This window comes from Lygodium microphyllum, chromosome 1 (genome assembly GCF_053477565.2).
Source record: "Lygodium microphyllum isolate KBCC chromosome 1, Lygodium_microphyllum_v1.1.10, whole genome shotgun sequence".
NCBI classification, from domain to species: domain Eukaryota; kingdom Viridiplantae; phylum Streptophyta; class Polypodiopsida; order Schizaeales; family Lygodiaceae; genus Lygodium; species Lygodium microphyllum.
The window spans coordinates 123537027-123609115 of NC_141135.1; the positions used below are offsets into that span (position 1 = coordinate 123537027).

General features: G+C 40.2%; 1 pseudogene; it reads left to right on the forward strand.

Moving 5' to 3' along the window:
* Positions 1–15133: 15133 nt before the first annotated feature.
* LOC148041635 (uncharacterized) lies at positions 15134–54624 on the forward strand (annotated as a pseudogene).
* Positions 54625–72089: the final 17465 nt, after the last annotated feature.

A 72089-nucleotide genomic window follows, 5' to 3' on the forward strand; every position in this document is an offset into this window, starting at 1 on the left:
ATAGTGAGCACCTTGAGAGTAAGAATAAAAATTGGGAAAAACTTAAAAGATGCATGGTTGGGGTTTGTGGGGATATTGTTGACCATTTATAAAATGCATCTTAAGTAGATCTCACATCGTATATGGAATTCTAGCTAAGGTTATGCGTTATGATACATATGCTACTTACAACAAAGTTTTGAAAAGCCTTCTCAACTTTCCACCGTTAGGGTATGCTAAAACAAAATGTTATAGCTCTAAGAGATACCATTAATATTAACATCAATAATAATACACTGAGCTTGCCTCCCATTGAGTAAATTTCACAATAACATTTGTGAACTTTGTCTTGGAACTTGTCCTTGAACCATCCATGCAAACCTCTAGTAAAGCAAGGGAAAAAACATAAGTGGCATGTTATAACATGGGAGGGTCATAGTAGAGAGGACAAAAGGAGGACTTGGATTAATGAAACCTAAATAGGTATGATCTAACACCCTAGGTTCCTTAAATTAAGATAGTAAATCCTGAGCAACCTTGTCACCCTAACTTGATTTGTCAATTGCTTGCTAGGCAATTCATAGTTACCCTATCTTGGCAACTCAGCCTCATAGAAGGGTGATGTAGCGGGATGACTACTCATCCTCAAGATAGTTTAGGACTTGCCAACCTCGTTCTTCTAAGGAGTGGCAACTCTATTTTGTGATTTAACACAAAACCATGCGATATTGCAACTTGTTGCATAGGGGTTGCATTCGACTTACGAGATTAGTTCTCCCATCAAATGGTACTCATTAGCTGAGAATTCCTTTGGTCAAGGTGCAGGGCTTGGGATGTCTTTTGACCCAACCCAACCCTAACCATACTAGGCTGACAACGTTTGTCCCTAGGATTTCTAAACTCAATTGGAAGTCTAGTATTAGGCCAATTTACCCTAGGGTAAAAACCCTAGATCGTTATTGTATGGGCGTCTAACTAACCCTAACATTCCGTGAATGTGGTAGGATCTTGGGATCGAAAGTCTTGACTTGGCGTCCCAAGTGCGATACTAGGTAGAATTTTTAACGTAGATAAACCCTACCTAGCACTTTGAGGTATTCATCCTACCAACTAGTTATGCTTTTACAAACGTTGAGAGTTATGCCATTACAAGTGATCTTCCTAAAATGATCTACGACAAGAGTGATCTTTTCTTAGAAGAGATGCAAATACTTTTCCTAAGAGATGCAAATAAATAAATTCAAGATACAACATTCCATGCAAGTATGCAAATCATAGACTTTTACTTCTATGCAACTATAAGGTTTGCAATGACCGTTTCTTTTCCTTACCTAATCTATAATGATAGACAATTCACGGCTCACTCATATAAAAACCTAGGTTGAGTTTCAACAAGGATTATATCTATAACCCTTTGTCCGATGCATTGAATTCATGATTTAATATGAATTGCATCTTTTTCTAAAACAACTTCCATAAAGAAGTTCATGCATGACAAATGTCTTAAGACTATTGTTGACTTAGTCCATTCAACGACACTTAACCCGACTTAAAAATGCAAGCATCCATGCATGCAACAGGTAATTTCATGGTTTCCCTTTTCATGCAATGCAATTATTTGGACAATATTCTAATGGATGTTAACGATTATTTCCTACGAATCATATCTAGGAAATCATCGCCTAAGTGCATTATGCGCTTGTTCTTTCTTGCAAGGAAGACAAGGATGCATTTAAACAATTTTTCATTGTTTAAACCTGTGCAATATGCATTTAGGATTGTCACTTTGGAAATGCAAGCAAAGGGCAACATGCAACTAAAACTTGTAAGATGAATGAGTAATTTGCATTCATAACTTCCCCATGAAAATTAAACGTGGCCAATGCATTCCTCTTATGCGGAATTAAACTTCTAAGAACCTGGGTATGAGGACTCGCAGCGATGTCCACGTGTAAACTTGGGTTGGAGGCTCTTGCGTATGCACCTTATGTCTTTTGTTTGGGAGCCATCTTTGACGTAGATTGTTGACTCCGCGACTCGTCCTTGCCTTTATCGGATCTACGAACTTCCTCCAGCCTTTTTCAAATCAGTCTCAAAACCCGCCTACTCCCTCCCTTGCACAGAAATTATCCTTACAAGGTGTGGTTATAAAAATTTGGGGAAGGCCGTGTGCACAAGGCTTATGGAAGTCTAACTTTAGAAGCTTCTATACTTCTGCCTCTGAAACGTGACGTGGAGTGGGGCAGAAATGGTTGGGGAGGAGAGGATGAAGGAGAGGACGATGGCGATGATTTTGATGATGGTGATGGTGAGGAGGTGACAACGGCCAGCATGATGACAGCAGTGGGCGACCTGACGATGGGGTTTATGGCTAGCAATAGCACGGCACAACGATAACTCACGGAAGCAGGGGCACATGATTTCTCTCCCTCCTCTCAAGCTTCAAGGGGAGGGTGGTTCATATAGTTGGAGGGGGGGGAGATAGCCACACACGTGACTAGTGGCATGCTCCCCTCCATGCTCCTCTCTCCTCCTCTTAACTCCACTTCCTCTCACACTCCTCTCCCCTACCATGCATCGGATAAGGGGGAGGGGTTTATTAAAACAATTTGCACTAAAGTTATCCATTAACCCCTTTTTCCCTGTGAAGGGTGTTCCCATGCGGCTTGCAGGTTTTAGCCTCGGCCTTATTTGCACAACACGGTTGGGGTTTACTAACGCGTGTGCGGGGTAAGCATTTAACTACCAACGTTTGACGATGTGGGAGATTACTTTGGGGTGCCTTATCACACGGGGTGTGCGGGGTTTAAGGTCGACTTAATATTTGGAGTGGAAATATTACATTCTCTCCCCCTTAGAGGAATTGAGATGTCCTCATCTCGAGAAGAACTGGGGGTAGTTTTAGTTGAGAGTATTTTCATCCATCCAAGTGGCATCCTCTTCAGGATAATCTTTTCACTGGATGAGGTTTTCTCTCAAGGTTCTGGATCTCAAATGCCTCTCCCTAGCATCTAAGATCCTGTCAAGCCATAGCTTAAGGACTCCTTTGCTAGGCATTACAACTTGTTGATTGTCAAGAACATGACTAGGGTTAGGTACATACTTCTTTAGTAGGATGATATGGAATACATTATGAACCTTTAGGTTCTTAGGGAGTTGCAGTCTGTAAGGGCTAGGCCCTAAGAACTTGAGAATCTTGTAAGGTCCACAATACCTTGGACTTAGCTTTTTGCATTCACCCAAGGATAGGGAACTCTTCTTTGGGTGTACGCGAATGAAGACCATGTCACCTTCAATGAAGGATCTATCTTGACATTTCAGATCCGCATAAGCCTTCTATCTATCCTTGGTGGCTTGGATGTCTTGTCTTATTGACTTGATTTGGTCATCCATATCTTCCAACATCTGCTTTGAGGATTCAACCATTAAGGTTGGATCCGAAAGGTTTAAAGGACTTCGACACTTGTGCCCATACAATGCTTGAAGAGGGGTCATCTGAATGCTTTGTTGGTAAGAAGCATTATACGCAAACTCTACAAGTGGCAAATATTGAATCCACTTTTTGGGCTTGCAGCAGCAATGTGCCCTTAGCATATCCTCAATAACTTGGTTGACTCGCTCCGTTTGACCATCGATTTGGGGATGGTAAGTTGTACTAAAACAGAGTTGAGTCCTAATGGCTTCGAAGATAGCCCTCCAAAAATGTGATGTGAAGAGAGAGTCACGATCACTAATGATTCTTCTACCCATGTAGTTTGAATATCTCTTTGATAAATAACCTTGCAATGTCTGAGGCTTTATAGTTTGTCTTAACAGGGATAAGATGTGCAACCTTGGTGAGCATATCAACCACAACCATAATGGAGTTGTAACCTCCCTGAACTTGTGGGGCAGGCCAACAACAAAATCCATACTAATGAATTCCCATTTCATTTGGGCAATATCAAGTGGTTGTAACTTTCCTGGCATTTTGACATGTTTGGCCTTAACACATTGAAAAGACAAACATTCAATTACATATTTGAGAACGTCACCTTTAAGTCTCTCCCAATAATATCTCTTTTTTTTTATTACATTGAGGGTCTTGGCATAGCCAGGATGTCCTGAAAAAGGGGAGTCATGAGCTTCCCAAAGTATTTTCTGCTTGAGTGACTGGCTTGCCGGTTTACATAATCTCGTTCTATAGTAGACATGTCAACTATTGATAGATAATGCTTGATACTTTGTTTGTATCTTAGGGTCTTGATCCTTGATAGGGATCTCCCTTAACAACTTCTGATAGTTTGGATCATGGCATGCCTCTTCTCTAGCTAGTTCAAGTATTGGGTTGTTTGGCATGGATACCTTTGTGGCTGTCAATCCTATCAATCCAAGAAAAGTGTGTATTTCTTTGACAATTGTTGGCGTTGGCCACTCCAGAGCGTCTCTGACGTTGGCCAAATCCACTAAGATTCCTTCCGCTGATACGATGAATCCCAGATATTCAATCTGTCGCTTGAAAAATGCACACTTCTTCTTCTTGGCATAAATCTTGTGTGCCCTTATTGTTTCAAGGACGACGTGAAGCTGGGGTTCATGATATTCTTCCTAATTGGAGTAGACAAAGGTATCATAAAAAAAGATGAGTACGAAGTCATCAAGATATGGCCTAAAGATATTCTATATTAGTATGTTGAAGGTAGCAGGTGCATTTATCAGCCCGAATGACATGACCACGAACTCAAAGTGTCCATACCTTGTGCTGAATGCCATCTTTGGGATATCTTCTTCATTGATCCTTATTTGATGATATCCAGACCTAAGATCAATCTTGGAGAAGATCTTTGCACCTTGAAGACAGTCAAGAAGTTCATCTATCCTTGGAATGGGATATTTGTTCTTAATGGTTGATTGATTCAACCCTCTGTAGTCAATACATAATCGAAGCGTTCCATCCTTCTTCTTCTGGAACAGTACTGGAGCTCCCCATGGAGAACTACTAGGATGGATGTAACCTTGTTCTAAGAGTTGCTTGAGTTGCTCCTTCAACTCAATCGCTTCTGGGATGGACATCCTATATGGTCTCTTTGCGATTGGTGCAGCTCCTGGCACTAGCTTGATCTCATGATCAACTTACCTTTAAGGAGGAAGTTCTGTCAACTCTTCATGAAATACGTATGCGTACTCCTTTAGCCATGAAGGTTCTTCACTATACTCCTGATTTTGATCTAGCTTATTTAGCTTAATCAAATAGATAGGTAGTCCCTTTCTAACTCCTTTTATTATCCGAGATGCTTTGGCCAGTTTAATTTTTGGCTTCCGATCCTCTCCTTGAGTTGTGACCAATTCTCCTTCTGAATTTTGAAAGGAAACTTGACCCTTTCCACAGTGGATGTGGGCATCATCAGGTTTAAGCCAATCCATTCCGAGCAAACACTCGTGGATACCTAGGTTCATAACCCTGAATCTGACCGAAGTCGACTTTCCTCCGAGTAGGAATTCCACCTTAGCAGTTTTCCTAGTACAAGTGACCTCATGACCATTTGCTAATTCCACAAGCAAGGTGGGTGCATCTTTTGTGGCTATTCCTAATCTTCATGCACAAGCTGGTGAAATAAAGGAATGTGTGTTGCCATAATCAATCAAGGTTCTGAAGCCTTTACCTTGATAATACGATGGAGTCTGAATTACCAAGAACTAGCGATTCAGGCCTTTCTTGTGAAGAGCGGCATGGACTGTTGCCCTCTCAAAGTGGCCTTCCATGGTCGGGTCTTGTTTATCACCAAACTTCTTGTCGGCAACACTGGCGGTCCTCCCTCTGGCCCGAGTGGCGGCTCCTTGGCCAAGGATTGTTCCCTGGGATGTTCCTTGACGTTGTCCTCCGTTAAGCTTGGGACATTGCCTTTTGAAATGACCAGGCTCGTTGTAATGGAAGCAACGGAGATTGTGGCCATTACCTTGAATTTGAACAAAATTATTGACATTGTTGATCCTAGCTTTCTTCCTTTGTCCCTGATTTTGGCCTTGCATTCTCTTAGCCTGAGACTTATACACTCCCTTGTTCTGATTTTTGTAAGACCAAGTCTTGTTATTTCTTGGCCTCGTCTGCACCTCTTGTATTATGGGTGCAACTCAAATGAGCGCATCTTGAAGGTTTGTGGGGCGCATTGATTCGAGGCGGGTGTTTACGGGTGGGTTTAATCCACCACAAAACTTTCACACATGTTGTATCATATCCATTTGTAGCACATACTTGAAAAGAGAGACGAAGTTTGAGTAGTATGCATCAAGAGACAGTCCAAGCTATTTCAGCTCATAGAACTCGTTCATCTTCTACGTATGGCAGGCAAGTGGTAGATATCTTCCTCACATAGCTCTTTTAAGCTTCTCCCAAGTAACTGACCCTTCAGAGATCCCTTGGTCTCTGCACCATTGCTTCCACCAAAGCCTTGCTTCTCCGGTAAGCTTTAGATTGGAGAGCATTGCTTGGTTAGCGGGTGTAGTACCGACTGCTTCAAAATAATCCTCCATGGATTTGATCCAGATCTTGGCATTGGTTTGGACGGTCCTCCCCTTACCATGGAATTGTGGTGGCTTGATTTGCTTGAGAAGAAACTTCTTCTCCTGAATCATGGCCGTACTTGGTGTAGGGGTCCTACTAGGAATTTGCAGTTGAGGTTGTGCCTGGGCATGAAATTCTTTACATTAAAAACTTGCTAAGCGTTTTCTCTCATTACATTTCATTTTTAGCCAAGTGACCTAATCACTTAACTTCTTATCAATACTCACAGTCAAGACAATCATTGATTAAAAAAAGCTTATTTCATTCATATGGGCATAGCCCTTTTGAGTACAATTATTTTTGGGATAAATGGAACAAGCCGATATATTAATTCAGGGAGAATAAGATTGTGTTACATTCAGCTACGAGAACTAAGTATATTATGGGTTGGGATCATGGATTTTCAGGAATCGATAGGTCATATGAAGATTAGGGTACCCTTTCCTTTGATACCCATTCTTCTCATAACGTCCCAACACCTTGATTTTGTTGGCAGGGATTACTCAAGTCACTTCCTTGTACACATACTTATTCTGCTTGACCTTTCGACCGCTGACATGTAGGGTTGCGTTTGTGTAAGCCTCAACAAAGATGAACAACTTCACGATCTTTAGGTCCTCCATCCACTTGATTCTCTTCAAGTTTGTTCGAAGGTACGCAAGTCTATGGGCAACTATGTAATAAATTCCTGAATCACCCACCCATCTCCGTTCCATGTACAGGGGTGAAGGATTGTAGATGCGGTCTAGGATATTCATCATATCAAGCGTCCGTCGATAATCCGAAGCACGCATCGAGGTCACAAACATAACCTGGAACACCAAGAATCTATTCCATGCTTCATGCCTCTACAAGTCCGCATTGATAAGTAAGTAAGGAAATGTTCTTAACAGCAACATTTTCTCTACTTCTCCTTATTAAGTTTTCTTGTAAATTAGTTTCTCGTTGGTTCGCTCTGATACCAACTATAATGTGTCCACCTGTTCACTCATAGGACACGTCTTAGCAGCCCATGGGGAAGAGAGTCCAGAAAGCATCACCTGGCACTCCCACGAAATGTCACGGGGTTTGTGATCTAGGTCTTCCCGAGTCTGCCATGAAGCCGAAGCATTCCGACCATTCCCACTTAGAACTGACTTGAATCAGGGTTTTCCTAGTGGTCAAATTCCTAGAATGGTAACTAGTGTCGAACCTGAGGTGAACTACTTTACGCAAAAACGTCAGGGTCGAAGCGGATTCATGCTGCACTTGGTTCAAGGAGAATGGAAAACGACAGGGATGCAAAGCTCGACCTCTCTGCCCGTAAGGCATAGTTCCATTCCATTCTCCTAAAACAGCATATATTGGGATTCTAGTAACCTAAACTCTAGGTCAACGTTCCTTGATGTCCATTTCCTTCTACTATATTTAGTTGGACATGCAAAAAACAGCTTCCTTAATTAGCCAATTAGTCACCGGTTCCTTCACATAATCTTAGCACTTACATAGAAAAACAATGTCAAACAAGTTCTTTTACAACAATTGATCTTATTTATCTTTGGAATACATCATATAATCCAGCCCGTAGGGTAATCCATAATCTTCCCAAAGGCAATCCATAATCCGCCCGAAGGCAATCCATAATCCATCTGAAGGCAATCCATAATCCTCAGGGATTACTAATCCTAGATTCTAAGTCATCATTACCTTGATGTCAACTTCTTTGAGAAAATTTCCCAGCCAACCGAGACCACCCATTTGTAGGATGGGCGGGGATCCATGGCCGCATCCACCACACTTTCCTCACGGTTGCTTTAGTTATCTAATTACCTACCACATTTAGTTTGACATGCAAAAACAGCTTCCTTATTTAGCCAATTATTCACCGGTTCCTTCACATAACTTAAGCACTGACATAGAAAAACAATGTCAAGAAAGTTTCTTTTCAACAATTGATCTTATTTATCAATCTTTGGAATACATCATAATAATCCAGCCTGAAGGCTAATCCATAATCCACCCGAAGGCAATCCAACAATCCTTAGGGATTACTAATCCAAGTTTTTGCTTGTAGACTAGTATGTGGGCCTTGAGATCCAATCCCGAGTCACATCGGCCTCTTGTGCAGGACTCGGAGGCAAGGGATTTACAGCCAAAGCCCCCCTGGCACCCAAGCATCCTCTTGCTCTAAGTAGCACCTCCGGAGAGACCTCTCATGGCGGGTTCGGTCCACTTACCCAACGTGGCTATCAACCCCCTTAGATAGGGTCAGGCAGACAGTCCAGGGTAACTGATGTTGCCTCTCCCTCCAAGACTTCAACCTGAAGCATTAATTATTTTTCCATCTTTGGTTCTTTGAGCAAAGCAATACAAACAATGCTCCTAAACTGTACAAACACAATCAATCCAATGGTCGTTTATTTGGCCAATTGCTAAGGTGTGAATCCTTTTCTCCAAATGCATCCACCATTTGATCCGAGATCAACTGCGACTTGGCAAGATCCCAAGGGTCTCATTGTTTTTGTACCCTTTTATCCTTGGGTTAGGGTTTATACCCTATTAACCCAAAGTAACTAACACCTTAGGTTTCTTAAACTAAGATAGTAAATCCCGGGCAACCTTGTTTCCATAACTTGATTTGTCAATTGCTTGCTAGGCAATTCATAGTTACCTTGTCTTGGAAACTCAGCCTCACAGAAGCGTGATGTAGCGGATGACTACTCATCCTTAAGATAGTTTGACTTGAACTTAGGACTTTCCAACCTCGTTCTAAGGAGTGGCACATCTATTTTGTGATTTAACACAAAACCATGTGATGTTACAACTTGTTGCATAGGGGTCGCATTTGACTTACGGGATTAGTTCTCCCATCAAACGGTACTCGTTAGCTGAGAATTCCTTTGGTCAAGGTGTAGGGCTTGGGATGTCTTTTGACCCAACCCTACCCTAACCATACTAGGCCGAAAAAGTTTGGCCCTAGGGTTTCTAAACTCAATCAAAAGTCTAGTATTAGGCCAATTTACCCTAGGGTAAAAACCCTAGATCGTTATTGTATGGGCATCTAACTAACCCTAGCATTCCGTGAATGTGGTAGGAACTTGGGATCGAAAGTCTTGACTTGGCGTCCCAAGTGCGATACTAGGCTGAATTTTTAACATACCTAAACCCTACCTAGCACTTTGAGGTGTTCATCGTACCAACTAGTTATGCTTTTACGAATCCCTTGAGGGTTATGCCATTACAAGTGATCCACCTAAACGATCTAATTGTCTTACGACAAGAGTGATCTTTGCTTAGAAGAGATGCAAATACTTTTCCTAAGAAATGCAAATAAATAAATTCAAGATACAACATTCCATACAATTATGAAAATCATAGACTTTTACTTCTATGCAACTATAAGGTTTGCAATGACTATTTCTCTTTCTTACCTAGTCTATAATGATAGACAATTCACATCTAACTCATATAAAAACCTAGGTTGAGTTTCAACAAGGATTATATCTATATGATGCCAGGAGGCATATTTCACAGTGGATTCCGTGAGGTTTTACGATGGATTCCGTAAACTTTGATGATCAGGGCTCACACACAAAGTGGATTCTTTGTGCGAGAAGTTGATGGGGATGCCTGTCCTTTTCGGGCGTTTCATTAATTTAGTGTGTACATGGGTGATTCCATAGCGGGTGATTCCGTAAAATGCATATTAAATTAATAAATGTTTATGAGTTTTGAGTACGCACTCATAATAAATTAGGGTTAGGATTTATTTCTAACCAGTTGATTTATTTATGTAGCTGAAGACGGCTAGGTATTCACTTTTGTCGGTTTAATTGTATTATTTTACTAACGATTGTAAATGCTTCAGTTGATGTGTAGAGATAGCAGCAGTGGCGGAGGAAAGCATTGGAGGATAGCGAGTATTCGATTTATGGATTATATTTTGATAGGAGCCATGCCTATGTTTTGTTATACCTATTTATTGAGGCATCGATTATTTATTATTATTTTGTATGTGCATGGGCGCACGGTTATGTTATTTCTATTTGAAAATTGTATTGGGCGTGCCAGACTCTTTGGGCACCGTCCATTAGCTTTATTCCTATTTTTTATGTAAAAGCAAACTCAAAAGGCTAAAAGCTTGCTATTTTGTAATTTGGGCTATTATTTGAGCATGAAGATGAAATATACATAAAATACATGTTTTGTGGAGCACTCACACAAGGCATGGGGGGAGATTGCACCCAATTGGTCTCTTGCTCTTGTCATTCATGCTTTTTTTTTACCTTGTAACTTGTGCCAAAAGTAGAGTTCATTGTTCTTGGGGACCTAGTGAATGCCGGAAGGTCCCTAAGAACAATGAACTCTACTATTTGCAATGCAGATCGGACGCTGTATGCTCGCGTAGTGAATGCCGGAAAGTCCCCAAGAACAATGAACTCTACTTTTTGCACAAGTTACAAGGTAAAAAAAAGCATGAACGACAAGAGCAAGAGACCAATTGGGTGCAATCTCCCCCCATGCCTTGTGTGAGCGCTCCACAAAGCATGTATTTTATGTATATTTCATCTTCATGCTCAAATAATAGCCCAATTTACAAAATAGCAAGATTTTAGCTTTTGAGTTTGCTTTCACACAAAAATAAGGAATAAAGCTAATGGACAGTGCCCAAAGAGTCTGGCACGCCCAATACAATGTCCAAATAGAAATAACATAACCGTGCGCCCATGCGCATACAAAATAATAATAAATAATCGATGCCTCAATAAATAGGCATAACAAAATATAGGCGTGGCGCCAATCAGAATATAATCCATAAATCGAATACTCGCTATCCTCCAATGCTTTCCTCCACCACTGCTGCTATCTCTACACATCAACTGAAGCATTCACAATCGTTAGTAAAATAATACAATTAAACCGACAAAAGTGAATACCTAGCAGTCTCTCTTCAGCTACATAAATAAATCAACTGGTTAGAAATAAATCCTAACCTTAATTTATTATGAGTGCGCACTCAAAACTCATAAACGTTTATTAATTTAATATGCATTTTGCGGAATCACCCGCTATGGAATCACCCATGTACACACTACATTAATGAAACGCCTGAAAAGGACAGGCATCCCCATCAACTTCTCGCACAAAGAATCCACTTTGTGTATGAGCCCCAATCATCAAAGTTTACGGAATCCACCGTAAAACCTCACGGAATCCACCGTGAAATATGTCTCTTAGCATCATACCCTCGGGGTGGGATAGCAATTGACCTCAATTGCTATTAGCTCAATGTGGAGCTAACAGAGTGGGAAAAGCATTTAAGTCTCTAGCGTGCATCCATTGTGCTTCCTCTATAGGATGGTTGTTAATGTAACGTGTCCACTAGAATCATCCCGGACACGTCTTAGCAGTCCATCGGGAGGAATGTCTAGAAAGCTCCGCCCGGCACTCCCATGGAATGTTACGGGACTTGCGATCTAGGTCTTCCCGCGTCTGCCACGTAGCGGAAGTATCCTGGCCGTCCCCACTTAGGATCGACCTGAATTTGGGTTTTCCTGTTTGGTCGTTAGCTAGCAACAACTAGCGTCAGACCCGAGCGAACTACTTTACGCAGAAACGCTAGGTCCGAAGCGGATTCATGCTGCACTTGGCTCAAGGAGAATGGGAAACGAGAGGGATGCAAGGCTCGACCTCTCTGCCATAAGGCATAGTCCCATTCCGTTCCCCTAAAACAACGTGAATCGGGTAATCGGTAATTCCAAGTCATCGTTCTCGTTACTTGTTTCGGTGATGTTGAACATCCTTCTGTTCGTCGAAGACTTTGAGAAAAGTTCCCGGCTAACTGGGACCACCCATCCATAGGACGGACCCATGGTCCATCCTCCGCACTTTCCTCGGTTTGTTTTAGTTATGTAATTACCTACCACATTAGTTTGACATATACAAACAGCTTCTTTGATTAACCCTGTTATGCACTGGTTCCTTCACGTAATCTTATCACAGGACATAAAGAAAACAATGCCAAACAACTCCTTTATTATCATTTTATCCTTTTATCTTTGAAATACAAGGAGTTCCCGCCCGTAGGCGTATTCATAATCCGCCCGAAGGCTATCCAGTAATCCACCAGGGATCACTAATCCAAGTTTCCGCCCGTAGACTAGTATGCGGGCCTCGAGATCCAATCCCGAGTCACGTTAGCCTCTTGTGAAGGGCCCGGAAGGCGAGGGATTTACGGCCAGAGCCCCCCCTGGCACCCAAGCGTCCTCCTGCTCCAAGTAGAACTCAACGGAGAGACCTCTCGCGGCGGGTTCGGTCCACGTTCCCGGCGCGGCTAACAACCCCCTTGGTTAGGGTCAGGCAGGCAGTCGGGGATAAGTAAAGCTGCCTCTCCCTTCAGGCTTCAACCTGAAGTATTTAGATATATTTTCGTCCTTTAGTTCATTGAGCAAACAATGCAAACAGTGCTTTCCAAACTGTTACAAGCACAATCAATTTCCAATGGTCGTTTAGCTGGCAAATTGTTAAGGAGTGACTCCTTTTCTCCGAATGCAACCCGCATTCGATCCGGAATCAATTGCAACTTGGCAAGATTCCTATCATTCTTGGGTTAGGGTCATACCCTACCAATACTTTAGGTCTTGTTGTGGTAGATTCCAGCGACCATGTCGCTTTAGTTTATTGTCTGGTCATTTGCTTCAAGGCAACTACCTAACTTTCCTTTTCCTTGGCAATTATTCCCCAAGAAAAGTGAGTAACAGGATGATTACTCATCCTCTTGTAAGTTAAATTATTTCAATAACTTGCCAACCCCATTTCGAGAGATGACAAAACTCTCTTGTGGACAAATCTCAAGTCTATACGGTGTTGCAACCTTTTTGCACATGTGTTGCATCATTCCACGGGATCATTCCACCCATTGAATGGCGTCCTCCAGCCACGGAATTACCTCTAGCTGAGTAGCAGGGTTTAGGGTATCCTCCAACCCATTCCTAATTATGTTGTCCCATGGTCCTAGAAATTTGCAACTCCGTCGGAGTTTCATCATTCGAACGAATGATCCTTAGGATAAAACCTTAGATCATTTTATGCATGAACATCCAATTGATTCGACATTTCGTGAACGTGTGTAAGATCTTTGGGTTTGCGGTTTTAGACTTGGCAACAAGTGTAAAACTAGGTCGAAATCCTATTGCACTTGGCACTTGGGATACCTATCATATCGACTGAGCCATGCCCATATGAATCCTTTGTGTTTTAGGTTACTTAGACAACTCAATATACTTGTATTGCGACAAGGATGAACCTTCTAAAGGTAATAAACTAAATCTAATGGAGAACAATAGTTACAACTACACCAATACGCGTAAACACGCGATTTATTGCTTCTACGCATCACATGGTTCACGATAACTTTATCTTTCCTTGGTGTAGTAAAAATGCATGATAATCTGGATACTAACTTTTCCTAAGACCTATTAATCATGCCTACAACCTTATAGTCTATACTTTCGAATCTTATGCTTTGACGAACCATGCAACTTTTCCTAAATGCGGCTTCTGATGAATGACGTCTTCGCATGATGACTATGCAATCCGCAACATTCTCCTAGCTATAATGTAGTTAACGAAGTTTATACCAAGCTAAAGCTAGTGTTAACTCATTCCATTTTACAAGTCCATAGATCATTTTCGTGCCCCTCTATTCCTTTTCGAATAACATCTTATGGGTGTTAACTTTCCCTCATGAATCATTACAAGGAAGATCTATCTAAAAATGGGACATGCCATTAATCTTTCCATGCCTAGTAAAAAGGTGTACCTCAATAATTTCAACCTTGTAATGAGGCAACAGTTGTCCTAGGCTCGTCGCTTTTGAATGCACAAAAGGAAACTTACTAATAAGGTCCTGCAAATGCATAGACACCTTATGCTCTTTTCATTAACTCCATTGAACGTACCAATGATCAATTGTCATATCTTAAGCTATCTCTAATAAATGTTCCAAATAGCCAATTCATTTTCCAATTGCATTTAACTTGACTAGTTGAATTCGAACATGCATGAGTGCTTCCTAATTCGTGAAGTTATCGTAAATAATTCCAATACTTTTGTGTGGAATCCAAATAGATAAAACCTGGACTTGCGGACTCCGGGAAATATCCACGTATGCTCGGGGTGAACCTCCCGCATCGCACCTTGTGATCTTTCTAGAGGCCATCGCGAATTCGATCTCCAGTTAGCCTTTGTGGATTTCAACTTTTTGCCTTGGCTTGCAGTTTTTATGACCTTGGTCCGTCTCCCTTGTATGCGCAATTTCCTTTGAGATATGGCTTCCTTGACCGAAGTTCCGACTTGCGGAATTTGACTTGGGAAGGCCTTAGGGTTCTTATGAGGTCCTTTGGACAATGGAGGTTTGAGAACTTTAATCCACCTTGAAATTCCGGGTTTAGGAAGGATTTTGTGGGCCTTACGATGATGTTCGTGGAAAAGGGCTCTTGCGAATGGGCCTTGCAAGAATGGAGACTTTAGAGTTCTTCTTCTCCTTCCCTAAAATCCAAGGACCGGCCTTGTAAGTGATTAGTGGGAGGGGCCTTTATGGGCTTCCTCTCTTATTTTTCAAAATCCCGACCCATGGATGACTGGTGGGAAGGGGTTTTGTAGCCTCCTCTTCCTCAAAGTCCCGGGATGGACTTATTGGGTGATTGGTGAGAAGGCTCGTAGCTTTCTTCCCTTCAAAGTCTCGGGGGGGGGGGGGGGGGGTATGAATGGGCTTTATGGGGATCTCGTGGAAAAGGGGGCTTAAGAAGCCCCCTTAGAAGCTTCTTGAAGAAGCTTCTAAGAAGCTTCTGGTTGACTGCAGCAACGTCGAGGAGTGGGGGAGGGGTCGTGATCCAGGCGGGGCGGCGGACTATGGCGATCTGGCGGCACGGCGGCTGCAGCACATCCAGCACGGCGTCCTCCTCCAGCACGGCGACGGCGACGGCGACCTCTCTCTTCACAGCGACCTCCTTCCAGCACGGGCCTCCTCAGCACCCCCCTTCACCCCCTAGCTAGGGGGTGTTTATATAGGCATGGGGGGGGGTGGGGAAGAGGGCCTCCACACACGTGGAGGACTCCCCCTCATGCAGTCCGACTTTACTCCACCTTGGCCATCCCCCCTCCACACTCCCTCTCTCCCAGCCATGCATCGACTGGGGGAAGGGATAATAATTAAAAAAATTTGCCTTGAATTTATCCCATTTGCCCTTCTCAAGCGGTTGTTTCCTCGCGGCTTTTTCGGTCTTCAACCCCGGCCTTTAATTCTCGACGTGGAGGCCTCATTTTTTAGCGTGCATGGTGTGGATGAGGTTACCAATAATTACGAAGTAGGGAATACCCTTGCACACGGTTTACACGGCGTGCGGTAAGTTAATATTTACGGTACGCGGTACGCGGAAATATTACAGTTAACTAGATATCTAGAATATCTTCGGCCAGTTCTAGTGGTCATAAAGTCAGTGTATATGATAGCTTCAGGTTCAAGTATTTCAGTCTCTTCCTCTAATAAAGGTGGATTTTTATAAACAGGGTGTACAGGTAATTGGCCTCTAAATGGTCTCAATAAACTAATGTGAAATGTGTTGTGAATTTTCCAATGAGGTGGTAATTCTAGCTTGAATGCATTGTCATTAATTTTATGAATGATCCTAAATGGTCCATAGAATCTAGGGGGCTAATTTGACAACTGGATGTCTATCTACACTTTGTAGTCTACATTTTTCTATTCTCAACCAAACATAGTCATCAACTTTGAAATTTATTGCTTATCTTTTCTTGTTGGCTTGTTTGGTATATGATTGCTGGGCTTTAGCAATCATATCTTTAACCTCATCAAAAATAGTATTATGCATACTAGCAATATCATCAGCACTTTGAATTCTATTTGACAAAGATGCAACAGGTGTAGATAATCTATATCCATAAATCACTTCAAACGGTGCTTTCTTTGTAGATGTGTGTGGTGTATTGTTATATGCAAACTGTAATAAATGCAAATGTGTTTCCCATGTTTGTGGTTTAGAGATAGTATATGCACGTAAAAGATCAAGAATTGTGCTGTTAGTGGCTTCTGTTTGTCCATTAGTTTCTGGATGAAATGCAGATGAAAAATCAATCTTTGTGCCTAGGTTAGCAAACAGAGTAATCCAAAAGTTGTTACAAAATCTAGAGTCACGATCTGAAATAATAACTTTTGGCAATCCATGGTTAGTAAAAACAATTTTCAAAAACAATTGTGCTGCATGTGATGCTGTTAAAGTTTTCTTACATGGAATGAAATATGCTTGTTTACTAAATCTATCTACAACTGTCCAAATCATATCATGGTTAGATTTAGTATTAGGTAAACCAGTAATGAAATCCATAGAAATTTGTTCCCAAGGTTTAGATGGAATAGACAAAGGCATAAGTAATCCATACTATTTACCATGATGTCTATTAACTCTTTGACAAATCAAACATTCAGAAACAAAGCTAGATACATCAGTGTCCATATGCGGCCAATAAAAATCTTCAGTTAATGTACGTAAGGTACATATGATACCTCTATGACTTTGATATGGGGGACAATGAATTTCATTTTAAAAAAAAGATCGGAATGGAATTGTAAAACACAATGTCTTTTCATAAAACATAAATCCATCATTATATGACAATGAATCAATAGGAATCAAATTATTTTGAACTAATTTATTCCAATCAGCATGAAAAGTAATATCCTGATGATAAGTATCTTTCATAGCAATCAAAGAATCAAAAGATATAACATAAATATTATGAATGGCAGGTCTTCTACTCAATGCATCAGCCATTACATTTTCTTTTATGGGTTGGTATTGAATGATAGGATGAAAACTTTGAATAAAGGAGGCCCATTTGATATGACGGTCAGAGATTTGGGGTTGGCTAAGTAAATGTCTAATACTTTACTGATCGGTCTTAATCCTAAATTCTGAACCCATTAAGTAGTGTTTCCACTGTCTTAATGCTTGTACAACTGCTAATAGTTCTTTGTCATATGTGGAATATTTCAGTTCAGAGGGTTTCAGCTTACAACTAGAATAGGCTATAGGATGATTTTCTTGCATAAGTATAGCTCCTATTCCTGATCCACTAGCATCGGTCACTACTAAAAAGAATGGTCTATTAAAATCAGGCAACTGTAGAATAGGGGCATGGGTTAATGCATGTTTCAATAAGTCAAAGGATTTCTATTGATTTTCGGATCAATGATAGACAATACCTTTCTTTAGAAGTTTGGTTAATGGTAAAGCAAGTAATGAAAAATTACGTACAAACTTCCTATAGAAACTAGCTAGACCAAGGAATGAGAGTAACTCATGCACGTTTTTAGGTACAGGCCAATTCAATATTGCATCTATTTTCTTAGGATCAACTTTAATTCCATCAGATGATACAATATGACCTAAATACTCAATTTTTGTTTTAAAGAATTCACTCTTTTCAGGATTTGGATACAGTTGATTTTCTTTCAATAACTGGAAAACCAATGACAAATGCTCATAATGTTCTTTCTCATTTTGACTAAACACCAAAATATCATGAAAGAAGACAATTACACAATACTGATATTTCAAAAATATATGGTTCATCATTCTACTAAACGTAGCAAGTGCATTAGTCAATCCAAATGGCATCACTAAAAATTTGTAATGACCAAACTGTGTCCTAAATGCAGTCTTGAATATGTCAGACTTATCTAGTCTCACCTGATGATAACCACACTTAAGGTCTATTTTACTAAATATAACAGATCCTTGCAGTTTGTCCATAAGGTCATCAACTCTAGGAATAGGATACATATTCTTTACAGTGATTTTATTTAAATCTCGATAGTCAATGCACATACGATAGGTATTATTCTTTTTCTTAACTAACAGAACAGGTGCACCGAATGGAGAACTGCTAGGTCGAATCAATCCTCTATTTAGTAATTCCTCAACTTGACTCTGAATTTCTTTTTTCTCTATTTGGTTATGCCTATATGGTGCTTTGTAAGGTGATTGTGTGCCAGGGATCAAATCTATCTTATGGTCTTCTAGACGTGAAGGAGGTAAACAAGGTGTAGGTCTTCTGCAAAACAGTCCTTAAAATGTGCAAGAAATTATTTATGCCTAGGATGCATATGACTTTCTTTTACTTGCAATTCATTCACCCAAATGAGATAGGATTTACTACTCTTGCGTAATGCACGTTTAGCTTGAGTATGCGAAAGCAGTGGAAAAACATTAGATGCATGCATACCATATAATGTAATAGATTTTCCTTGAAGATTAATATTCATTGAGTGTGTGGAATAGTCTATATCTGGGTTATGCTGGTGATGCCAAGGCATACCTAAAATAATGTCATTTGACTGTAGTGGAACAACTAGGAAATTTCTTCTTTCAGTGTATTGACCAATTTGAATCTCTAAGTCATGCACTTCCTGTGTACCATTATATCTAGTGCCTAAGAATGCAGCTTTGATGCGGTAATGCGTAGGTACAGTCTGTAACTTCAATTCCTTTACTAATTTTGCTGAAATAAAATCATGAGTACTACCGTCATCATGCAAAATAATCTTTTTCTTTCCATGCACCAAACATTTCATAGTCAATAAAGAATGTGGAGTAGGCATACCTGGTAAAGTATCCGAAGGTGTAGTAGTGTCATCCTCATCTTCTATGAAATCAGGCATATCTTCATGTTTGTCTTCGTCCATTGCTCCAAGGTAGTTGATATGGGCAGGTGGCTTCTTTGAATGACAATTTGCTGCTAGATGTCCAGGCTGGTGGCATTTATAGCATACTATTGGCTTGGCTTTGGTTACATTGTTTGCAATGGCGGGAAGTCTAAGGACATTAGGATTTGGCTGTGGAATAGGCTTAGGATTTTGATTGACATTGGATAGTAATGCAGGTGGTTTTGCCCAATTTTTGCGGAAAGATGATGAAGAGAAACAACCTGGATTAAATCTTCTAAAATTGGAATTGAATTGTTTAGATTCATAATTACCATTGGCTTGGAATTGCTGTGGACGTCTTTCTCTACCTCGTAGCTTATCTTCAGTGTCGTGAGCTAGTGAAATGGCGTCTTCAAGAGTAGCAGGCTTGAACATGTTAACTTCAGCGTAGTAATGCCCAAGGAGTCCAGACATATACTTGCACTTGTGTGTCAGTTCAGGTACATCTTCAAGCATGCATAGCTGGAGTAATGCATTCCAAAAATGCTCTGTATACTAAGGAATAGGCTCACGATCCCTTGCTGAAGAAGATCCCATTGCTTAATAGCTTTCTCACGAAATTGTGGTGGAAGGAAATTCTACATGAACTTGTTCTTGAAATTCTCCCAAGGATCAGGACAATCTATGCTCTTGTGTACTATGGTCCACCAAAGAGATGCTCTGTCTACTAAATGATTAGTGACACACTTGATTTTATCTTTTTCTGCATAGGTTTCCTCATGGAAATAGTCGTCAAACTGACTAATGAATGCTAGAACAATTTTTCCTTCTCATATGCCATTGAAAGTACGGATTTTGAAACTTCTTTTACTTATCTTTGATTCCTTGCGAATGGTTTGGGCTTCAAGAGTTATGTCGATGGTACGTCGAATAAGATCTTCAGCTTGAGGTTCTTCTTTGTCGATAGATGCTCTTTGTAAATTTTCCACTTGAACTTGCAATGCTTGCCTAGCCCTTCGTTCTTCTTCCAATTGCATCATGATTAAGTCCAGCTTTTGCTCCATCGTAGGTTCAGGTAAGTCACCTTCAGCCATAAGATCATCCATATGTGGTTCCGTCATTCTGCAAAACTCAAAAGACCTTTCTCACTCAAAATCAAGTTAGCGGGATGAGCGTAGCTCAAGTTCGAGAATACAAGGCTTATGTGTTTTTGGGTATAGCTTTCACAATCTTCGAAAAATCTGCATTTTATCCTTCTTCATATGCTGAAAATGCTTCAGCAAACCTGCGTATGGGTAGAGTACCTTTCAATGAACAACTTTGCAGTTCGGAGTTTCTGCGTAGGAACAGCCTTCTATGAGTTTTGCGCACAAGTCAGTTCTGACTCCAGTTAACTTGTCTGACTTGCAGAGTTGCAAACTTATGTGACTTACAGAGTTGTAGACTTGCACAACTTAGTCAATTTAACTGACTTGCAAAATTTGACTTGAAGATACTTGCTGAACTTGACTGTTTGGGTGTGACCTGGAGTTAGTTGTGACTTGCAGGATTGAAGAGCTTTATGTGACTAAGCTTAATTGATTAAGTTTGAGGCTTCTCGGACAGAAAACGGTGCAAAACGTGGGGGGGCCGTTTTTTTTCAGCGACGGCAAAAAAATCGAAGGTGTTTCAATACCTCACGGGATGATTCGAAGCTTTTAAGCTTCTTAAAGCTTATAAGCTTTAATATTAAGCTTATTAAAAAGAAAAGCTTTTAAGTTTATTGGCTATGGAGGATTTCTCACTGGTTTTTGACGACTTGTATATGAGGATGTAGGAGTGGTCCTCCGTCTCTGTAGCCCGGTCCTTCGCGATCCAATGACAGAAACAGGGGTTCTTGATCGCCAGAAGTCTACCTGTATCGACGATTCACGACGAGATTGACCCTAGAGCCCGATCATTCCAGGAGCTCCACCTTCGCACGAGATGGGTAGCGATTGGAAGCTCTTGATCTCAGCTTCGCTTTGATACCACTGGTGTACAGATCGAACGATGTATGCTCGCGTAATGAATGCCGGAAGGTCCCCAAGAACAATGAGCTCTACTTTTTGCACAAGTTACAAGGTAAAAAAAAGCATGAACGACAAGACCAAGAGACCAATTGGGTGCAATCTCCCCCCATGCCTTGTGTGAGTGCTCCACAAAGCATGTATTTTATGTATATTTCATCTTCATACTCAAATAATAGCCCAAATTACAAAATAGCAAGCTTTTAGCTTTTGAGTTTGCTTTTACACAAAAAATAGGAATAAAGCTAATGGACGGTGCCCAAAGAGTCTGGCACGCCCAATACAATGTCCAAATAGAAATAACATAACGGTGCGTCCATGCGCATACAAAATAATAATAAATAATCGATGCCTCAATAAATAGGCATAACAAAATATAGGCGTGGCGCCTATCAGAATATAATCCATAAAACGAATACTCGCTCTGCTCCAATGCTTTCCTCCACCATTGCTGCCATCTCTACACATCAATTGAAGCATTCATAATCGTTAGTAAAATAATACAATTAAACCGACAAAAGTGAATACCTAGCAGTCTTTAGCTACATAAATAAATCAACTGGTTAGAAATAAATCCTAACCTTAATTTATTACGAGTGCGCACTCAAAAATCATAAACATTTATTAATTTAATATGCATTTTGTGGAATCACCCGCTATGGAATCACCCATGTACACACTAAATTAATGAAACGCCTGAAAGGGACAGGCTTCCCCATCAACTTCTCACACAAAGAATCCACTTTGTGTATGAGCTCGGATCATCAAAGTTTACGGAATCCACCGTAAAACCTCACGCAATCCACCGTGAAATATGCCTCTTGGCATCACTACAACCCTTTGTCCGATGCATTGAATTCATGATTTGATATGAAATTCATCTTTTTCTAAAACAACTTTCATAAAGAAGTTCATACATGACGAATTTCATAAGACTATTGTTGACTTAGTCCATTCAACGGAACTTAACCAGACTTAAAAATGCAAGTATCCTCACATGCAACAACTAAGTTCATGGTTTCCATTTTCATGCAATGCAATTCTTTGGATAATATTCTAACGGATGTTAACGATTATTTCCTACGAATCATATCTAGGAAATCATTGTCTAAATGCATTATGCGCTTATTCTTTCTTGCGAGGAAGGCAAGGATGCATTTAAATAAATTTTCATCATTTAAACCTATGCAATATGCGTTTAGGATTGTCACTTTGGAAATGCAAGCAAAGATCAACATGCAACTAAAACTCGTAAGACGAATGAGTAATTTGCATTCGTAACTTCCCCTTCAAAATTAAACGTGCCCAATGCATTCCTCTTATGCGGAATTAAACTTCTAAGGACCTGGGTATGAGGACTCGCAGCGATGTCCATGTGTAAACTTGGGTTGGAGGCTCCCGCGTGTGCACCTTGCGTCTTTTGTTTGGGGGCCATCAATGACGTAGACTCTTGACTCCGCGACTCGCCCTTGCCTTTATCAAATCTACGAACTTCCTCTAGCCTTTATGAAATCAGTCTCAAGACCCGCCTACTCCCTCCCTTGCGCAGAAATTATCCTTACAAGGTGTGGTTATAAAAATCCAAGGAAGGTCGTGTGCACAAGGCTTATGGAAGCCTAACTTTAGAAGCTTCTATACTTTTGTCTTAGAAACATGATGTGGAGTGGGGTGGAAATGATTGGGGAGGAGAGGATGGAGAGGACAATGGTGACGATTTTGATGATGGTGATGGTGAGGTGGTGGCAACAGCCAGCGTGGTGGCAACAGCAGGTGACCTGGTGATGGCGTTTATGGCTGGTGGTAGCATGGCAAGGCGGAAGCTCACAGTAGCAGTGGCACACAATTTATCTCCCTCATCTCAAGCTTCAAGGGGAGGGGGGGTTCATAGAGTTGGAAGGGGGGGGAGATAGCCGCACACGTGGCTAGTGGCATGCTCCCCTCCATGCTCCTCTCTCCTTCTCTTTACTCCACTCCTTCTCATACTCCTCTCCCCTACCATGCATCGACTGAGGGGGAGGGGTTTATTAAAAAAATTTGCACTAAAGTTATCCATTAACCCCTTTTTCCCCATGAAGGGTGTTCGTGTGTGGCTTGCGGGTTTTAGCCTCGGTCTTAGTTGCACAACACGGTTGGGGTTAACTAACGCGCGTGCGCAGGGTAAGCATTTAACTGCCAATGTTTTATAATGTGGGAGATTACTTTCGGGTGCCTTATCACATGAGGTGTGCGGGGTTTAAGGTCGACTTAATATTTCGAGTGTAAATATTACAATTAATGTATCTTCATTATACTACAAATAAATCATCATTAAGCAAAGAAGGTATATTAATAGATAGAGTATTAGATATGTGCATTTTTTGTCATTACTTGAGTCTCTTTGAAAGAAAATACCTTCATGTGCAAGATCTCTTACTTGCTTGATAGAACCATTCAAAGTTTATAAGTCTTTAGGCCCTAATATTGGGGATGTTGGACATTAGTTTTTCAACTTCTATGGTGGTGCAAGGTTTGGTTCTTAGTAAAAGTTCCTTTAATTGCAGGACGCATGTTTAAATCTAGTATGGATCCCATGCTTCATACTTGAAGAGTATTCTAGGCATGTCTTATCTATATGAAAGACTTTGTAATGTGTCTACTAGTATCATCGAGGACACGTCTTAACAGTCCATCGGAAAGGATGTCTAGAAATCTCCGCCTGGCACTCCTATGGAATGTTACATGATTTGCGATCTAGGGCTTTCCGCGTCTGCCAAGTAGCGGAAGTATTCTAGACGTTCCCACTTAGGAACGACAATAATTAGGGTTTTCCTGATTGGTCATTTCCTAACAACAACTAGCATCGGACCCATGCGAACTACTTTACGTAGAAACGCCAGGTCTAAAGCAGATTCACGCTGCACTTGGTTCAAGGAGAATGGGAAACGAGAAGGATGCAAAGCTCAACCTCTCAGTCATAAGGCATAGTCTAGGTCAACGGTTTTGTTGTTCGTGTCCTTTGACGATCATCCTGCTGTCCTCGAGATTTGAGAAAAGTTTCTGGTCAACCGGGACCACCCAACCGTAGGACGGACCCATGGCCCATCCTCCGCACTTTCCTCGGTTTGTTTTAGTTATGTAATTATCTAACACATTAATTGGACATGTGATAATCAGCTTCTTTAATTAATCTGTTAAGCATTGGTTCCTTCACATAATCTTATCACATGACATAGAAAAACAATATCAGACAAGTTCTTTATTAACATATCATCATATTTATCTTTGAAATACAAGGAGTTCTGCCCGTAGGCTTGTCCATAATCCGCCCGAAGGCTATCCAGCAATCCACAGGGATCACTATGCCAAGTTTCCGCCCGTAGACTAGCATGTGGGCCTCGAGATCCAATCCCGAGTCACGTTAGCCTCTTGTGCAGGACCGGAAAGGCGAGGGATTTACGACCAGAGCCCCCCCTCGCACCCAAGCGTCCTCCTGCTCCAAGTAGCGCTCAACAGAGAGACCTCTCGCAGCGGGTTCAGTCCACGTTCCCGGCACGGTCAACACCTAGTCGAGGGTAACTGAAGCTGCCACTCCCTTCAGGCCTTCAACGTAAAGTATAGATACTTATTTATTTTGTAATTCATTGGTCAAACAAGTCAAACAGTGCTCTAAAATATCTAGCAAGCACAAACATTTCCATTGATCGCTTTTGTTGTTGTTGGCAAACTGTTAAGAAAGGAATCTTTCCTTTCCAATGCATCCAGCACCCACTCGATCTGGGGTGTCTTGCAACTTGGCAAGATCCCTTATATTCTGGGTTGGGGCATACCCTATTAATCCAACTAAGTCAAACCCTAAAGTTCATTGGATACTTCAGTTTCCGGTTTTTAACCTTCCTTACTTAGAAGGATATCAAAGTATACATCCTCTTGCAAGATAACTTGCGTAAGGAAATGCCTTTCTTCTTGTGAATCAATCACAAGACCATATGACTCTGTACTTGTCGCGCAAGTCCTGCATCGTACTATGCGATAATGGAGTTACAAAACAATCCATTTCAATTTTTTTAAGCTGACGTTTATCAGACCTAGGGTTTCCTAGCTTTATTATTTTCTTTTAAGAAACTCAAGGATGAACCCTAATATCTTTTACATTTACAATTTACTGACCCCATAATCAGGGAATATGGACAAGTATTTAAATTATAAAGGTTTCTTGGATTTTAATTCATTCCCAATGAATATTTCACAGCATTTTTAATTTGGTTAACTCTAGAAGGAAATTTCAAGATTACTTTCGTAGGATTTGTTATTTATGTGTCAATTGACTTTTCAATCATATACCTCATCGATTTGGGGTTAGGTTAAATTCAACTAATCTTTCATTTTCTTTGTGAACAAACTCATGCTAAATAAGCAATCTTTCCCTTGATAAGTTATGCAGTTAGCAATGATAACTTCTTAGAGTAAGCATCGCAAGAATCCTTTCATGATTTGCACTTTCCATGATGTTTTGTTTTAAAAAGAAATACGGATTAATAGTGCAAGATACAATTTTATACCTTCTAGACTTAACCGAAGTATACTACTTTAGTGGGTAAATAATCTTGCTCATAATTCGTTTCAATGCATAATGCTATTTGAAGCAAAACTATTTTTATACTTTATTTATTTTGCATGTTCAATTAAACTAAATTCCTTCGTCATAAATAACTAGGATAAAATATATATTATCCCAACAATTCATCTTGCATGATTGAATTAAAATCGATATAAAATTAAGAAGGAAAAACCTGGGTTTGGGGTGAGATATCCACATGGATACCGGAAGATGACCCTCCCGCAGCTGCTCCTTGGACTTTCTTAGGCGGCATCGCAGTTGTAGTCCTTCGAACGTGGAAGCAGCTTTACACTCCTTTTCGGAATTCCACCATCGCTCCCTTGCATGTCAATACTTTTCTTCTCCTTTTTGAGTAGGGAAAAAATCAAGTCCCAAGGGTATTTTGGAAAGGCAAGGAATAGTTAAGGATCTAGCCACGAGGAGGGATAATAAGACCTTTAATGTCTTAGTTTCTTTTGGGGTAAATGGTTTACAAAGCCTAAAGAAAAGGCCCTATAGGGTATATACACAGGAAAAAGGGTGTGTGGGTGTGGTTCCAGAAGGTGTAAGAAGAGGCCTTGGGAAAACTTTGGACACGGGAGTGAAAAGGACTTTAGGGGTTTTAAAACCCAGGGGGGGAAAGATGAAAGGCAACACAATGGGGGAAAAAAAAGGGTGAATAGTTTTGAAGCCCAAATAAAAGGGGCTTATAGGGGATTACATCCGAGGAGGAAAAGGGCCTTTAAGGCCTAAGGAAATGGCTTAATGATTTTTAACATGGGGGGGGTAGGGGGGGGGGGGGGGGGTAAGTTCCAAGCCAAGGGGAAAGGTGAAGGGTGAAAGGGGGCTTATAGCATGGGGGGAAATATGAAGGGTAACACAAGGGGTTTATAGGTTAAATACAGGGGGGGTTTAATGTGGATTTGAACTAGGGGAAAAGGGGGCTAAGGAGGGCCTTAAAAAGGATTTAAACCAGGAGGGGAAAAATTGAAGGGCAACACAAGGGGTTTATAGGTTAAATACAGGGGGGGTTTAAGGTGGATTTGAACCAGGGGAAAAGGGGGCTAAGGAGGCCCTTAAAAAGGATTTAAACTGGGAGGGGGAAAATTGAAGGGCAACACAAGGGGGTGAAAGGGGGCTTAATTAGCCCCCCCTTAAGAAGGTTCTTCTAAGAAGCTTCTATGCTTCACGTGGCAGGGGAGTGGGGGGGGGGGGCATTTTAAGCCGCGATAGCGATAGCATGCAGTGCTGTAAATTCGATCGACGGTTGTATGTGGCGACAGTCTCAGCGCAAGTTCCCTCCTCGTCCGCCTCTGGGCAGCATCGTCCTTCTTTCTCCTCGCCTCCCCCAGTCCCCCTTGGTTGGGAGGTTTTTATATGGAGAGGGAAGGTATTCCTCCCTCCCCTCGTGTCGCCCTGCATGACATTGCAGATACGCAAGCTCCAACGAGGATCTTGTTGTCCTTACTAAATCCTCCCTCCCCTCCAGCACGACCCGCCACCGAGAAAGAAAGAAAAAATCTATGAAGAATATTTGAAATATTACAAACTTGAGCATGTAGGTAGTTGTTTGTAATATTTCCGCGTACCGCGTATCGTAAATATTAACTTACCGCACGCCGTGTAAACCGTGTGCAAGGGTATTCGCTACTTCGTAATTATTGGTAACCTCATCCACACCATGCACGCTCAAAAATGAGGCCTCCACGTCGAGAATTAAAGGCCGGGGTTGAAGACCGAAAAAGCCGCGAGGAAACAACCGCTTGAGAAGGGCAAATGGGATAAATTCAAGGCAAATTTTTTTAATTATTATCCCTTCCCCCAGCCGATGCATGGCTGGGAGAGAGGGAGTGTGGAGGGGGGATGGCCAAGGTGGAGTAAAGTCGGACTGCATGAGGGGGAGTCCTCCACGTGTGTGGAGGCCCTCTTCCCCACCCCCCCATGCCTATATAAACACCCCCTAGCTAGGGGGTGAAGGGGGGTGCTGAGGAGGCCCGTGCTGGAAGGAGGTCGCTGTGAAGAGAGAGGTCGTCGTCGTCGTCGCCGTGCTAGAGGAGGACGCCGTGCTGGATGTGCTGCAGCCGCCGTGCCGCCAGATCGCCATAGTCTGCCGCCCCGCCTGGATCACGACCCCTCCCCCACTCCTCGACGTTGCTGCAGTCAACCAGAAGCTTCTTAGAAGCTTCTTCAAGAAGCTTCTAAGGGGGCTTCTTAAGCCCCCTTTTCCACGAGATCCCCATAAAGCCCATTCATACCCCCCCCTCCCCCCCCCCCCCCCCCCCCCGAGACTTTGAAGGGAAGAAAGCTACGAGCCTTCTCACCAATCACCCAATAAGTCCATCCCGGGACTTTGAGGAAGAGGAGGCTACAAAACCCCTTCCCACCAGTCATCCATGGGTCGGGATTTTGAAAAATAAGAGAGGAAGCCCATAAAGGCCCCTCCCACTAATCACTTACAAGGCCGGTCCTTGGATTTTAGGGAAGGAGAAGAAGAACTCTAAAGTCTCCATTCTTGCAAGGCCCATTCGCAAGAGCCCTTTTCCGCGAACATCATCGTAAGGCCCACAAAATCCTTCCTAAACCCGGAATTTCAAGGTGGATTAAAGTTCTCAAACCTCCATTGTCCAAAGGACCTCATAAGAACCCTAAGGCCTTCCCAAGTCAAATTCCGCAAGTCGGAACTTCGGTCAAGGAAGCCATATCTCAAAGGAAATTGCGCATACAAGGGAGACGGACCAAGGTCATAAAAACTGCAAGCCAAGGCAAAAAGTTGAAATCCACAAAGGCTAACTGGAGATCGAATTCGCGATGGCCTCTAGAAAGATCACAAGGTGCGATGCGGGAGGTTCACCCCGAGCATACGTGGATATTTCCCGGAGTCCGCAAGTCCAGGTTTTATCTATTTGGATTCCACACAAAAGTATTGGAATTATTTACGATAACTTCACGAATTAGGAAGCACTCATGCATGTTCGAATTCAACTAGTCAAGTTAAATGCAATTGGAAAATGAATTGGCTATTTTGAACATTTATTAGAGATAGCTTAAGATATGACAATTGATCATTGGTACGTTCAATGGAGTTAATGAAAAGAGCATAAGGTGTCTATGCATTTGCAGGACCTTATTAGTAAGTTTCCTTTTGTGCATTCAAAAGCGACGAGCCTAGGACAACTCTTGCCTCATTACAAGGTTGAAATTATTGAGGTACACCTTTTTACTAGGCATGGAAAGATTAATGGCATGTCCCATTTTTAGATAGATCTTCCTTGTAATGATTCATGAGGGAAAGTTAACACCCATAAGACGTTATTCGAAAAGGAATAGAGGGGCACGAAAATGATCTATGGACTTGTAAAATGGAATGAGTTTACACTAGCTTTAGCTTGGTATAAACTTCGTTAACTACATTATAGCTAGGAGAATGTTGCGTATTGCATAGTCATCATGCGAAGACGTCATTCATCAGAAGCCGCATTTAGGAAAAGTTGCATGGTTCGTCAAAGCATAAGATTCGAAAGTATAGACTACAAGGTTGTAGGCATGATTAATAGGTCTTAGGAAAAGTTAGTATCCAGATTATCATGCATTTTTACTACACCAAGGAAAGATAAAGTTATCGTGAACCATGTGATGCGTAGAAGCAATAAATCGCATGTTTACGCGTATTGGTGTAGTTGTAACTATTGTTCTCCATTAGATTTAGTTTATTACCTTTAGAAGGTTCATCCTTGTCGCAATACAAGTATATTGAGTTGTCTAAGTAACCTAAAACACAAAGGATTCATATGGGCATGGCTCAGTCGATATGATAGGTATCCCAAGTGCCAAGTGCAATAGGATTTCGACCTAGTTTTACACTTGTTGCCAAGTCTAAAACCGCAAACCCAAAGATCTTACACACGTTCACGAAATGTCGAATCAATTGGATGTTCATGCATAAAATGATCTAAGGTTTTATCCTAAGGATCATTCGTTCGAATGATGAAACTCCGACGGAGTTGCAAATTTCTAGGACCATGGGACAACATAATTAGGAATGGGTTGGAGGATACCCTAAACCCTGCTACTCAGTTAGAGGTAATTCCGTGGCTGGAGGACGCCATTCAATGGGTGGAATGATCCCGTGGAATGATGCAACACATGTGCAAAAAGGTTGCAACACCGTATAGACTTGAGATTTGTCCACAAGAGAGTTTTGTCATCTCTCGAAATGGGGTTGGCAAGTTATTGAAAGAATTTAACTTACAAGAGGATGAGTAATCATCCTGTTACTCACTTTTCTTGGGGAATAATTGCCAAGGAAAAGGAAAGTTAGGTAGTTGCCTTGAAGCAAATGACCAGACAATAAACTAAAGCGACATGGTCGCTGGAATCTACCACAACAAGACCTAAAGTATTGGTAGGGTATGACCCTAACCCAAGAATGATAGGAATCTTGCCAAGTTGCAATTGATTCCGGATCGAATGCGGGTTGCATTCGGAGAAAAGGAGTCACTCCTTAACAGTTTGCTAGCTAAACGACCATTGGAAATTGATTGTGCTTGTAACAGTTTGGAAAGCACTGTTTGCATTGTTTGCTCAATGAACTAAAGGACGAAAATATATCTAAATACTTCAGGTTGAAGCCTGAAGGGAGAGGCAGCTTCAGTTACCCCCGACTACCTGCCTGACCCTAACCAAGGGGGTTGTTAGCCGCACCGGGAACGTGGACCGAACCCGCCGTGAGAGGTCTCTCCGTTGAGTTCTACTTGGAGTAGGAGGATGCTTGGGTGCCAGGGGGGGCTCTGGCCGTAAATCCCTTGCCTTCCGGGCCCTGCACAAGAGGCTAACGTGACTCGGGATTGGATCTCGAGGCCCGCATACTAGTCTACGGGTGGAAACTTGGATTAGTGATCCCTGGTGGATTACTGGATAGCCTTCGGGCGGATTATGAATACGCCTACGGGCGGGAACTCCTTGTATTTCAAAGATAAAAGGATAAAATGATAATAAAGGAGTTGTTTGGCATTGTTTTCTTTATGTCCTGTGATAAGATTACGTGAAGGAACCAGTGCATAACAGGGTTAATCAAAGAAGCTGTTTGTATATGTCAAACTAATGTGGTAGGTAATTACATAACTAAAACAAACCGAGGAAAGTGCGGAGGATGGACCATGGGTCTGTCCTATGGATGGGTGGTCCCAGTTAGCCAGGAACTTTTCTCAAAGTCTTTGACGAACAGAAGGATGTTCAACATCACCGAAACAAGTAACGAGAACGATGACTTGGAATTACCGATTACCCGATTCACGTTGTTTTAGGGGAACGGAATGGGACTATGCCTTATGGCAGAGAGGTCGAGCCTTGCATCCCTCTCGTTTCCCATTCTCCTTGAGCCAAGTGCAGCATGAATCCGCTTCGGACCTGGCGTTTCTGTGTAAAGTAGTTCGCTCGGGTCTGACGCTAGTTGTTGCTAGCTAACAACCAAACAGGAAAACCCAAATTCAGGTCGATCCTAAGTGGGGACGGCCAGGATACTTCCGCTACGTGGCAGACGCGGGAAGACCTAGATCGCAAGTCCCGTAACATTCCATGGGAGTGCCGGGCGGAGCTTTCTAGACATTCCTCCCGATGGACTGCTAAGACGTGTCCGGGATGATTCTAGTGGACACGTTACATTGTTTTCTTATCCCATGCTTTAGACTTGATGATTTTTCTTTGTGTTTTCTTCAAGGAACATTTTATCTATATGCTAGACTTGAGCATTCATGTTCTAGCATCTTATTGGTTTCTTTGTTCCATTGTAATCACTTCTTACTATAGCATAGGGGTGGTTAGAAATATGTATGCCACTCTATAAAGTATATTGTGGTTTCTCTCATAAGGATCCTCATTTAATGTTTATGCAAGTTTACATTGTCTTTTTTACCAACTAAGTGCATGATCTTGTTTGATGTTGTAAGCCCACACTCTCTTTCTTCAAGAAAACAACTTTCTAATGAGTTGCTAACCAAGGAAAAAAGTGGAGCAACTTGCACTAAACCCAACTTAACATGATCAAAGCCCTTCCCAATAAATTTGTATTGGACTCATTGAGGAATCTCCTCCTTAAAGGGTATTTGCATATCCATGAATAATATGAAAAACAATAGCTATACATTGAAATACTTGAGATCAACTAGATGCCTTCATAAGAATTGATCGATCACTTATATTTTCTATTTGATTGAATATTTTGGGCTTCCAATATGATATTTTTGTTATTAAGAAAAATCCCAGATCTCCTTATAAATTTTTAAACACTATAAGGGAATGGGGGTATAGCGACACTTGTTTTCAATGCAAAATAGCGATGCCAATAGTGACACCACTCTGAGATAAAGAAAGTGGTGAAAACTTGAGCACGGCATTTTTCCACAAATAGTTTGAGAGAGAGAAAAAGAGAGAGTGAAAGAGATCATGGCTTTGGGAGGGAGAGGGAGAGGAAGAGAGAAAGAGAGAGAAGGAGAGCTTCTCATCGCCATCGCCACCGCTAATGCAAAGAAGAGGGAGAAGTGCATCAAAGAGAAAGAGGGGACGTAACAAAGAGGAGACAAGGAAACCATCCTCGATCCTTTGCCATGTACATTGCCTCCTCTTGGTTTGTTCTCCTTTCTGCTTTTTGTAAATTTGTTTTTCTTGAAAATGAGATGCATTGAGGGATAAAGAGAGAAAATGAGAGAGAGAACAAAGCAAAAGGAAGAGAGAACGAGAGAGAGAGAGAGAAAAAAAAATGAAAGATAACAAAAACACACAAAAAGAGAGAGAGAAAGGGAGGGAGAGAGGAGAATGAGTGAGAAAACAACGAGGGGATGGGGAGAAATAAAGAGAGGGGCAACAAATAAAGATAAAGAGAAGAAGAAAGAGAGGGGGAGAGAACACGAAACGAAGAGCGAAGGGAGAGGTGGACAAAAGCATGAACTAAAGAAGAAAGAAATTGGTTTAAAAAAAGAGAGCTAGAAAGAGATCTGGAGAAAAAGAGACAAAAAGAGGGAGAAAAAGAGAGATAGAAAAAACAACAAATAGAGAATGAGAGAAAAACGGAATCAAGAGAATTAGAGAGTACAAAATTATAGAAAGAGAATGGTAGAGGGGAAAGAGAGGCACAAAGAGGGGTGGGGAGAGAGAGTCTTTCAATGCCTTGTTTTGTAGTTTTTTATTTTTTATCTTTGATTTTGATTTTAACGAGATGTGTCGAGTGCGAATGAAGAGGAAAGGAGAGAAAGACATAGAGAAAATAAGGGAGGAAAAGGAAATGAGAGAAGAAGTGAGAGTGGGGAGGGAAGATGGGGGGATAAAAAAAACATTTATAGAAATAGAGGGGGAGAGAGAAGCAAAGAACGATGAAGGGAGAAAAAGAAAAAAAGAAAAAGAGAAAGAGAACAAAAACCTGTTGTCTGTCGTAACATAGACAAAATGGAAAATAATGGTGGTCGTGATATCAAAGATCACAAGGTTTTTCTTAATCAACATGTCACGTGTCCTTGCTTTCAATGCAAGCTCGCAATCAGACAAAAGCGTTGCTTGTCTATAGAACACATTTGACGCTTTCACAACTTTCAATGGGAGATCATTGATTAGGAAATATCAAACATTGAGAAAATGGTAAGAAAAGTTTGTATCAATCATGTCTTACATTTTCAAACTAATTGAATATCATATACAAAAACATTAGACGTGCCCGTAAAATAGGACTGCACCTATTGCGCCCAGTTAGAAGAGTTCATGGGCATGTAATGGATGGAGTTTCTGAGCCAATCCACCACTTGGAAGGCAAGTGTCAGAGAGTGAACTAGGGAGAGAGAAAGAGGAGAGAGAAGATTGCAAAAGAGAGAGAAAGATTGCAGGAAGAGAGAGAAAAGGAGTGATGAGGAGAGAGAAAGATTAGATTTAGAGAGAGAAAGACAGAAAAGAGGGAAAAGCCATGGAAGCTATGACCAAGATGGGAGAAAAGGACAGTAATTGTATTAATGTATTAAAAAGATGTGAAAAATTACATGTCCTCTCCTTTTATACCAATGTCAGTGTGACATGGCATAATATCAATATTATTTACACTAAGTCCTTATTCCTGGCTTCTTACAATCCATCCCTTCCCAAAAGTTTTTGTCCTAAAAAACAAACCTGAAAGACTAGAAAAGGATGGATAAAACAGAGTACTACTCTGTTTTTACAGCTTTATAAATAGGAAAATGAATGAAGTATGACCAACCATATGGACTAAAATTGAAGAATAAGAGTAGGCCTCATCTTTATACATGATCTGGAATACTTCAAAAGTATATGGAGCCATAAAATCTTCAACAAATAATTTCAAAATGAAGTAGACAACTTGTTGTGTAAACAGACCCTGGTGGATCAAATCTACCATAACTTCTAGTAGAAGTGTCCAAATGAGGTGTGCCACATATCAAAACGGAGCTCTCAAGAGTACTTTAAGCCCAAGTAGATAGCTTAATTCTAAAAATTAGGCACGATAGAAACTATTCTAAAACAACATGTTGTCGTGATCCTATCTGCATCATCACTAGCTCCATAATCAATAGGCTTCAACCACCAATGTATCTCTTAAGAAAGGAAACTCATCCAATATAGAATCAAGCCTCCAAGAAGCTTCCTCAGGTGGTAAATCTCTCCATTTGATCAAATATTCCATGATAGAATGAGATGGAAGCTTCTTCTCATGCTGACCTATAACAGCTTCTGGGATGTACTGAATAAGACATTCTTCATCAATAGATGGCACCTCATCAACTATATCCACTAGATCACCATAAAAAGGCTTGAGCTGACTAACATGGAAGACATTGTGAATCTTTGTGGAAGAGGGACACTCTAATCTGTCTGCCAAGTCTCCAATTCGCTTAAGGACCTGGTAAAGGCCATAAAACATGTGGGCAAGCTTATTACTAGATCCATCTTTTAATGTAGAGTACTTGGACTTTGGCACCTTCAGTAAGACCAACTCTCCTTCTTAGAACTCTAAAGGCCACCTCTTCTCATCATACATCTTCATTTGGTCTTGAGCTTTCCTAAGATTCATCTTGCATTACTGAAGAAGGGTCTGTATTCTTTCCAACTCTTCCTTCCCATGAGGATTGATCCTTTCATTAAAAATGACTATGGGTAAGGGCACCTTGTAACCATATAAAGCCTCGAAGGGTGAAACTCCAATACTAGTGTGGGTAGAAATTTTATAAGCAAACTCAACCAAGTGTAACCAAGAATCCCATGAAGTTTGGACATCATAGCAGAAATGGCAAAGATAAGTCTTCAACCATTTATTGACTCTTTCTGTCTGTCCATAGATTTGTGGATGACAGGCCGTAGATGCAGCCAATTTAGTGTCCATAGATGTAAATACCACCTGCCAGAAGTTACTCATAAACTTTGAGTCCCTATCATGAACAATCACCTATGGTAATCCATGTAGACTAAACATCTGCTCCATAAACTGACTGGCCACTTGAGAAGAAGTAAACTGAATCTTGGTTGGAATAAAATGGGCTGCCTTGGTGAGTTTGTCTACCGCCACATATATACTATTCCATTCCTTCTTGGTAGTAGGCAAGCCAATAATGAAATCCATAGTAATATGAGTCCATTTACCTGTAAAAATAGGTAATGGCTGTAACAAACCTCATAGCTTATGGGTGTTGTCCCTATTCTGCTGACAAGGCATACACTTCATAACAAAGTCCTTGATATCTTTCCACAGTCCTTTCCAATAGAAACTTTTGTTGATCCTGTCATAGGTCTTAAAAACTCCTAAATGTCTAGCTAGAGGCGAAGAATGTTGTTCCTCCATAAATTTTTATGTAAAAGAAGAGGTAGAAGGAATAACAATCTTGCCTTTCAATGAAATAAGGCTATTTTTGAACTGATAATGTGAGTTTTCTTCCATAAGACCTTGCTATAATTTTTGAAAAATATGACTGAATTCTTCATCTAGAAGATAAGCCTCCTGTAATTCTTCAATCCAATCATTATGCAATTCTGTCATAGCTGAAACTTTGCAAGCCCACATACGAGAAAGAGAATCAGCCACTATATTATATTTTCCCCCTATATGAGTGATGTCAAAATCATAATTCTATAATGTAGCTACCCAACGACGCTGCTTAGGAGTAAGATTGGATTGAGTAAGGAAATACTTAAGTACCCTGTGATCATTGTGTACTCAGAATCGGCTGCCATACAAGTAATGGTGCCACTTCTTAATTGCATGTAAGATAGCCAACATCTCTTGGTCATAAACATTCATGGCCTTTTCTTTATTTGTAAGCTTACGGCTCTCAAAGGCAATCACTCCATGCTCTTGTAGCAAAACAGCCCCAATGCTACGACTACTAACATCACACTGTATAGTAAATTCTTTGGAAAAGTCCGGTATACTAAGATAGGAGCAGAGGTAAGGAGTCCCTTTAACTGGTTGAAACTGCTATCTACAAGAGCATCCCAAAAGAAAGCCTCCTTTTTTAGCCTATCAGTCAAAGGAGCTACAATGGCCGCATAATGCTTAATGAATCGGTGATAGAATGAAGATAAACCAAGGAATCCTCTAAGAGAGGTAGTAGTAGTAGGTGTTGGCGAATCTTTTATACATTGCACCTTCTTGGGATTAGCTTGCATTCCTTTTTCACTGACAATATGTCCCAAGTATTTCACTTTAGTCTGCATGAAAGAAAACTTCTTCTCCCTAGCAAAAATCATGTGATGTCTCAATACATCAAAAACCATCCTCATATGTGCCAAGTGATCCTGTAAAGACTTACTGTAGATTAGAATGTCATCAAAGAACACCAAGACAAACTGAAGGAGGAAAGGCTATAAAATCTTATTCATCTGGCTTTGAAATGTAGTTGGAGTATTTGTAAGCCCAAATGGCATCACTAAGAAATGATAGAGCCCACGATCAGTCCTGAAAGCAATCTTGACTTCATGGCCCTCTCGCATGCGAATCTCATGATACCCTGACCTCAAATCAATCTTCGTAAAGAATCAAGCCCCCTTGAGCTCATTAAGTAGATCATCAATCCTAGGTATCGAATACCTATTCTTCACTATGATCTTATTAAGATCCTTGTAGTCAATGCCCATTTTCAAAGATCCATCTTTCTTTTTTACTAACAGAACTAGAGATGCATAAGGTGAAGAACTTGGTTCAATGAATCCCATCTCAAGAAGTTCCTTGATTTTCTTGGCTACTTCCTCTTGTTCACACTTTGATAATCTGTAAGGTGGCTTATTGATTGTCTTTGAATTGGGCTCCAAATCAATGGGGTGATCTACCGCTCTCTTGGGAAGCAATGAAGTAGCTACCTCAAACAAATACCTATACTCCTCGAGAAGAGATGTCAAGGCTAGATGGTTTGCTGAACTATTGGGTTGATCTTGCATATCTTTATTCAAATGCAAAACAAATATTTGTGAACGCCTCTTGTACTCCCTTTTAAGTTGTTGAATGGTAATAAGCTGAGAATATGATCTACTAGGAATTCCCTGTGAATGGATAAGCTGTCCATTGAAGATAAACTCCATATACAACTGTGAGAAATCGATAGTGATCCTGCCTAATGTCATCAACCAATCACAACGGATTACAGTGTCTATAGGCCCCATTTCCAAAGTGATCAGGTTTACTTTTTCTTCTAGATTTTCAGCCAGCTATAAAGAAACTTGTGGGCATATTTTTGTGTTGATTTCCTCTTCACCATTGGCTACAAACTCTAATGGGCCACTGTTGTAAATCTGTGGGAAGATAATTCCGCCTGTCCACGATGGACTTATTCACAAAACTATGAGTACTGCCATTGTTTATGAGAATGAACACTGGCTTTCCATAAATGTTTCCCTTCATAGGGAGTGTATTATGGCTCTTAGATCCTGTCCAAGAAACCATAGAAATAGAACAAATAGTGGCAGTAAATGGCTCATAACAAGTCCCACCTGGATCAAAAGGAACACTTCCACCTGGATCAAAAGGAAAAGAGTCAACTCTGGATCATAGAAATACTCTTGCCCAACTTCTTCCTCAAGATCTTCATTTTCAACATTAAGTGCAATTGCATTAGCTTCATCCACCTCATCTTCAAAATCCTCAAAAAGTAACATACTCTGAAGCTTGGGTTTGACATTTTTGTATATACACTTTGAGGCATGATCAGGTGTATACTTTTTCCCACACTTGAAACATAAGCCTTTCTCCTTTCTTTCTTTGTAAAGATCCATAGGAATAGACTTAGGATTCATGTTGGCTGAAATGGATTTAGGCTTGGTGTCCCCTTGTTTGAAGTCAACTCTAGGACTGCTGGTTGTCCTGAAATTATTTTGAGGTCTAGAAGCATTGAATGGTGGATAAGTTGGTGCCCGTAAGATCCCATTTGGCAAATGATTACTTCCATAATTGTTACCAACTTGCCTCTATTTAAAAACAATCCTTGGTTGTCCAAAACCAAGCTGAAATGAAGATTATCTTCTATATTTTCTTCCATAGAGCTCAGCAAGCTCAATAGCCTTAAAGAGGGAAGTAGGATTTTGTGCCATGACATCAGCTGATAAAGATGGTTCTAAACCATACGTATACTTGTGGAGCTTAGCCTCATCATTGATGCTTTCTACATATATGGTTAGGTTGAGAAATTGGTTAGTGTACTCTCTTACACTTAGGCCTCTTTGTTTCAAACCATACCATCTCCATGCCAATTTCTCTTTTTCAAGAGGGGAGACAAATACTTCACCCATAAGTGCCTTGAAAGCTTCACAATTCTCTACAAGTATGTTTTTTTTTTAAATATATCCCCACCAATTATGGGAAACTCCCTCCAAATGCAAGGAAGAAAAATGAATCTTCATGTCATCAGTTTTAGGGAATATATCAAAGTAGGATTCCATCTTAGAGGTCCACTCCTCTAAATCATATGGTGAAGATGACTGACCATTAAATTTAGCTAGAATAATCTTGTCCTTTAGCACTCTTTCATGGAATAGTTGCTATCCCAAAATAGGCTGATCATGAGTATCATGTATGGAACCCCAAAATTGAGACCGAAATCTCTCAATAGGTGGCTGAGAACCACTATGCAATCTTCTTGTTGGTAGAGAACCCCTAGAAATTTGAGTATTTATCCCAAAAGCTTGAGAATTAGCTTCATTCAAACTGCCCAAATAGTCATCATGCCATTGTGAAGCCTCTCCTACTTCATATTGGCTATTTGGTATGCCTCTTCTTCCAATAATCCCACGTCCATGATCATTTTGGTTAGATGGCTGAAGTGGGACTGAAGGCTCACTATTTGAATAAGCTTTCTCCTTAGCTTCTTTACATCCCATTTGCATTTGCATCCATTGGGAAAATTGTGCCATAATTTGAGCATTAGATTCCACTAACTTATCAATATAATCCTTTGTTTGAGTCATTGAATTCACTAACTTCTCAATGGAAGACTTCATTTGATCAGTAGACAAAACCATTTGCTCCATTCTTGATGTCATTCTCTATGTCTTTGTTCATGGACGCACAAGGTATTATTGAGTATACTAACTTCCCTTGGTTGTTGAGGCTCTTCAAGGCTCTCTTGAGGTGCATTATCCAACATGGAATCCCTGATTTGATGAGCATAATCTTCCTAGACCTTATTGTTACCCTTATGTCCTGCCGTAATAGTGCAGTCTTGCAATACCCCTTGTCAGAAAGATAGCTATAACTTTTGCTAGGAAACTCGGATATCAAAAAATTTTAGCTCAAATCAAAGCCAAGAATTCCCTCTTCGAGATGAGCTATAGCATGCTAAAAAAGATTTAGGACAAAAAATTGTGCAACTTGATTTCTGAGTCTAAATTGTCCAGGCCTGCACCCTATCTAAACTTGTAAGTGCCCTATTTTGATCCTATAAGGCAAGATAATAACCTCAAACGGTAACCAAACCCTATATAAGGTTGAATAGGACCTATGGGTACCCTGTAGTACCTACACTTGTACTTCAGTAATGAAGGGTATACCTGTAACAACTTGTAAATGCCATGTGGTGCCCTGTAAAATCCTTGTTTTACCGTGTTTTGAACCTGAAGATACTTGAGCCTTTGGAAAGTCTTCAATCTTCAATTCTCCACTCGTTGTACCTATGTGAGGGATAAAACGGCATGAGAGGCTCCCTACACGGGCTCAAAATCATCGGGAGGTGGGTAAAGTTCCCCCTGGGTTGGTTAGTTGCACCCCTTCGAGATCTTTGATAGTGAGGGAGGGTCACCTCTCTTTTGTCCCACTATCTCCCCCGGCATCCACCTTTTTCCTCCGTGGGTATATCAACATGGTAGTAGCTTGCTAATCTAATAAATTAGCATGAAATGCATTTGTGAAACATTCATTCAGCCCCTTTCATGAAATGCAATTGAATGAAATCTTGAAAGTTTGGGTAGGGGAAGGGTCTTACCAATGCAATTCAATGACTCACTGATTGCTAGTACTTACCCTTTTACAATATTTCAGCTTGGGTAAAAGAATTTAGCCAATCAATGGATTAGAGTGAACAAATTCATCAATCAATAGATTTAATAAATTGGATTCAAGTGTTATGATGGAAATTTCAGATTGAAGCCTCTAATTCACTGATTAGAACTAATATACATAGGGCAAGCATTGCATTACATGAATGGATTGATTCAAGCAAGGGTTGACTGAAATTTGATGGATATTTTTCATTTCTTTGATCTCTCAATCAAATGGATTAATGAGAGAGATTAAGAATTGAAGAAGAGTACCTTTGACATGGTTGATGATCACTTAATCAATCTTCATATGCTTGATAAAGCCTCTGGTGGTCCAATGTTGCCAAAATAATCCTCAGGACTTGTGTATTCAATGCTTAAGAACGAACTTGAAGCTTCAAATGCTTGATATTGAAGCATTAAACCCGTTTCCCCCTAATTTTGGCCCCATGGAAGCTCTTGAGCTTCAATCTTTGACCACTCCTTGCAATTTGTTGAAGAATCCTTACTGAAATGATCCCACAGGCTGAAAAGATGAAGAATCTTCAAGAAATTGTTGAGAAATGAAAGCTTGGGCTGAAGCTTTCATGGCTACCCTGTTCATGTAGGGTTTCAAGAGAGTGAAAGGATGAAAAATATAGCCCCATTTTGGAGTCTACACATCAGGGAGTTGAAGAAATCACTGCCAAAGACCATTTAGAAGAACCATAGCTGAAGATTGGCTGAAGATTGATGAAGAACAGGGCTAGAAAAATCAACACAAATTTCAAGCTACTGTCCTGCTCACGTGGCTAATCTTCCAGTCCATAAAATTGTATGCAACCTATTGCATTTGTTGCCTAGAATGCCATTATACAAGCCATTGTTGAAGAAGAGCAATGATAGTGAATAAGGAGAAGATCTCAGTTAGAAAAATCCATGGAAGCTTGGCCAAAGCTTGGAGAAAGAGGAAAGGAAGACCTCATTTGAGAAGTAACCACAGTTTAACCCCAAACTAAGCCCGGTTAACTCTCCTTTACCCTAGTTACCTCCAATTTTGCATGAAATTTTATGACGACTTGCCACTTTAGCCATCCTCTGCCATATTTGACCTTGGAGATCTCGAGATGTAGTCTCTTACTAACTGTAGATGGTCGACAGTGTTGAGAGAGAGAGAGAGTACGAGAGAGATACACAAGACATGTTCCCAAAGAATGATTCATTTTGATGTAGAGTTAGTATATATAGATGAGACCCAAGTCAAGTGAGAGATGATATATATAGTTGTAACATCCCCACTCAAACAAAGGTCTCTGGCTGGGAGTGAAAAAAACCTTGGGGAGAACAAGGGAAAAACCCGAGCCCCTATACATACCTACGATACAAAAATGATTTACTATAAAGTTTTCTTGAATACAATGATACATGCCTCAATCAGTGAGACAAGAACTTCGAACAATACCAAGTGCATGTCTTAATGAGCTAAAGTGAGCTTCACTAAGAGCTTTTGTGAAGATGTCTGCAACCATTTGATCACTAGGACAATGCTCCACCATAATGGAACCTTTCTTGACTTCATGTCGAACATAATGATAATGAATAGCAATATGCTTTGATTTACTATATTGTATATAGTCTTTGGTAAAGCTAATAGCACTTTGGTTATCACATCGAAGAGGTGTACTAGATGATGAAGGATGTCCCAAATCTGCAAGTAGTTGTTGAAGCCAAACTAGCTCGCGAGCTGCTAATGATGCAACAACATATTCGGCTTCAGTTGTAGAAACCGCAACACATCGTTGTTTCTTGCTGGACCAAGAAACCAAACATCCATTTACAAAGAAACAATTCCCACTTGTAGATCGCATGGATAAGTGTGAACTTGTCCAATCAGCGTCTGTATATCCAATAAGGTTAAGAGAAGTTGAGAAAGATAAAGAAGAATCCTCTTGACGACGATAAATAAGACCAAATTCCTTAGTACCCTTGAGGTACTTAAGAATACATTTTGCACCACTTCAATGAATAGTGGAAGGGGAAGAAAGATACTATCCCAAAAAGTTAGCTGAAAATAAAATATCTGGTCTTGTGTTTAAACCAATAAATTGAAGACAACCAACAAGATTAGCAAAAGGTTGATGAATGGCTGATTCTTCATTGCGTGTTGTAGATGTACCCTTGGTAGAGCTTGAAAGAATGGGAGTGTTGGCAGAGTGCGCATTTGTCAACCCAAACTTCTTAACAATATCATTAATAAACTTTGTCTGGTGAAGAAGAAGAATGCCTTGTTGTTGGTGTCGTTGAACTTGAATACCCAAACAAGAATGTATCTCACCAAGATCCACCATTTCAAATGCAATCGATAAAAGCTTCTTCATAGCATCCAAGAAAGCAATATTATTTGACACAAGAATAGTATCATCAACATATAGAGCAAGAATAATAAAATATTTATCCTCCCTTTTGATGTAAAGATTTGGGTTAGCAAAACATGCAACAAAACCTTTAGATGTGAGGAACTGATTAATCTTAATATACCAAGCACGAGAGGCTTGCTTCAATCCATATAATGCACGATGAAGCTAGAATACAAGATGCTCCTTTCCTGCAATCATAAAACCTTCAAGTTGCTCCATATAGATTTCTTCTTCAAGATCTCCATTGAGAAAAGCCGTTTTAACATGCATTTGGTGAATTTCTAGATCAAATAGTGTTGCAAAAGCCAAAATTATACGAACAGTTGTGGAGCACACAACGGGAGAAAATGTTTCTTGATAATCTGCTCCTGCAATCTTTGAGTAACTTTTTGCAACAAGTCGTGCTTTGAACTTATCAAACGAGCCATCAGCTTTGTTCTTGGTTTTATAAACCCATTTACATTTGATAGGAATACGATTTGGGGGGAGTTCAATAAGAATCCATGTACCTTTGGAGATTAAAGAATCATACTCAGCTTGCATAGCTTCTTGCCATTGATCCCTTTGAGACGAATTGATAGCTTCCATATACGATATTGGATCCTCTTGGACAGACATAGCATCATCAAAGACATCATATTCAATAGAATAGAATCCATGCTCTATCTGAATAGGAAGATCGACATAGATCTCCAAATTTTCATCAATCTTCTTTGGAGGTGAAGGAGTTTAATGATCATCAGAATTAGTAGAATCACAAAGCAAGTAAGGAAATGCACTAAGCAAAGACTGTGTATCATCTGAAACATTTGACGACCATGTGCCACCCATAGTCTTCTTATCAAATATAGCATCACGACTAATGATAACCTTTTGAGAAGAAGGATCACAAAATTTGTAACCTTTGGAATGATATGAATAACCAAGAAAAATAACCTTCAAACTTGGAGGATCCAACTTATGTCCAGTGTCCTTGGGCACATGAATATAAGCAATGCAGCCAAATGTGCGAAAGTGAGAGACTGAAGGTGTCTTCCCTGTCCAAATTGTTATAGGAATTTTACTAGCAGGTGCAGTAGTTGGAAGATGATTTTGAATCAAAACAGCTATTAGAAGTGCTTCAGTCCAAAACTTTCAAGACAAACCAGAGTGTATAAGCATGCAACGTATAGCATTAAGAATCGTGCGATTTTTGCACTCAGCAACACCATTTTGCTGAGTAGAATAAGGAACTATAAACTCATGATGAATACCTTGATCCTTACAGAAGTCATCAAATAGATTTGATACATATTCACCGCCATTGTCACTGCGAAGCATCTTTATAGAGAATCCAGTTTGAAGCTCCACACTTATCTTGTATTGTTTAAATATAGATAAAGCCTCAGACTTATGTCGAAGAAGATAGACATGTGTGTACCGTGAGAAATCATCAATAAAAGTTATAAAATATCGATATTGAGACTTTGAGGCAGGAAAAGGACCGCAAATATCGGTATGAACCAAATCCAAGAGAGCACAGGAATGTGATGAAGTAGAAGTGTGGAAAGGCGAATGATGGTGTTTTCCAAGTGCACAGTACTCACATATTCCCATACGTGGATGAGATCTAAGATCCATACCTTGCACAAGACCATGACGATGAAGATCAAGAATTTTCGCAAAATCGAAGTGTGCAAATCGTTGATGCCATAATTTGCAATTTGCATCTCCAGGGGTAGTAACAACATTTGCAACTGTATCGTTCAATGATAGCTCAAATAGATTACCATGTCGAGGAGCCACTACTATAGTGTGCTCGTCTTTCTCTATACGACATTGATTATGATCAAAGCCAACAAACAAACCAAGATCAACTAGATGAGCAACAGAAAGAAGATTTCTTTGCAAATATTGAACATGAAGAACTCCTCTTAATATTCTAGTGGATGAAGCAGTCCCGAGATATAAATCACCCACTCCTTTGACTTGACAAGTGGTATCATTCACAAGGTAAACAAACTTCTTGATAGGAAGAGAATGATAATTCTGAAGCCACTGTGATTGGTATGTCATGTTTCCAATGGCACCTGAATCAACGATGAATAGAGAACCATCATGAACATGAAGTACCTTTTCTGGAGAGATATCATGATGGATGAAATTGAGCTCCTGATGAGTATGATCATCATCAGTTGTAGTTTGTTGAACAATATAAGATCGAGAACGTTCTTCATCATATCTGCGTTTATAACAATGATGAGATGGATGATCTATATGTGCACAATAATCACAAGGAGGAAAACTTTTGGACGAGCGAGGTTGCTTTGTAGTAACTCCATGATCCTCATCATATTGACGTGCCCAGCAATCAGAAGCCACATGGTCTTTCTTATCACAATAAGAACAATGTTTGTTAGGATAAGCAAGACGAGAAGATTTACTACCTTGATTAGGGCGTCCACTGCTGAAAATGTGAAGCGGGATGCTTGCGAGCAACAAAAGCAGCATCAAAATCCCTTTGTTCGCGAGTAACCAAAACAGCATCAAATTTTTCCAAATGATGCTCATGACGTTGAGAATATTCGCTAAGAGATATACATGCTTTGTCAAAGTGGATATCATCCTTGTTAAACAAAATAGTGATGATATTGTCATATAAAGGATCTTTGATGGTATGAAGAAGTTGAATAACAATCTGATTTTTAGCAATAGAAGCGCCGACAGCACCAAGCTGATTGATAATGTCTTTAAAAGCCTCGATATGAGAGTGCATAGAAGTACCAACCTTATATTGAAGATTCTTCAAACAAGTTTGGAGATATAAAATTTCGGTGACCGATTTCTTCTCAAACGTTGAGATAAGATACTCCCAAACAGCATGAGAGGTTTCCAGATGAAAGACATCCAACATAAGTGAGTCAGGAAGTGCAGACAATATATAACTAGGAGCCGCTTTGTCAAGACAAATCCAATCAGTATGATCAATTTTTCATTGTTCAAATAATGGACCATCAGTAATCACATAATTGTTATTCATCACATCAACAGGTTGAATTGGGCAAGACAAGTTGTCCAAAACAATATCAAATAATTTGTCACCTTCAAGAATTAGCATCATCTTTGCTTTCCACCCAATCCTTAGAAGAAGGGAACCGAACGTTGGCAAGACGGATATCCGTTAACAATTACGCAATTGGCCATGCCTGTATGTCGAGAGAAAACAAATAAGATGAGATCGTAGAATCTGCAAACCATGATCAAGACGAGCGTAGTTGAGACGCATGACAATCAAAATAGGGATATGCACGTAAGAACTACGAAAAGTATTGAGTGACTAAAAAGAAAGCCCGAAATAGAGAGGCGTAACGTGCAAGATGAGATGACGCATATAAGAAAAGTGCTATTTCGATCGAGCAAAGAACATGAATGATAATAAAACATCGCTAAAAATAGCAAGATGTTTGCTTGTCGTAATCAACATCATTAACGAAGATGACTGATTAACAAACTATAATTGGGGATTAATGAACTGTAATTAGAATTAAAAGTTTAAATAAAGAATCGCAGATTCGAGCAGAATTGCTATCTTGAATCCTGAACTGTCATAACTTTTGATCTAGAACTCTGATTGACAAGCGATTTTGACAGGATTCGAGAGCACGACGAGAGCTACGTAGCCAGAACTAGTTTTTTAAGACAAAATTAACTAGTACTTCTAATTTGAATAAGTTCATATATCAAATCATCACTTGTGCAAAGAATTCAATCAAGTATAAACAATGAAACAACTTATCTTCCTTGTTGTTGCTACGCATCCATAGCTCTGATACCATGTTGAGAGAGAGAGAGAGAGAGTACGAGAGAGATACACAGGACATGCTCCCAAAGAATGATTCATATTGATGTAGATTTAGTATATATAGGTGAGACCCAAGTCAAGTGAGAGATGATATATATAGTTGTAACATACAGTACTCGACTACTTGCTCTCTTGTACAATTCTTGTCTGAATTGATTTTGATGGAAGAAAATAAGAATAAAAATAGAAGGGAAAAATGAATCAAAGACCAATGCTCTGATATCACTTGTTAGAGAGTGAACTAGGGAGAGAGAAAGAGGAGAGATAAGATTGCAAAAGAGAGAGAAAGACTACAGGAAGAGAGAAGAAGAAGAGTGATGAGGAGAGAGAAAGACTAGATTTAGAGAGAGAGACATGAAAGAGGGAGAAACCATGGAAGCTGTGAGCAAGATGGGAGAGAAGGACAATAATTGTATTAATGTGTCAAAAAGATGTGAGAAATTACATGTCCTCTCCTTTTATACCAATGTTAGTGTGACATGGCATAATATTAATATTATTTACACTAAGTCCTTATTCCCAACTTCTTATAGAAAGACTCAATCTATACCCTCAATATCAGAGGAGACAGTCAGTATTTTGGATCTTCCTCCAATCTTGGAGCCTGAGATGGAGGCAACGACCAATGCACTGATGCCCATGGATGCCAAGTCATCCAATCAACCAAGAGAGGAAGCATCCATACCATTATATAATGGGTACTGAGTATCTCACTTGAAGACGCTACTTGCGCTCCGAAGTGTGTAGGAAAAATATAGGTGGAGTGATGCAAGTGTGATTGAGTTTTTCATGTACATTCTACAATATGCTATGTTGATTTTTTTAACTCCATTATAAAAAACATGTGCTTTTTCAATGTGTTTTATGATTTTTTTACAGGTTTCTATAGTATCATATATTACCACTTGGAAATACCATGTCTGAGTCTCATAATTATGTGTGACTTGTTTTACAAAAGCTTGGCATGGACTTCAACAGCATCCATGCATGTGTCAATGATTGCATATTGTTTCGAGGAGACTACATGACTATGGAGACATGTCCAAAGTGTGGTGCTCACAGGTATCGATAAGATTTGCAAGGGCAAAACATCCCTCAGAAAGTTTTTAGACACTTTTCACTTATCCCACGTATACATCATATCTTTTGTGTGTCGGGCATGGCAAGCTTGACAACATGGCGTGCGTAGAATAGATCCACAGAAGGAGTCCGACGAATATCAGCGGATTCACATGCATGGAGCCACATTGACTCTACATTTCTAGGCCTTGCACGAGAGCCAAGAAATCTTTAGCTTTATCTTGCTATGGATGGCCTGAACCCATTTGATCTTTACTCAACTTCTTACAGTGTGGGGCATGTAGTCCTTGTTAACTACAACATTCCACCATGACTTTCTGCGAATAAAGGACATTTGATTCTTACCTTGCTCATCTGGGCGCTATAAAGTCAAGAATATGGACGTCTATCTCCATCCATTAGTTGATAAGCTTAAGATTTTGCGGGAGGAGGGGATCACCATGAAAGATATGAGCAAACAGGATGGTCGACGATCCAACAATACACGAGCCATTCTCATGTGGACCTTACATGACTTTTTGAGATTCAGAGAGTGCTCAATTAAGTAGGCTTCCATTCTCATTGGTAATGTCTAACATAACTCATTCAAGTTTGTCTTGACTAAATAGGGGTATTGGGATAGGTCTCGCTACCTAAAGTTATCATGTACGTCCATTGTGTGGGCCACAATTAGTAGACTCCTGAAGGTCATGAACCATGAAGAAGTATAACGTGTCCACCTGCTCACTTGTAGGACACGTCTTAGCAACCCATCGGGAAGAGAGTATAGAAAGCGCCGCCCGCACTTCCACGGAATGTCACCGGGTTTGTGATCTAGATATTTCCTAGTTTTCCATGATACGGAAGCATTCCAACCATTCCCACTTAGGACCGACCTGAATCAAGGTTCTCCTAGTGGTCAAATTCCTAGAACGGTAGCTAGTATCGAGCCCCAGGGGTGAACTACTTTACGCAGAAATGTCAGGATTGAAGCGGATTCATGCTGCACTTGGTTTAAGGAGAATGGGAAATGAGAGGGATGCAAAGCTCAACCTCTCTGCCCATAAGGCATAGTCCCATTCTGTTCCCCTAAAATAGCATAAATCGAGACTCTAGTATCCTAGATTCTAGGTCAACGTTCCTTGCTCTCAATTTCCTTTGAGAAAAGTTCCCGGCCAACTAGGACCACCCATCCGTAGGACGGACCCATGATCACATCCAACTAATTACCTACCACAGTTAGTTTGACATGCAAAAATAGCTTCCTTAATTAGCAAATTAGTTACCGGTTCCTTCACGTAATCTTAGCACTGACATAGAAAAACAATGTTAAACAAGCTCCTTTACAACAATTGATCTTATTTATCTTTGGAATACATAATTTAATCTAGCCTAAAGGCTAATCCATAATCCGCCCAAAGGCAATTCAGCAATCCTCAAGGATTACTAATCCAAGTAGACTAGTATGCAGGCCTCGAGATCCAATCCCGAGTCATGCGAGCCTCTTGTACAGGACCCAAAAGGCAAGGGATTTATGGCCAGAGCCCCCTTGGTTCCCAAGCATCCTCCTGCTCCAAGTAGCACCCAATGGAGAGACCTCTGGCGACGGGTTTGGTCCACATTCCTGGCGCGGCTAACAACCTGAAGCATTAATTATCTTTCCCTCTTTAGTTCCTTGAGCAAAGAAAGTACAAACAGTGCTCCTAACTTATACAAACACAATCAATCTAGTGGTCTTTTATTTGGCCAACTACTAAGGTCTAAATCCTTCTCTCTGAATGCATCTAGCATTCGATCTGGGATCAATTGCGACTTGGTAAGATCCCCAAGGGTTTCATTGTTTTTTTACCCTTTTACCCTTGGGCTAGGGTCATACCCTGTTAACCCAAATTAACCAACACCTTAGGTTCCTCAAATTATAGATAGTAAATCCTGGCAACTTTGTCGCTCTATCTTGATTTGTCAATCTCTTACTAGGCAATACATAACTTCCTCCAACTTGGCAAATTGGCCCAAGAAGGGTGATGTAGCAGGATGACTACTCATCCTCTTGCAAGTTAGACTTGCGCTAGAACGTGCCAACCTTGTTCTAAGGAGTGGCAACTCTACTTTGTGATTTAACAAAAAACCATGCGACATTGTAACTTGTTGCATAGGAGTTGCATCTGACTTACGGGATCGTTTTTTCCATCAAACGACATTTCTTGGTTAAGAAATATGCTTGGTCAAGATGTAGGGTTTGGGAGTCCTCTTGACCCAACCCAATCCCTAACCTTACTAGGCCAATAACATTTGGCCCTAGGGTTTCTAAACTCAATAGAAAGTCTAGTATTTGGTCATTCCATCCTTAGGGTAAAAACCCTAGATTGTTATTGTATGGGGGTCCAATTAACCCAAGCATTCCGTGAATGTGGGTAGGACCTTTGGGTTCGAAAGTCTCAACTTGGCATCCCAAGTGCGATACTAGGCAGAATTTTTTACGTACTAAACCCTACCTAGCACTTTGAGGTGTTCATCGTACCAACTAGTTACGCTTTTACCAATCCCTTGAGGGTTATACCATTACAAGTGATCTACCTAAAACGATCTAATTGTCTTGTGACAGGAATGATCTTTACTTAGAAGATATGTAAATACTTTTCCTAAGAGGTGCAAATAAATAAATTAAAGATGCAACATTCCATGCAAGTATGCGAATCATACTTTTACTTCTATGCAACTATAAGATCAAGGACCATTTCTTTTCCTTGCAAAAATCATGTTGATTGACAATTTGGGGGATAACTTGCATAAAACCTACATAGATTTACATCAAGATCTTTGCTTACAAACCTTTCGATTAATGCAATTGAATTTAAAGCTCTAATATGACATGCAACCTTTTCTAGATACAACTTTGATAAATGAAGTTCATGTATGAAGAATGTCATAAGACTTTTGTTGATTTAATCCGTTCTATGGCAATTAATCCGACTTAAAATGCACACATCCTTGCATGCAAGAGGTAAGTTCATGGTTTCCTTTTCATGCAATGCAATTCTTTGGACATTATTCTAACGGATATTAATGATTAGTTCTTACCAATCATATCTAGTAAACCGTGGCCTAGATGCATTATGTGCTTGTTCTTTCATGCGAGGAAGACAAGGATGCATTTAAAGAAATTTTCATCCTTTTAACCTATGCAATATACAATTGGGATTGTCACTTTGGACATGTAAGCAAAGAGAAACATGCAACTAAAACTGGTAAGACAAATGAGTAATTTGTATTCATAACTTACTCATGAAATTTAAATGTGCCCAATGCATTCCCTTTATGTGGAATCAAACTTTGAACTTGGGTATGAGGACTCGCACCGATGTCCACGTGTAAACTTGGGTTCGAGGCTCCCGCATGTACGCCTTGCGTCTTTGGCTTTGGAGCCATCGTTGATGTAGTGGACTTGGACTCCGTGTTGGGTCCTCGCCTTTATGCAATCTCCCAATTCCCTCCAAGCTTTGGCAACTCAGCCTCAAAAACTTGCCTACTTCCCCCTCGCGCAGGAATGCCTTTACAGGATGTGGATTTTAAGAAACTGGGGGAAAAGGCCGTGTGCACAAGGCTTATGGAAGCCTTATCTTTAGAAATCTTCTAAAGAAGCTTCCAAAAGCTTCTGTGTCAGAATGTGACGGGGAGGAAAATGATTGGAAAGGAGGGGTGAAGGGGACGATTGAAGGAGATGAAGATGATGATGGTGATCCTGGCATTGAGGGTGGCAGCCTGGCGGACTACGTGGCGCAACAGGGCGGCGATTTGGCGGGCTGCAACGTGGAGTTAATTCTCCTCAGACAGCACACTACTCTCTCCTCCTTTACCTCAAGCTCCAAGGGGGGTTTCATATAGGCTAAGGGGGGGAGAGATAGCCACCACGTGGATGGCTTGCATGCCTCCTCCCCTCCCTCATGCACTCCACCACTACGCCTTCCTCTTACACTCCCTCTCCCCCTACCATGCATTGGCTGAGGGAGGGGGTAATTATTAAAAAAAATTGCACTAAAATTATGGATTAACCCCTTTTTCCCCATGAAGGGTATTCTCATGCGGCTTGCGGGGTTTAGCCTTGGCCTTATTTACACAACAGGGTTGGGGTTTATTAACGTGCGCGCGGGGTAAGCATTTAATTGTCAACATTTTACGATGTGGGAGATCACTTGGGGGTGCCTTATTGCGCAGGATTTAAGGTTGACTTAATATTTTGATTGGAAATATTACATTCTCTCCCCCTTAGAGGAATGGAGATGTCCTCATCTTGAGAAGAGCTGGGGGTATTGTTGGTTGAGAGTACTTTCATCCATCCAAGTGGCATCCTCTTCGGGATAATCTTTCCACTGGACAAGGAATTCTCTCAAGGTTTTGGATCTCAAATACCTCTCCCTAACATCTAAGATCCTGTTAGGATGTAGCTCAAGGACTCCTTGGCTAGGCATTAAAACTTGTTGATCATCAAGCATATGACTAGGGTTAGGTACATGCTTCTTTAGTAGATTGATATGGAATACATTATGAACTTTCAGGTTCTCAGGGAGTTGAAGTCTGTAAGCATTAGGTCCTAGGCACTTGAGGATCTTGTAGGGTCCATAATACCTTGGGCTTAGCTTTTTGCATTCACCCAAGGATAAGGAACTCTTCTTTAGGCATACGCAAATGAAGACCATATCTCCTTTAGCGAAGGATCTATCTTGATGTTTCAAATCTGCATATGCCTTCTATCTATCCTTGGCGGCTTGGATGTCCAGTCTTATGGACTTCATTTGGTCATCCATATCTTCTAACATTTGCTTTGAAGCTTCAAACCTCAAGTTTGGATCCAAAAATTTGAAAGTACTTCGACAGTCCTGCCCATACAATGCTTGAAAAGGGGTCATCTGAATGCTTTGTTGATAAGAAGCATTGTAGGCAAACTCCACTAGTGGCAAGTATTGAATTCACTTTTTGGGTTCACGACAGTAGTGTGCCCTTAGCATATCCTCAATGACTTGTTTGACTCGGTTTGTTTGACCATCGGTTTGGGGATGGTAAGCTATACTAAAATAGAGTTGAGTCCCAATGGCTTCAAAGATAGCTCTTCAGAAGTGTGATGTGAAGAGTGAGTCATGATCACTAATGATTCTTCTGGTGGGTAACCCATGCAGTTTGAATATGTCCTTGATAAATAATATTGCGATGTCCGAGGCTTTATAGTTTGTCTTAGTAGGGATAAGATCTGCAACTTTGGTAAGCATATCAACCACAACTATGATGGAGTTGTATCCTCCCTGAACTTGGGGTAGGCCAACAAAAAATTCCATACTGATGAATTCCCATTTCATTTGGGGAATGTCAAGTGGTTGCAAATTTCTTGGCATTTTAACATGTTCGGCCTTAATGCATTGACCAGACAAGCATTCGGTGACATATTTGAGAACATCACATTTAAGCCTCTCCTAATAATAGCTCTTTCTGACTGCATTGAGGGTCTTGGCAAAGCTAGGATGTATTGAGAGAGGGGAATCATGAGCTTCTCAAAGTATCTTTTGCTTGAGTGACTGGCTTGCCAGTATACATAATCTCATTCTATAGTAGACAGGTCCACTATTGATGGAGAATTCTTAATACTTTGCCTGTAGCTTCGGGTTTTGATCCTTGATAGGGATCTCCCTTAGCATCTTCTGCTAGGTTGGATCATGGGATGTCTCTTCTCTAGCTAGCTCAAGTATTGGGTTGTTTGGCATGGATACCTTTGTGGCTAGAGATCTAGCTGTTGATGGATCTTGCAAGATTAGAGAATTTAGAAATACCTTGCAACTAAGTGCATTGGCAACTACATTCTCCTTTCCAAGCCAGTATTTGATTTCAAAATCGTATTCCTCCAGTACTTCAATCCATCGACGTTGCCTCATGTTGAGCTCATTTTGGGTAAAGATCCATTTGAAACTTTTATGATCCGTCACTAGGGTAAACTTGTTACCTAGCAAGTAGTGTCTCCATAGCTTGAGAGCCTGGATGACAGCTAATAGCTCTAGATCATGGATAGCATAGTTCCTCTCATGGCTCTTCAGTTTCCTTGAAGAGTATGTTGTTAGCTATATATAGTGTTAGCTATATATAGTTTCATGGACCCGGGAGCTCTGAATCCCTTGGATCTGGAAGCCTGAATACAGACTACTCTCCTCCTTGCATTCTCCCTTATGCAGCCTTCCACTCATTGAACGGCATGTTTTTCTGTGCTTCAAAGAGCCTTAGAGCTGGCCTCCTGTTGTGGATGCTGCCGAGTTTGATTGGCTTCCACAGTTTCTTGCAGCTGCAATCAAAGCAAGGAAAGAAGGATATGTCTATGAAAACTCGATTAACTATTTGCGAGGGTCACAATGGCACTGATTCCTCCAATGGGGATGTACTGATATTTCCAAACTTTGTCCAATATAGGGGATTAACTCATTTTTATGTGGATACCTTTGTGGAAGAAGTCCTAGTACATAATCGAGAATGGGTACCAGGAAGGCCAGAGAGGCTGCGTGGCATGCATATCTTTGTGTGTGCACATCAGAGTCATGATATTCAATGTGGTATTTTGGGCCCTGTTATCATTAAGAAGTTCAAAGATAAGCTATATGCTCGAGGTCTCACTACTTATGTAGCTGTAAAACCATGTTCTCATGTGGGGGGCCCCAAGTATGCAGCAAATTTTATTTGTTATGGCTCTAATGCAACAGGTGCAGTCTCAAGCCACTGCTATGAATATGTTACCCCAGATGATGTCAACAATGTTTTGGATGAACTTTTGGACCGATGGTTCTTGGCTTCCCCGCAGAGCAATTGTTGTAGCCAGATAAATAATCTAGAGGAACAGACTATGCAAAATCTAGTTGGGCATGCTGATGAAGTTCTTTCTTTTAGAATTGAGGATGGGCAAGTCAAGGAGCAAGTTGTGAGGCAAACAATAATTTAGGGTACTCATTGTGAGAGTTTCTTAATGTCTTTACTTTTACTCCTATTCATGATAATCGTCCTCATTTGTTATTTCATTTATATTCTTTCCAACAGATGATCATCCTCGTTCGTTATTCCAGCTGATGAGGGTCTATATTCCAGCTGATGACACATTATTTCATTTATATTCTTTCTAGATTATGAGTGTCTATGTTCTAGCTAATGAATTTTTTTTAAATTTATATTCTATTCATGGGGCCCCACATGTGTTATGTTGTCTATAGAGCGGCGTCATGAACCGTCTCTATAGACTTTGTGTTGTTCTAATGCCACTGTAACTTTTTTCTTTAAGTTTTAATGTGACAAATATACTGCTTACATCCCAACTTCAGTTGAAGGAATTTCTTGGAGATTTTATCTTTTGCAATGATGTCGCTTATTCTTATTTTACATGTTGTATATTTAAGAGTGATAAAGATATTTTGATGCCTCTGAATAGGCTGTTGTAATTCAGGAGTGATGTAGCTCCTTTGATGCCTATGAATAGGCTCTTGTAAGTTCAGCTTTGTAATTTTAGTTCTTGCGAGTTCTTCGACTCCACCTTCTTCTTGTGCTCCTCACCCTCTCGTCATTGCTGAAGAAGGAAAAGAAGCAGGAGTCTCCCACACACACTCTTACGTGCACACAACATATCCGCATCTCACACATGCTTCCATCTTTTTCTGACCAGACCTCTGTTGACCTGCCAACGAATTTCGACACTTCCAGCAAGGTCATCCTTTGTTCCATCGCTACTTTACCGAAGGCAATCCAATCGAGCGCGGTGCCTTCCCTTTTTCTTTGCTTATTACGCTCTTATTTACAATACCAATGTTGTATTCTTTGATCCAGCAGAGTCCAAGGGACTCGGCATTAGGGCTTCCTGCTTACTCGTGCTCTATCACAATTTGGAGTGTGGACAGCATAGGGTGTGGTACCAGGGTTTCCTCAGGTGTGGATAGCATAGGGCATGGTACCAGGGTTTCCTCATACATGGGATTTGTGAGAGCCTGCACAACAGTTAAAACAATGATTTTGTGAGGCCTGCACAGAACAGACAAGGAATCAGTGAAAGCCTGCACAGCAAACAGTCAAGGAATTGGTGAAAGCTTGCACAACAAACTAACAGAGGGTCTGTGAAAGCCTACGGCAACGGGATGCCCTTATAGCTTTGCCACAAAGTCAGGGTCTCGGCTTCTATTCAGTGCCTAATGTGCTAGTTGGCATTTGCATGTAAAAGCAAATTAGCAATTGTGAGAACTGCAGGGTCAACGTTGGGCTAAAGCTTGTGTCACCATATTAATGGAAATGTGATTTTGAAGCTGTACCATGGCAAGAAATTTCCATGGTAACATTGAAGGGTTGAACAGATGAGGTGTCAAAAGGAAGCCTTCTTCCTTTCCTTCTTCATTTCCCTTCTCCTCCATTGCAAGTAAACCTTCCATCAGAAGCACAGACGATTGTTATCAGCAACATTACAGAGGATATTCTAGTATCACGCAATGTCTCAGATGGGAGCCCTATTAGCAGTGAATATGATCCCCACACTCCATGTAGTATCTCACCATTTTTTATACACATGCTCTTGTCATTCACACATGCAATAACTTGGCCTGCACCCCAGCTTTCAATTCTTGGACCAAGAAAAAACATTTGGTCATGTTTTGAGTTCAAGATTAATTTCTCAAGCTGATTGTTATCTATGGTAGTAATTCAGGGTACTCATTGTGAGAGTTTCTTAATGTCTTGACTTTTAGTCAGATTCATAATGATCGTCCTCGTTCGTTATTCCATTGATAAGCGTCTATATTCTAGCTGATGATACATTGTTTCGTTTATATTCTTTCCAGCTGATGAGGGTCTATATTCCAGCTGATGACACATTATTTTGTTTATATTCTTTCCAGCTGATGAGCGTTTATATCCCAGTTGAGGACAAATTGTTTTATTTATATTCTGTTCATGGGGCCCCACATGTGTTGTGTTGTCTATAGAGTGGCATCGCGAACCATCTCTATAGACCTTGTATTTTTCTAATGTCACTGTAACATTTTTTGTTTAAGTTTTTATGTGATAGATATACTGCTTACATCCCAAGTTCAGTTGAAAGAATTTCTTGGAGATTTTATCTTTTGCAGTGATGTTGCTTATTCTTATTTTACATGTTGTATATTTAGGAGTGATAAACCTCTTTTTATGCCTCTGAATAGGTTGTTGTAATTGAGGAGTGATGTAGCTCCTTCTCCGTTGATGTTGTAATTCACGAGTGATGTAGCTCCTTTGATGCCTATGAATAGGCTCTTGTAAGTTCAACTTTGTAAATTCATATTTTGAATATTAATATAACGGTAGGCCTATAGAGCTGTGGATTTTTCCCTTGAGCCCCCAAGGGTTTTTTCATCCATAGTAAGGGACCTTTATTTGAGCGGGTGTGTTAGCTATATATAGTCTGTCTATATATAGCGCCCTAGGCTATATAGTCTGTCTATATATAGCGCACCATGTCCCCTCTATATATTTCTATCATTGTGTGCTCAGTTGACACACTTCTAGGGTTCCATCATCGGTATCTCATATCTCTCTTCTCTCCTCTCTTCCTTTCCTCTCTCGTCTTCTTCGCAGTTTCCAACATATGCTACATGATGACCTTCTTATATAAGCACACATCCTAAGGCATGTGTGCTAGCATGAGTTATCACTTCAAAATCCTTATCAAGGTCCCGAAGTTTCAGGATAGGTGCTAACACTAAGCTTTGCTTTAGTTTATCAAAGCTAGATTGTTCAACAGTTGACCATACAATTGATGTTTACTTCTTTAGTAGATCTGTTAGAGGCGGTGCAATCAAAGCATAGTTTTTTATAAAGACCATGTACCATCTTGTCAATCCAAGAAAATTGCGTATTTCTTTGACAGTTGTTAGCATTGTCCACTCCAAAACGTCTCTGACCTTAGCTGGGTCTACTGAAATTCCTTCAGCTGAAACAATGAATCCCAGGTATTCAATCTGTCATTTAAAGAATTCAAACTTCTTCTTTTTGGCATAAAGCTTGTGTGCCCTCATTGTTTCAAGAATAATGCAAAGATGGGGTTCATGATCTTTTTCATGTTTGGAGTAGACTAAGGTATTGTCAAAGAAGACGAGTACGAAATCATCAAGATATGGCCTAAAGATATCCTACATCAACATGTTGAAGGTGGCAGGAGCATTTATCAGCCTGAATGACATGATTAGGAACTCAAAGTGTCCATATCTTGTGTTGAATGCCATCTTTGGGATATCTTCTTTCTTAATGCTTATCTGATAATATCCAAACCTGAGATCAATCTTGGAGAAGATCTTCACACCTTGAAGAAGGTCAAGAAGTTCATCTATTCTTGGAATAGGATATTTGTTCTTAATGGTTGATTGATTCAACCCTCTGTAATCAATACATAGTCGAAGCATTCCATCTTTCTTCTTCTAGAACAGCACTAGACCTCCCCATGGTGAACTGCTAGGATGAATGTAACCTTGTTCTAACAGTTGCTTGAGTTGCTCTTTCAACTCAATCACTTCCGGGATGGACATTCTATATGGTCTTTTTGCAATTGGTGCAACTCCCGTACTAGCTTGATTTCATGATCAACTTCCCTTTGAGAAGGAAGTTCTGTCAGCTCTTCAAGAAATACGTCTGTGTACTCCTTTAGTCATGAAGGTTCTTCACTAGACTCCAGATTCTGATCTGTCTTATTTAGCTTAATCAAATAGATAGGTAGTCCCTTTCTAACTCGTTTTATTATCCGAGATGCTTTGGCCAGTTGAATTTTTGGCTTCCCAGTCTCTCCTTGAGTTGTGACCGATTCCCCTTCAAAATTTTGAAAGGAAACTTGGACCTTTCCACAGTGAATGTGGGCATCATTAGGTTTAAGCCAATCCATTCCGAGCAAACACTCATGGATACCTAGGTTCATAACCCTGAATCTGGCCAAAGTGGACTTTCCACCCAGCAAGAATTCCACCTTAGCAATTTGCTGGTACAAGTGACCTCACGACCATTTGCTAATTCCACAAGCAAGGTAGGTGTATCTTTTGTGGCTATTCCTAATCTTTTTGCACAAACTGGTGAAATAAAGGAATGTGTGCTACCACAATCAATCAAGGTTTTGAAACCTTTACCTTGATAATCCGATGGTGTCTGAATCACCGAAACTCGCGATTCAGGCCTTTCTTGTGAAGAGCAACATGGACTGTTACCCTCTCAAATTCTACTTCCATGGTCGGGTCTTCGTCATTGCACTTCTCCCTGTTGGAAAAATAGTTGACTCTTCCTCTGGTCCTGACGGCGGCTCCTTGGCCACGAACAATTCCTTGAGATGGTCCTTGACGTTGTCCTCTTAAGCTTGGGACATTGCCTTTTGAAATGACCGGGCTTGTTGCAATGGAAGCAACGGAGATTGCGGCCATTACCTTGAGTGGGAACAAAATTATTGATATTGTTGGTCCTAGCTTTTCTTCCTTTGTCCCTGGTTTTGACCTTGAACTTTCTTTTCTTGGGACCTATACACTCACTTGTTCTAATCCTTATAAGACCAAGTCTTGTTACTTCTTGGTCTAGTCTGCACCTCCTGTATTATGGGTGTAGCTCGAATAAGCACATCCTAAAGATTTGTCAGGTGCATTGATTCAAGGTGGGTGTTTACAGGTGGGTTTAATCCGACACAAAACTTTGACACTTGTTGTGTCATATCCATTTGTGGCGCATACTTCAAAAGAGATATGAACTTTAAGTAGTATGCGTCAAGAGATAAACCAAGCTCTTTCAGCTCATAGAACTCGTTCATCTTTTGCATGTGATAGGCAAGTGGTAGATATCTTCTCGCACAGCTCTCTTAAGCTTTTCCCAAGTAATTGACCCTTCCGAGATCCCTTGGTCTCTGCACCATTGCTTCCACCAAAGTCTTGCTTCGCCGGTAAGCTTCAACTTGGCGAGTATTGCTTGGTTAGCAGGTGCAGTACCAACTGCTTCGAAATAATCCTCCATGAGTCTGATCTAGATCTCGGCATCAGTTTGGAGGCGGTCCTTCCCTTGCCATCAAATTCTGGTGGCTTGATTTGCTTGAGAAGAAACTTCTTCTCCTGAATTACGGCCGTACTTGGTGTAGGGGTCGGACTAGGGATCTGTACTTGAGGTTGTGCTTGGGTATGAGATTCTTATGTTAAAAACTTGCTAAGCATTTCGCACATTACATTACATGTCCAATTCAGCTTTCAGCCAAGTAACCTAATCACTTAACTTCTTTATCAATACTCACGGTCAAGACAATCATTGAAAAGAAAAGAGTTTATTCCATTCATATGGGCGTAGCTCTTTCGAGTACAAATATTTTTGGAAAGATGGAACAAGCTGATACATTAATTCAGGGAGAATAGGATTGTGTTACATTGAGCTACGGGAACTGAGTAATAGTATGGATTGAGGTCATAAATTTTTAGTAATCGATAGGTCATTGGAAGATTAGGGTATCCTTTCCTTTGGTATCCGTTCTTCTCGTAATGTCCCAACACCTTGATTCTATAGGCACGAATTATTCGGATCACTTCCTCATACACATACATGTTCTGCTTGACCTTTCGACCTCCGACATGTAGGGTTGCATTTGCGTGAGTCTCAACAAAGATAAATAGCTTCACGATCTTTAAGTCCTCCAACCACTTGATTCTCTTTAAGTTAGTTCAAAGGTACACAAATCGGTGGGCAGCTATGTAATAGATTCCTGAATCACCTATCCATCTCTGTTGAATTGTAGATGCGGTCTAGGATATTCATCATATCGATCCTTTGTCGATAATCTGAGGCGCGCATCGCGGTCATAAACATAACATGGAACACCAAGAATCTATTCCATGCTTCACGACTCTACAAGTCAGCATTGATAATTAAATAAGGAAATGTTCTTAAGAGAAACATTTGCTTTACTTCTCATTAATTTTCTATGAAAATTATTAGATCCTTGTTGGTCTGCTCTGATACAAAGTGTAACATGTCCACTTGTTCACTTGTAGAACACGCCTTAGCAGCCCATCCGGAAGAGAGTCTAGAAAGTGCCGGCCCGCACTCCCAGGGAATGTCACCAGGTTTGCGATCTAGGTCTTTCCGAGTCTACCACAAAGCGGAAGCATTCCGGCCATTCCCACTTAGGACCAACCTAAATCAAGGTTCTCTCATAGTGGTCAAATTCCTAGAACGGTAGCTAGCGAATCCCAGGCGAACTACTTTATGCAGAAATGTTAGCATCAAAGCAGATTCATGCTTCACTTGGTTCAAGGAGAATAGGAAATGAGAGGGATGCAAAGCTCGACCTCTCTGCCCATAAGGCATAGTCCCATTCCGTTCCCCTAAAACAATATAAATCGGGACTCTAGTATCCTAGATTCTAGGTCAACATTCCTTGCTATCCATTTCCTTCGACAAAAGTTCTCGGCCAACCGAGACCACCCATCCTTAGGACGGACCCATGGCCACATCCACCGCACTTTCCTTAGGGTTGCTTTAGTTGTCTAATTACCTACCAGAGTTAGTTTGACACGCAAAAATAGCTTCATTAACTAGCCAATTAGTCACCAGTTCCTTCACGTAATCTTAGCACTAACATAATGTCAAACAAGTTCCTTTACAATAATTGATATTATTTATCTTTGGAATACATCATATAATCCAGCGCAAAGGCTAATCCATAATCCACCCGAAGGCAATCGAGCAATCCTCAGGGATTACTAATCCAAGTTTCGGCCCGTAGACTAGTGTGCGGGCCTCAAGATCCAATCTCGTGTCACGTTGGCCTCTTATGCAGGATTTAGAAGGCAAGGGATTTACGGCCAAAGCCCCCTTGGCACCCAAGCGTCCTCTTACTCCAAGTAGCACCCAACGAAGAGACCTCTCGCAACGGGTTCGGTCCACGTTCCCGACGCAGCTAACAACCCCCTTGGTTAGGGTCAGGTAGACAGTCGGGGGTAACTGATGTTGCCTCTCCCTCTAGGCCTTCAACGTGAAGCATTAATTATCTTTCCATCTTTAGTTCCTTGAGCAAAGAAAGTACAAACAGTGCTCCTAACTTATACAAACATAATCAATCTAGTGGTCCTTTATTTGGCCAACTGCTAATGTGTAAATCCTTCTCTTTGAATACATCCAGCATTCAATCTGGGATCAATTACGACTTGGCAAGATCCCCAAGGGTTTCATTGTTTGTGTACCCTTTTATCCTTGGGCTAGGGTCGTACCTTGTTAACCCAAATTAACCAACGCCTTAGGTTTCTCAAATTAAGACAGTAAATCCTAGCGACTTTGTAGCTCTATCTTGATTTGTCAATCTCTTACTAAGCAATACATAACTTCCCCTAACTTAGCAAATCGGCCCAAGAAGGGTGATGCAGCAAGATGACTACTCATCCTCTTGCAAGTTAGACTTGCGCTAGAACGTGCCACCGTTGTTCTAAGGAGTGGCAAATCTACCTTGTGATTTAACACAAAACCATGCAACATTGCAACTTGTTCCATAGGAGTCGCATTTGACTTACGTGATCATTTTTTCCATCAAACAATGTTTCTTGGTTAAGAAATATGTTTGATCAAGATGTAGGGTTTGGGAGTCCTCTTGACCCAACCCAATCCCTAACCTTACTCGGCCAATAACGTTTGGTCCTAGGGTTTCTAAACTCAATCAAAAGTCTATTATTTGGTCATTTGATCCTTAGGGTAAAACCCTAGATTGTTATTGTATGGGTGTCCAATTAACCCAAGCATTCCGTGAATGTGGGTAGGACCTTTGGGTTCGAAAGTCTAGACTTGGCGTCCCAAGTGCGATACTAGGCAAAATTTTTAACATACTAAACCCTACCTAGCACTTTGAGGTGTTCATCGTACCAACTAGTTACGTTTTTATGAATCCCTTGAGGGTTATGCCACTACAAGTGATCTATCTAAAACGATCTAATTGTCTTGCGACAAGAATGATCTTTGCTTAGAAGATATGTAAATACTTTTCCTAAGAGGTGCAAACAAATAAATTCAAGATGTAACATTTCATGCAAGTATTTGAATCATTGACTTTTACTTCTATGCAACTATAAGGTTTGCAAGGACCATTTCTTTTCCTTGCAAAAATCATGATGATTGACAATTTGGGGGATAACTTGCATAAAAACCTATATAGATTTACATCAAGAGCTTTGCTTACAAACCTTTTGTTTAATGCAATTTAATTTCAGGCTCTAATATAATATGCAACCTTTTCTAGATACAACTTGAATAAATGAAGTTCATGTATGAAAAATGTCATAAGACTTATGTTGACTTAATCCATTCTACGGCAATTAATCCAACTTAAAATGCACGCATCCTTGCATGCAATAGGTAAGTTCATGGTTTCCTTTTCATGCAATGCAATTCTTTGGACAATATTCTAACAGATGTTAACGGTTAGTTCTTATGAATCATATTTAGGAAATCATGGCCAAGATGCATTATGTGCTTGTTCTTTCATGCGAGAAAGAGAAGGATGCATTTACACAAATTTTCATCCTTTTAACCTATGCAATATGCAATTGGGATTGTCACTTTGGACATGTAAGCAAAGAGCAACATGCAACTAAAACTCGTAAGAGGAATGAGTAATTTGTATTCATAACTTCCTCATGAAATTTAAACGTGCCCAATGCATTGTTTTTATGCGGAATTAAACTTCTAAGAACCTGGGTATGAGGACTCGCACCGATGTCCACATGTAAACTTGGGTTCAAGGCTCCCGCATGTGTGCCTTGCGTCTTTGGCTTTGGAGCCATTGTTGATGTAGTGGACTTGGACTCCATGATTTGTCCTCGCCTTTATGCAATCTCCCAACTCCCTCCAAGCTTTGGCAACTCAGCCTCAAAAACTTGCCTACTTCCCCCTCCAGCAGGAATGCCCTTTATAGGACGTGGATTTTAAGAAACTAGGGGAAAAGGTCGTGTGCACAAGGCTTATGGAAGCCTTATCTTTAGAAAGCTTCCAAAAGCTTATGTGTCAGAATGTGATGGGGATAAAAATGATTGGAAAGGAGGGGTGAAGGTGACGATTGAAGGAGATGAAGATGATGATGGTGATCGTGGCGTTGAGGGCGGCAGCCTGGCGGACTACGTGGCATAGCAGGGTGGCGATTTGGCGGGTTGCGGCATGGCATTAATTCTCCTCAAACAGCACGGTGCTCTCTCCTCCTTTCCCTCAAGCTCCAAGGGGGATTTCATATAGGCTAAGGGGGGGAGAGATAGCCACCACGTGGATGGCTTGCATGCCTCCTCCCCTCCCTCATGCACTCCACCACTACGCCTTCCTCTTACACTCCCTCTCCCCCTGCGATGCATCGAGTTAGGAAAAGGGTAATTATTTAAAAAAATTACACTAAAGTTATCCATTAACCCCTTTTTCCCCATGAAGGGTGTTCTTGTGCGGCTTGCGAGATTTAGCCTTGGCCTTATTTGCACAACACAGTTGGTATTTATTAACACACGCATGGGGTAAGCATTTAACTGTCAACATTTTACAATGTGGGAGATCACTTGGAGGTGCCTTATTCCACGGGGTTTAAGGTTGACTTAATATTTCGACTGGAAATATTACAAGAAGATAGTATATCAATGCTTTCTTGCTAGAGGGTCATGAACTGAGAGAAGGTTTTCTTGAATGACCTCTAGCACGAATGAATGCCCAAAGCTAGTATGAGTTGAAAGTGGTCCACACGGAGTCACGTCCAAACAAAATGCGATGGTTCATGGTTTTCTACAAGTTGCCATATTGGACCCAATTACAGATCAACCACTTGTTGGATCCCATGCATAATTTCAAGAATTCGGGTAGCTTATTATGGGACCACATCACACCAAAGAGAGACACTATAGGGGTAGGAATGGATTTGAAGGAGCTAGACAAGATGGAGGCGCTTTGGCCACAGTCAGAACACTGATGGTTGCTTGCAGCTACCTCACACTCCTTGGGTTCTCTCCACTGAAGAAAAGCACATTGTGAAGCAAATTATTAGGTCTTATTTTTCTAAAGACAACCAACTATCAAGGCTACAATCCCATGATTTTTGTGTCAAGTGCATCGACAAAATACGCTCTACAATGGATTGTGGTGTCCTGGCAAAGTTTGAGCAAGAGAGCTGATGGTGAGCCACATTCCAGAGATGAAATGGGATTTTGTAGTTGGTTTATCTTCTCTTCAAGGAGGGCATAATTCAATCATGGTGATTCTGGATATGCTGAGTAAGATCACTCATCTTATCCCAATCAAGACCAACTACAAAGCTTTAGATATTGAATGACTATTTGTGAAAGAAAACTTTAGGCTAAATGGATTGCCTAAACGGATCATTAGTGACCACGACTCTCTATTTACGTCACATTTCTAGAGAAGCCTATTTGAAGCAATTGGAGCCCATCTTTTCTTCAACACATCTTACCATCCCCAAACTGATGCTCAGACAGAGCGGGTTAATCAAGTCATTAAAGATATATTGAGAACTTACTCTTCGAGAGAACCGACAAGGTGGATACAATATTTTACCTTAGTAGAAATTTTCTACAATGTTTTATATCACCAGAGTATACAAATGACTTCATTTCAAGCATTGTATGGGCAAGATTATTTGATGCCAATAAATTTCTCTAATCCAACCCTAAAGGTTGAGGCTTCTAAGGAAATGCTAGAAGACATGGATGATCAAGCCAAAATTATCAAACAAAACATCCAAGCTACCAAAGACCACCAAAAAGCTTATGCTAATCTAGGATGGCAAGAGTGTATCTTCCAAGAGGGAGATATGGTTTTCATCCACGTACGCCGAAACAAGAGTTCTATGTCATTGGGAAGGTTCAAAAAGTTGAGTCAAAGGTATTATGGACCATATAAGATTCTCAAATGCCTAGGAGCTAATGCCTACAAATTGCAACTTCTTGATAACGTAAAAGTCCACAATGTATTTTAGGTTAGTTTTCTGAAAGCTTATGTGGCAAATCAAGATCATATTCTTGATGACCAGCAAATTGTAATGCCTAGTTAAGGAGCCCTCGATCTCCAGCCTGATAAGATCCTAGATCTAAAAGAGAAACCTTTGAGAAAGAGAACCATTAGAGAGTATCTTATCTAGTGGAAGGACTATCTTGAGGAAGATGCCACCTAGATAGAATAGACAACTCTAGGAAAATAATTTCTCCACTTCTTTTTCGATATGCAGACATCTCAAACCCTCTAAGGAGGAGAGGATGTACTATTCCCACCAAAGCTTTTTATATTAAAAATTTTAATTTTGGCTTGAGGCATTTTAAAAATTACTCATGGAGCTATCACATAAGTGACCACATGTAATTTTCTTGACATCGAGTCTCTCATTAAATGAACTTCGCAATTTGACATGAGAAGATGTCTCAATGTTCCCAGCTAACAAGAAGCAAAGACACCTCGTATATAATATTACGATGACTTGATCATAAAATTTTCCACATTATATTCAATTTATCATTCCTGATTCCATTTAATGCATCAAAGATTGCATTGATTTCGTAAGCGTAAGACAAATCGCAAAAGCCTTAGTCAGTAGACAAAGAGTACACAAGAATGAGCATAATATTAAGTAAGTTAAGTATCAAAGAGTATGGCATGACTTTATAAACTAGATAAGTCATGAGGTAACTTGGCCAAAAACCACCATATGAAGTTGTTTTAAAGAAAAGAAGATATTTTTTAAAAATCGATAAAAAATCAAGACCTTTTTTACACCTGCAGGGAGAGAAATTAGCATTTTAAAATCATCCCCATGCCAATATCCAACAAATAGGCAATCAAAATCAAGACGTTTTTTACACCTGCAGGGAGAGAAATTAGCATTTTAAAATCATCTCCATGCTAATATCCAACAAATAGGCAATCAAAATGCATCTTTTATAAAGCTTACTTGGCTCTTGACAAGTAGCCAAATGAATGAATTGACTGCATGCTCCCCCTCATGGCTATAAATACACCCCCTCTCCTTCACAAAGAAAGCAAGAAGGAAGACCTCCTGATGATGGGAAATTTTATCTACTTCTCTTTTCCATTGTAGCTTGAGCCTTGAAGAAGGAAAATACCCCTCTTCTATCTCATTTCCATTTTCTCTAGCCCTTGTGACTTCTTCCTCCCCTACAACCATATCATTAAGTAAAGCATTGGCAAAAAAAAATTTGATAACCACTAACTCTCCCTAAACTACCACGTCAATTTCGCCTAGCATCCATGGCTCCACAAGGTTGTACGAATTTGAAAAAGTACATTTGAAGCAAGGGAAGCAAAGAACGCGGCCGATGGAGAAAATGATGCAGTAGGAATTGGTGAAATCGCCGTTATAAAAAACTTGAGAGAGCTAATATCTCGTCAGTTTGGAAAAAATAAAAATTTTATAAGCTTATTGCTATATTTGGCTTTAAATAGTTATAAACATATTTTTATATAAATGCATATAAGTTGTTGCTTAGAAAAATATCCTAAGTAATATAATAATTAACTACTCAATGAAAAGAACATTTCACTTTGAAAAGGATTATATGCTTATCATTAAGAAAATATTGTAGTTATGGTTTATTTCATGATATTTATTGTTATTTCATGAATGACGCCTATGATCATAATAACAAAAAAAAAGGTAGATGATATTAAAGAAGGGAATATTTTATAAATTTCCCATAAGAGTGACTATCTCTATTTCATTTTGCTACTCATAAATAGATGTATATGAGTTTTATAATAATTTATAGAAAATTATTTAGATAATATCATGAAATAATCAATGCATTAAATTAACATAAAATTGCATAGGATAATATATACTAGATGTGCATAAATTAGGTACGTGGAAACATAATTCGATGTATGAAAGTTAAAAGAAAAATTTCACTTATAATTTTTGCATTCTGTAGAATAAATTTTTCAGAAAAACAATCAGTATTACACTTAGGACATACCTAAATGAAAATTGATCTTTCTAGATAATGTTCAAAGTTTAATAACATCGTCGATTAAACCATGGAATATAATAAAAATGATTTTCTTATTGAAAGCACAAGAAATGTTAATATTAATGATTATATTAGCGAGAGCGTCAATATCATGAGTTGACCCACATATGAATCTGTGAGAAAATCTAGATAATGTTGAAGCAAAAATAACTATGAAATACTCGACAACCCTAAAACTATTAGTATGAGAAATTAAATAAATATTGGAAGTCTGTAAGACTTCTTGGATATTGATAATAATTTATCGATACAAATTTTAAAAGTCTAAACAGACTTGAAAAAGCATTTGAAATCTTGCTAAGAGTGGATTAGGGCAAGGCATTGCATGAACTACTTGCCATAGGTATAAATGCCCATATTATCTTTTAGGGTGAAAATACCAAATTTTTCATAAGGATAAAATAGACTTCAGATTCCTGAAACACTTGTCGATCCTAAAAAAGAGTTGCAAGGAGGAAGTGAAACCCTAAGAATAACGTGGGACCTTAAAAGAGACTCTAAATTTGGGTAGGCTGCTTCCTATACTAAAAATACTTGCTGTTGTTTCTTTTTTATTTATGATGCATTGATGGTTGCACAGGAAAGATTGATTATGCTTGCAGTAGTTAGATCTGATTGTAAATATATAATGAGGATAATAAGAGAAAATATCATACTATGCCTCCCGCACAGCTAGATGTGCAACCTTGCTCCAAGGGGGATTGTTTTGTACTGCCACTAGGAGCTTTGGACCAGCCTTGACAGTGAGAGGTTGCTCAGTGAGAAATCCATTAGGTAAGAGGAGGTGGGAGTGTTAAGGGGGCTCTAGCCGTAAATCTCTCGATCACTCTTAGGAATTGCCTGACCCTCACACGAATTCTGATGGGATCTTCAAGTCCTCTGTACTAGTAAAGGGACAAAAGTCTTGGAGGGTTTTCTTTTCTTCTACACAGACAGAAGGGATTTTTCGATGAACAGAGGTTTATCTTTTGTGTAGGTAGAAGGGGAAAATCATTGTAAATAACTTTGCAAAATAATTAAAAATATATTTTGTCGAGAGACTATTTTCTTTATATTTTTGTTATGCAATAAAATTACGGGAAGGAACTTGTAATAATGGGTTAATTAATGAAGCTTCTTTTATATGCCATAACCTCATGTGATAGGTAACTAGAAAACTAAAGAAAACCATTTGTGAGAAGTGGGTGGGCTAGATCCCTGACGGATCCGTCCTACAGATGGGTGGTCCCGATAAGCTGAGAGCTTCTCTTAAGAGATTGAATGAAATGTTAATTAGGAAAAATTAGGTAGAGCCAAGCATTGACTTACCTAGGGTCAGGTCTTAAAGCCTTGATCAGAAACTATCTTAGGGAAATGGTGTGGCTGCTATGCCAGAACTTCATTAAGGTTCCTTGAATCCTAACCAGTTTCTGGAAAAAAGGTTGCACTCAATGAGACAAAGGTAACTACAATCACTCCAATTGGATTAGAAACCCTTGTGAGACACCTCCAAAGGAGCTAGTTGATGCATCGAGATCTCAATTGTCAAATTAGGATCCGGATCTTGTAGGTTGATCCTCATGGGGACGGCTGGTACATTTCCTTACTACGCGGTGGGTCTCTAGGGAAAACCTAGATGATAGACCTTGTGCATTCTCATGAGTGCTGGGCAAAACCATCTAGGATAGTTCCCCGATGGACCACTAAAATGTGCTGCTAGGGAATTGTTAGGTACGCATGTGACATTGTCATTTCTCTTCAGGCCCATATAAATGCATAGCACAAAGTAAAATGGAGCAGCAAAAAGAGGTTGAAAAATCCATACCTGAGCATGTTATGGAGGATGCATCTCAAGAGAAGAATCAAGAAGGAAAGAAAAGGGGCAAGCAGCCCAATTACAGGTTACAATTAGACCTTGAGATTGCCATAAACTTTAAAAAGGTCTTGGAAGATCGCATACTTGGTAGTAAAGTGGAACTCACACTTAGAAAAATTCTTGGAATCGTGAAGCGTGAATTTCATGATGCAATCATTGATATGATGAAATGAAAAAGATAGTTTGATGGTGAAGTTTTGCAAGCATTGATACAACTTGACAAAGACATAGAGAGACAAATTTAGAGGGAGTATGATGATGCATGTAATGTTGATTTGGAGCTCGCTAATGTTAAAAATGGGTTAAATGGGAGTGTAGACAACAAGCTTATGGCTGAAATTGGTCTTACAGGCTGCAATAAGCATAGAGAGAAGGTTATGTATAATGGGGATTTCCATCAACAATCACATGAGAAAGAGGATGTTCATTTTATTTCAAGCAATCATTATCCACAAACGCATTGGGGTTGTGCTACAACATAGAGACAATTGTTAAAGTGGAAGAAAGAGAGATGCTTTACATAGCTCTCTTGGATCATGGTTCTAAAATCAATGTTATGGCATGTAGCTTGTATGAGAATGTAGGTTGGTTGATTGATGTAGATCGGAGATAGTGCATGCGGGCAACAAATAATTCATCAAGGGATCTTTATGCAGCTTGTCCAAATATACCAGTGACTATTGGAGATGTTAGGGATGAATATCATTCTTTTGTGTGAGATTCATGTAGTTATCTGGTGATTTTGGGGCAGCCCTATAGTTCAAATCAAGTCTTGAAACAAAAGCCTTAGATGATGGTTCTTCATATGCTTGAGTTTGGAGTAAAGACGATACAAAGGCGGTATAGTTTCTCACTATTTGTGTGAATCATCACGGCAATCAAGATACTATCAAAGCATTTGGGGTCGAAAGTATACCACGTGGGTAAGAGACACTAGGGTGAATGGAGATTCAAGGAGAGGAGTAGACATAAGAGAAGGGGTTTAAAGAAATAGAAGATGTAGAAGAATACTCACAAAGGTGAAGCTTGTCAATTCATTTCTGCATTATGAGAATAGAAATCTCTTGTAGAAAAAAACTTGCATAAAATAATAACTTCCTATATGCTACTCAAACCGCCGATCTGATGCTTCCATTACTCCAAAAGGGGGGTAAAATAGCAAAGACATGTGCCCTGAATACTACCAAATCACTCCTTCATCTCCTAGTTGGGAGTGTTGTTCATGCCTGAAAGCTGTGATTGCACGTCGTGCAATTTCACCAATCCTTCTTTTTACATAAAATCCTTCCAAAATGGTGAAAAAGTACCTACGTTCTTTTACATCCTATTCTAGAAGTTATTCCTAGTTTTTGGATTTTTTACAAGAGATAATATCTAAAATATCAAAAATTGGCTAAACTTGTCCAAAAATCTAGTATTTTTGAACCATCCACACTACGCACATTGACACTAATGACTAATATGGCATTGGCTCTCTAGATCAATAAGAAAGCCATAATCTAGAGTTTTCACATTGTGACCACGTAGCGGCATGACATCCACCCCCTCCTGACCTACGTAACATCTAGCATGTGCCAAAGTGTTATAAATCTACAGTGTCAAAAGAAGTATCCTTTGCCATATCAATGTCTTCATCTTCTACCTCTTCTTCCATATTCTCATATTCATGCTTAGTATCCAACTCCTTCAACTCATATGCTAGAGACTCCCTACATTTAAAGGGCTTAATACATTTTCCAGCCCCATTGGAATCGTGTCCTCCTACTCCAAGTAGTGCCCAACGGAGAGACCTCTCGCGGCGGGTTTAATCCACGTTCCCAACGCGGCTAACAACCCCCTTGGTTAGGGCCAGGTAGACAATCAGGGGTAAATGATATTGCCTCTCCCTTTAGCCTTCAACCTGAAGCATTAATTAACTTTCCATATTTTAGTTCTTTGAGCAAACAATGCAAACAGTGCTTTTAAACTGTTACTTGCACAATTAATCCAGTGGTCATTTATTTGGCCAACTACTAAGGAGTGAATCCTTCTCTCCAAATGCATCCAGCATTAGATCTGGGATCAATTACAACTGGGCAAGATCCCCAAGGGTTTTTTCGTTTGCCCTTTTTTCCTTGGGTTAGGGCCATACCGTGTTAACCCAACTTAACCAACACCTTATGTTTCATAAATCAACAGTAAATTCTAGCGACCATGTCGCTCTAACTTGATTCATCCTTTACTTCCAAGCAAATACATATCTTTCGTTAACTTGGCAATTGTCCCCAAGAAAGGTGATGTAACAAGATGATTAGTCATCCTCTTGCAAGTTAGACTTGCGCAACAACTTGCCAACCTCATTCCAAGGAATAGCAAAACTTAGTTGTGATCAAACCACAATGCCATGCGATGTTGCAACTTGTTGCACAAGTGTCGCATCTATTCCATGGGATCATTTCACCCATTGAAGGGCGTTTCCTGGTCAAGGAATTATGTTTAGACAAGAAGCAAGGTTTAAGGTGTCTGCTTACCCTACCCGATCCTAAT